The 72,089-nt window shown below is 41.3% G+C and overlaps 2 protein-coding genes and 1 long non-coding RNA gene across 6 annotated transcripts; 1 reads left to right on the top strand and 2 right to left on the bottom strand.

The window, feature by feature from the left end:
• Nucleotides 1-24,498: 24,498 nt before the first annotated feature.
• LOC143099949 (uncharacterized) lies at nt 24,499-28,784 on the bottom strand. The gene is made up of 4 exons (XM_076262857.1): nt 28,505-28,784; nt 26,495-27,652; nt 25,921-25,977; nt 24,499-25,825 (listed from the first exon to the last, which is right to left on the bottom strand). The coding sequence occupies exons 1-4, from the start codon at nt 28,614-28,616 to the stop codon at nt 24,648-24,650; spliced, it is 2,505 nt and encodes an 834-aa protein (XP_076118972.1). The 5' UTR covers nt 28,617-28,784; the 3' UTR covers nt 24,499-24,647.
• Nucleotides 28,785-36,598: 7,814 nt separating this feature from the next.
• LOC143099951 (uncharacterized) lies at nt 36,599-37,935 on the top strand. The gene is made up of 2 exons (XR_012981776.1): nt 36,599-37,155; nt 37,553-37,935. It is a non-coding gene; the product is annotated as an uncharacterized LOC143099951 (long non-coding RNA).
• Nucleotides 37,936-41,595: 3,660 nt separating this feature from the next.
• ttf2 (transcription termination factor, RNA polymerase II) lies at nt 41,596-62,422 on the bottom strand. Of its 4 annotated transcripts, none has more exons than XM_076264466.1 (24): nt 62,332-62,422; nt 61,610-61,721; nt 61,075-61,164; nt 60,791-60,860; nt 58,907-60,139; nt 58,212-58,332; nt 57,651-57,818; nt 57,040-57,197; nt 56,810-56,891; nt 56,559-56,669; nt 56,117-56,267; nt 54,640-54,745; nt 54,194-54,378; nt 52,838-52,991; nt 52,565-52,656; nt 52,234-52,313; nt 51,810-51,952; nt 50,900-51,079; nt 50,528-50,580; nt 49,881-50,034; nt 49,419-49,501; nt 49,083-49,157; nt 44,830-44,974; nt 41,596-41,740 (listed from the first exon to the last, which is right to left on the bottom strand). In XM_076264466.1, the coding sequence occupies exons 1-23, from the start codon at nt 62,357-62,359 to the stop codon at nt 44,830-44,832; spliced, it is 3,774 nt and encodes a 1,257-aa protein (XP_076120581.1). In that variant the 5' UTR covers nt 62,360-62,422; the 3' UTR covers nt 41,596-41,740. The 4 variants fall into 4 exon arrangements, with proteins under 4 accessions (XP_076120581.1, XP_076120579.1, XP_076120582.1 ...); XM_076264467.1 differs by lacking the exon at nt 41,596-41,740 and adding an exon at nt 48,086-48,161 and having other exon boundaries at nt 44,877-44,974; XM_076264464.1 differs by lacking the exon at nt 41,596-41,740 and having other exon boundaries at nt 43,625-44,974.
• Nucleotides 62,423-72,089: the final 9,667 nt, after the last annotated feature.

Consider the following 72,089-nt stretch of genomic DNA (forward strand, 5'->3'; position numbering starts at 1 on the left):
CGTTAGCCTAACTTACTTATCGTTGACGTTGACCCGACACGTTTATAAGTTAGACCATAGACTGATAAGGACGTCCATCAAAATTCCGTGTGTATCCTGTGTATCTTTCGTGCTGCTATCCTGTTGCCTTTTCCCTGTTGTTCCGGCAACAAGGTTTTTACGCGATATTTGCCACATCCCAGAGAGTTGTTGTTTGGTGGGTCAGGTGACGAGCCGTCGAATCACAGCACAGCACCCAGAATGCATTGCAACACACCGTCTAGAAGGGACTCAGCGTTAGGTCGGCTTTAAATAGCATACAGAACCTATAGTAATATAACGTTGTCTGTAAGCTCCACAGATCGTGGCAAGACAATTGAATTGATTGTGGACTTCTTGCTGGGCAACGATGAGTAACTTGATTAGTAATGCTGCGTGGATATGCATGATATCTGTATGAAAGTGTGTTTCTCAATGTAATAATCTATACAACTGTACACATGACTAAGTTCAAATGGAGCTAGCTGGGTATAGGACTGGGCTGAATGGATTGGTGAAATACTTTATTTATTTAGTTTTTTAATGACCTATATGAACATGGTTTAGCTTTAAAAAAAAGAGGAGACAGCGCTTTGCGCTGTCTCTTCTTTTTTTACATGACCTTTACACTTAGTGCTGGCAAGGCATTGAACTGGGCTGAATGGATTTGGAAAATATATATATTTTATTTTAATGACCTGTATCAACATGCCATTAGACATTGCCAGATGGCTTAGAACTTTGCCAGGTGCAGGTAATCAACTCTAGCAGCAGAGCTCTACCAGGTGCAAGTAATGAGGTGCTGTGATGTCATAAAGCCCCAGCATTCCGCCATTGATTTCAATGGGGCCCAAAAACGGCGAAAAACGGGAATACCGCGAAAACGACAAGGGCCAGCGACACGAAAGCAACAAGCAAGATACACCGGTTCGGGCCTGAATTTTTGGAGTTAGAACCGCGTCGATAGCTCAAACGGTCTAGGAGCAGTAGTTCGGCCAAAAAGTGGGTGAACAGGAATAATAAATAACTAGAATTGCGGTTCCGAGGAACTGCAAGAGTGGGTTTGATCAGTGGCACGGAACTCGGCCTCATCCAAGGATTCCAACGGTACCTCATTTATGAAAATCGGGCACACGGATCAAAAGTTGTCTGCATTAACGCAACATCCAATAAGCTAAAACGCATAAATAACATGGTTGCTATGCTGGTTGCTATGGTGGTCGCTAGGTTGACATTACAGGGGTGGTTTCTAGGTTGTTGCTAGGGTAATTAGTTAGTTGCTAGTAAGCCATCTTAAGCTGACTGCATAAAGTGATTATTTTAAGAGATACATTTTCAAACCAGAACTGTGTATAGGTCATGGTTAAAAACGTATCAGAATCTCAGAAATAATCACGTAATGCAGCCAGTTTAAGATTTTTTAAGAAGTCAGATTTTTTAAAGGCAATCAAATTTCTGCTGACTCTCTTCTGGCTGCGGTTAAAGGCCAGCGCCTCCTGAGAGGCCTGAAGGGTCAGTTCTGAGGTTGTTGGCTGCTGGAACCGAAAAAAGGACTGCATTTTCTTAAAAGACAATGTGACTGAAGTGCGGGCAAAGTTTGCACAGAAGTGTACGATTTTTCCCACCCTCATCGACCTCGTCATAAAACTTGTTTAAATGATCACACGACGCCTCCTTGCTGCTTTGTTGTCTACATCAGCATTTCTCAAACTTCTTTGACCTGAGGCCCAGTCAAGGCATACTTTGGGGTCATAGGGCCCACCTACATGAACCCACCCCCTCCTCCCAACCCCTATCAAATTGTAATGATATCACAATTATTATTTTTATACTAAATTGCCTACATGCACTTCAAAACAGTCAATGTTTAAAGTGCTAAGATTGTTTACAAAAGTTTGTGAAAGCATGCACATCAGAGTACTGCTTTACTAATGTAAAATATAATTAGGCCTACACTAGTTTAATTGTTTTTGCATTGTTGCATGATTGATATGCTATTTAATTACATTTCATTTGAATGCCTGAATGTAAGAATTCAGGAAACACAATACCAGCTTTTAACATTTCTGTTGTTAGTTTATGTAAATCACATAACACATGAACTGTTTACATACTACTGATAGCCCATTACTGTACACAATAATACTGTGCCCATTCATTAACATATATTAAACATCAGGCGTCTTGTTTACACATTTAAACCATATTTGCACTTCGAATTTCGCTTCCAAACTGTAATAACTACATCTACAAAGTCTAAAGAAGATAACCATGTAGTCTGTTCATAGATAAGATCAATTTTGACAGAACTACAGACTTCGTGAAAGTAGCCTAGTAGTCCTACATAAAAGGCTCCATATTCACTTCATTGCAAAATCGCGGTTGGTCTGTTTACACACTAAAACCATATTTACACTTTGAAATTCGCTTCCAAATTGTAGTAACTACATCTACGAAGTCTAAGGAAGATAATCATGTAGTATGTTCACAGATAAGATACATTTTGACAGAACTACAGACTTCGTGAAAGTAGCCTGGAAGCCCTACATAAAAGGCTCCATTAACTTCATTGCAAAATCGCGGTTGGTCTGTTTACACACTAAAACCATATTTACACTTCGAAATTCGCTTCCAAATTGTAGTAACTACATCTACGAAGTCTAAGGAAGATAATCATGTAGTATGTTCACAGATAAGATACATTTTGACAGAACTACAGACTTCGTGAAAGTAGCCTGGAAGCCCTACATAAAAGGCTCCATTAACATCATTGCAAAATCGCGGTTGGTCTGTTTACACACTAAAACCATATTTACACTTCGAAATTCGCTTCCAAATTGTAGTAACTACATCTACGAAGTCTAAGGAAGATAACCTTGTAGTCTGTTCAACGATAAGATACATTTTGACAGAACTACAGACCTCGTAAAAGTAGTACCTAAAATTAGTGTGATAAATGGCCATCACGTAGCCTAAAGCATATAGCACTAGCATATGACAACAGCAAATAGCTAACGTTTACGTTAGCCTAACTTACTTATCGTTGACGTTGACCCGACACGTTTATAAGTTAGACCATAGACTGATAAGGACGTCCATCAAAATTCCGTGTGTATCCTGTGTATCTTTCGTGCTGCTATCCTGTTGCCTTTTCCCTGTTGTTCCGGCAACAAGGTTTTTACGCGATATTTGCCACATCCCAGAGAGTTGTTGTTTGGTGGGTCAGGTGACGAGCCGTCGAATCACAGCACAGCACCCAGAATGCATTGCAACACACCGTCTTAAAGGGACTCATCGTTAGGTCGGCTTTAAATAGCATACAGAACCTATAGTAATATAACGTTGTCTGTAAGCTCCACAGATCGTGGCAGGACAATTGAATTGAGTGTGGACTTCTTGCCGGGCAATAATGAGTAACTTAACTTGAATAGTGATGCGTGGATGTGCATAGTGTCTGTATGAATGCGTGTTTCTCAATGTAATAATCTATACAACTGTACACATGACTGTGTTTGAATGGAGCTAGCTGGGCATAGAACTGGGCTGAATGGATTGGGAAAATACTTTATTTATTTATTTTTTTAATGACCTATATGAACATGGTTTGGCTTTAAAAAAAAGAGGAGACACATGACCTTGAACTGGGCTGAATGGATTTGGAAAATATATATATTTTTTTTTTTAATGACCTGTATCAACATGGTTTGGCTTTAAAAAAAAGATGAGACAGCGCTTCGCGCTGTCTCATCTTTTTTTACATTACCTTTACACTTAGTGCTGGCAAGGCATTGAACTGGGCTTCATTCGAGGATTCCAACGGTACCTCATTCATGAAAATCGGACATACTGGTCAAAAGTTACATGCACACACCTTCATATACACAGACAGCCCAGCCCAGCCCATTAGAGCTCTGCCAGGTGGCTTAGAACTCTTCCAGGTGCAAGCTTAAGCAATTAGAGCTGTGATGTCACAATCGAAATTTGAATTCTGAACATTCCGCCATTCATTTCAATGGGCCCAAAAAACGCAGAAAAACGGGAATACCGCGAAAACGACAAGGGCCAGCGACACGAAATTAACAAGCAAGTTACACCGGTTCGGGCCTGAATTTTTGGAGTTCGAACTGCGTCGATAGCTCAAACGGTCTAGGAGCAGTAGTTCGGCCAAAAAGTGGGTGAACAGGAATAATAAATAAATAAAGTAAACTTAAGAAGAACAATAGTGGGCTTGCTCCGCAAGCCGCCATGCTGTGGTCTTGCTGGATCAAACCCACTAATAAAGTAAACTTAAGAAGAACAATAGTGGGCTTGCTCCGCAAGCCGCCATGCTGTGGTCTTGCTGGATCAAACCCACTAATAATAAGAAAACTTAAGAAGAACAATAGTGGGCTTGCTGGATCAAACCCACTAACTAGAATTGCGGTTCCGAGGAACTGCAAGAGTGGGTTTGATCAGGGGCATGGAACTCGGCCTCGTCCAAGGATTCCAACGGTACCTCATTTATGAAAATCGGACATACGGGTCAAAAGTTACATGCACACACCTTCATATACACAGACAGCCCAGCCCAGCCCATTAGAGCTCTGCCAGGTGGCTTAGAACTCTTCCAGGTGCAAGCTTAAGCAATTAGAGCTGTGATGTCACAATCGAAATTTGAATTCTGAACATTCCGCCATTCATTTCAATGGGCCCAAAAAACGCAGAAAAACGTGAATACCGCGAAAACGACAAGGGCCAGCGACACGAAATCAACAAGCAAGTTACACCGGTTCGGGCCTGAATTTTTGGAGTTCGAACCGCGTCGATAGCTCAAACGGTCTAGGAGCAGTAGTTCGGCCAAAAAGTGGGTGAATAGGAAGATATAATAACTAGAATTGCATTTCCGAGGAACTGCAAGAGTGGGTTTGATCTGGGGCACGGAACTCGGCCTCATCCAAGGATTCCAACGGTACCTCATTTATGAAAATCGGGCACACGGATCAAAAGTTATCTGCATCAACGCAACATCCAATAAGCTAAAACGCATAAATAACGTGGTTGCTATGCTGGTTGCTAGGGCAATCATGCTGGTTGCTCAGGTGGTCGCTAGGTTAGAGGGCAGTGCCTCCTGAGAGGCCTGAAGGGTCAGTTCTGAGGTTGTTGACTGCTGAAACCGAAAAATGGACTGCATTTTCTTAAAAGACAATGTGACTGAAGTGCGGGCAAAGTTTGCACAGAAATGTAAGATTTTTCCCACCCTCATCGACCTTGTCATAAAACTTGTTTAAATGATCACACGACGCCTCCTTGCTGCTTTGTCGTCTACATCAGCCTTTCTCAAACTTCTTTGACCTGAGGCCCAGTCAAGGCATACTTTGGGGTCAAAGGGCCCACCTACATGAACCCACCCCCTCCTCCCACCCCCCATCAAATTGTAATATCATCACAATTATTATTTTTTTTATACTATATTGCTATACATGCACTTCAAAACAGTCAATGTTTAAAGTGCTAAGATTGTTCACAAAAGTTTGTGAAAGCATGCACATCAGAGTACTGCTTTACTAATGTAAAATATAATTAGGCCTACACTAGTTTCATTGTTTTTGCATTGTTGCATGATTGATATGCTATTTAATTACATTTCATTTGAATGCCTGAATGTAAGAATTCAGGAAACACAATACCAGCTTTTAACATTTATGTTGTTTACTAGTTTATGTAAATCACATAACACATGAACTGTTTACATACTACTGATAGCCCATTACTGTACACAATAGATTAGTATCTTCAAATAGTCAAGGTTGTTGACTGCTGAAACCGAAAAATGGACTGCATTTTCTTAAAAGACAATGTGACTGAAGTGCGGGCAAAGTTTGCACAGAAATGTACGATTTTTCCCACCCTCATCGACCTTGTCATAAAACTTGTTTAAATGATCACACGACGCCTCCTTGCTGCTTTGTCGTCTACATCAGCCTTTCTCAAACTTCTTTGACCTGAGGCCCAGTCAAGGCATACTTTGGGGTCATAGGGCCCACCTACATGAACCCACCCCCTCCTCCCACCCCCCATCAAATTGTAATATCATCACAATTATTATTATTTTTATACTATATTGCTATACATGCACTTCAAAACAGTCAATGTTTAAAGTGCTAAGATTGTTCACAAAAGTTTGTGAAAGCATGCACATCAGAGTACTGCTTTACTAATGTAAAATATAATTAGGCCTACACTAGTTTCATTGTTTTTGCATTGTTGCATGATTGATATGCTATTTAATTACATTTCATTTTAATGCCTGAATGTAAGAATTCAGGAAACACAATACCAGCTTTTAACATTTATGTTGTTTACTAGTTTATGTAAATCACATAACACATGAACTGTTTACATACTACTGATAGCCCATTCATTAACATTAAACATCAGGCGTCTTGTTTACACATTTAAACCATATTTGCACTTCGAAATTCGCTTCCAAATTGTAGTAACTACATCTACGAAGTCTAAGGAAGATATCTATAAACATACTACATGGTTAAGATACATTTTGACAGAACTACAGACTTCGTGAAAGTAGCCTAGTAGCCCTACATAAAAGGCTCCATTAACTTCATTGCAAAATCGCGGTTGGTCTGTTTACACACTAAAACCATATTTGCACTTCGAAATTCGCTTCCAAATTGTAGTAACTACATCTACGAAGTCTAAGGAAGATAAAACTGTAGTCTGTTCAACGATAAGATACATTTTGACAGAACTACAGACCTCGTAAAAGTAGTACCTAAAATCAGTGTGATAAATGGCCATCACGTAGCCTAAAGCATATAGCACTAGCATATGACAACAGCAAATAGCTAACGTTTACATTAGCCTGACTTACTTATCGTTGACGTTGACCCGTTGACGTTGACGTTCTTTTTAATAAACTGCCTGTAGTTCTGAATGCTTCGCTTTACATGTAGATACCCTCATTATGCTACGGTGTAAGTGTGTTGCTATTTGGAGCCTTGGTAGCTATTTATTTTTACTACGTTTAGTTCAAGTGTTCTGGTTCAAGCATCGTTGTGTTTGGTGGGTCAGGTGACGAGCCTTCGGATCACAGCACAGCACCCAGAATGCATTGCAACACACCGTCTTAAAGGGACTCATCGTTAGGTCGGCTTTAAATAGCATACAGAACCTATAGCAATATAACGTTGTCTGTAAGCTCCACAGATCGTGGCAAGACAATTGAATTGATTGTGGACTTCTTGCCGGGCAATGATGAGTAACTTAACATGAATAGGAATGATGCGTGGATGTGCTCAATATCTGTATAATTGAGTGTTTCTCAATGTTAAAATCTATACAACTGTACACATGACTAGATTTGAGTGGAGCTAGCAGGGCATAATACTGGGTTGAATGGATTTGGAAAATACTTTATTTTTTTAATGACCTATATGAACATGGTTTGGCTTTAAAAAAAAGATGAGACAGCGCTTCGCTTTAGAACTGGTGCTGGCAAGGCATTGAACTGGGCTTCATCCAAGGATTCCGACGGTACCTCATTTATGAAAATCGGACATACGGGTCAAAAGTTACATGCACACACCTTCATATACACAGACAGCCCAGCCCAGCCCATTAGAGCTCTGCCAGGTGGCTTAGAACTCTTCCAGGTGCAAGCTTAAGCAATTAGAGCTGTGATGTCACAATCGAAATTTGAATTCTGAACATTCCGCCATTCATTTCAATGGGCCCAAAAAACGCAGAAAAACGGGAATGCCGCGAAAACGACAAGGGCCAGCGACACTAAATCAACAAGCAAGTTACACCGGTTCGGGCCTGAATTTTTGGAGTTTGAACCGCGTCGATAGCTCAAACGGTCTAGGAGCAGTAGTTCGGCCAAAAAGTGGGTGAAAAAGAAGATATAAGTAAACTTAAGAAGAACAATAGTGGTATTGCTGGATCAATCCTTGCTGGATCAAACCCACTAATAAATAAATAAATAAAGTAAACTTAAGAAGAACAATAGTGGTCTTGCTGGATCAAACCCACTAACTATTTCATAGATATAGAACATTACACTCCACCAGACATACTTTCAATTACATATTTCCAGATTTTTTTGCGAATATAGTCATAGTATATTACTCGAGTATAGCATCTATACTGTACATACTTTATCTACTCCTCAGCAATTCTGCTTTCTTCAGTTAGTGCAGGGTATCAACAAGTGGCCGTTAACCTTGCAGCATTAAGCTCTTGTAAAGGTTTTGTAGCCCTAATCCTAGATCTCAGCAGTTCATCATTTGAGCCGAAAACAAGAATTGTTTTCATATGTTTTGTCACAAGTCAGATGGAGAGATTGTACTCCATTTCAGCTTTTGTTTTACAACAGAAACTGGAGAATGTTAAGCTACTACCAAAAGTTACCAGTGCTTTCTGATTCAAATGAGGTGGTTTAAATATGTCTTTTCTGCCATACTTTTACCTGTTTCAATAATTTCTGCCTTTAGATGTTTGCCACTTCATTCACTTTCTTTATAAAACCTCTCGTAGCAGGCAGGTTTCTGGCAATGAAGAAATTATGCAACAACCACACACAATAAACTAAATACCCATGTCCCAGGAAGAGGTCACTGAGGATGATGGAATTTTACCATTTTGTGAAATAAACCTTTAGGATGTTTTGTTTCATAACACAGAACATATAACATGGTTTTTCAATTTGTATTGCAATTCAGTACACATCACACATTTTTTCCTTGATAAAGCCATCCAGCACACATTCAAATCTCAACTTTGAGCTCAGCGGTTAAAAAACAGAAATAAGGTGTTTGTAAGTCAAAGAGATTTGGTGGTCATAACAATATAAAAAAACACCTATACAATGATTTTAAATACTGTATTTCCACTAAATATAACAGCACTGCAACACATTTTTCAGCACGAATATGGTTTGTCAGTTAGAGGGAAAAATCAGTTTCATTTAGTTATTCTCAAACATTTTTCTTTCAAATATGCTTCTCACCGGCTGTGGGTTACAACTAATTTACAAAATAATAAAGCATAGGAAAATAAATAAAAAATGTCATACAACATGCCTTATTCTACAGTGGAACTAATCAACTAACCAGTCAGGAAAAACAGCGAAAGGCAAGCAGAGTTCTAAATAGGAATCTCCTCAGATCCTCAAATACTCCAGTCCAAATGTTGAGCTGATCAGTGACAAGCAAGCACACCTTTATTCACACAACAGTTTCAACAAGATCAATACAAGTGAGAAGAATAGACTGAAACAATATGTGATGATTGTTAGTGGGGCTGATAATTCCTAAGTATTGCCTCAGTCTATCAAACACAGAGATAGTACTAGCGGAAGAGCGAAGAGCTAATGGTTGTATGAGGATGGAATGTCTCTTAGTGAATTTTTAAACTACCTGTTGCATAAATCATCATACACACGACGACTCCAAGAAGAGCATACTGAACAAACGTCCCCTGTCTCTTAGTGAATTTTTAAACTACCTGTTGCATAAATCATCATACACACGACGACTCCAAGAAGAGCATACTGAACAAACGTCCCCTGTCTCTGTTTCTCTCTCTGCTCTGCCAAAGTGGCCTGTAGACGCTGAACACTCTGTTTCAGTGTTTCTGTCTCTCTTTCCTTCCTCTCTGTCTTTCTTTTAGTTTCCTCTTTCTGCCTATTCAACTCTGCCTCCACCTTTCTCTGTTGTTTGGCCAGGATGACCTTTATGAGGTTTCTCTCTGATTCAGCCCTGGTCTTGCTCTCATAGTTCTCTCTCATCTCCCACATCTCGTCTCTATGTTTCTCTTCCATCTCCTTCCTCTCCCTATCTCTCTCCTCTCGTATCATTTTCAAAATTCCTTCCATCTCTTGTTTCTTTTTCTCATCGTTCTCTATGCCTATTTTGCTCTCCAGTTCTTGTATTTTCTTGTGCAATTTTTCAATATACTTTTGCTTGATCTCTTCCTCCATCTTTTTCAGGAATTCCTGGCCACTTTTATCAAGCTGAGCTCTTGACATCTCCTCCTCTCTGAGGCTCTCGGGCTCCTGGTAGGTGTCAATGCTGTAGAATCTCACTTTGTTTCTTGACATCTCCTCTATCTTTTCTAGAAGTTGTGTTATGTTTATGTAATCAGGGCTGTCTTTGACATTGAGAAGGTGATACCTGTTCCCACATTTCTCTACCAGCTGTTGGAGCTCCCGGCTCCCTTTCTGGAGCAACTCCTCCATACCCCTCTCTCTCAACCCCTTAGTATTGGTGAAGAGGAGCAGTGTGTGTCTCCAACAGCCCTCCCCAAAAATATCCTCCATTTTCTCTAGCATTTCTCTTGCTGCCCTTTCAGACAGCTCCTCTGGAATCACCAGGAGGAAAGCATGAGGTCCCGGAGCAGACAGTCGAACACAAAGCTTCACATCCTGTCTCATGTCCTTCTCAGAGAGTCCACTGCAGAACCAGTCTGCAGTCTCCACCAGGGTCACCCATCTCCCAGCCACCTCCCCCCATCTGCTCTCACTGTGCTGGGTCTCTGTGAGGGTGGATGTGCCCAGGATGGTGTTTGCTGCTGCATTCTTCCCAGCTGCACTCCCCCCGATCAGCACCAGTCTCAACTCAGACCCAGCAGGAGGCTGTGGATATTCTGGATCAGGACAGTTTTCTTCCACTGCAAACGCAGTCATAGTTCAGTGACAGATGATTACATTCTCCCAAACACAATACACACTATATAGACAATGAACTATAACAATTATATCACTCCAAGCAAACTGTGTTTAAGGTGGTCTTTTTGTCTATTTTCCTACCACTTGTGTCAATGTTCAGTATGTGTGTGTGCACCTCTCTGCATGACAAATTTGCCATTAGAGTTTAACAAGGTAAATTATACAATTTCATTTGGCTCAAGCAATGTGGTAAATTGCAGAATTTAATGTAGAATCTACTGCAACCAAACAAACTATTTTTGTCCTATAGTATCATTTCAGTATCAGTATCAATATATTTTGGGCAGGTATCGAAGTCATAATTTTGCTCATGTGTAGTCTCATTTAGAGTAAATAAAAATGTGTTTCATTACATACATTTTGTGTGAGTGTTAGGATAATTATTTTCTAGATTTTAATCCTGGATGCTTTGGCCCATTGGCTTGGCATGCATGGCATCATTTGGCCATTGGGGGTAAGTATTTGGAGACCCCTGCTATATACTCTGGAAAAAACGCCACTTGTTGTCTTCATGTGGTTGCTGAGTGACATTTGAACGAGTTGACAGTCATTTTCAAATTTCCAGTGGTCTCTTAATTTTGAGACCACTGCAAATTCATTGGAACCACTCATTAATTTTTCCAGAGCTGTATATAAATTATAGCAATGAAATCACTGTAAGAAAACTGAGTTGTCATTTAACTACCTTTCTATGTAGTTGCTCTACACTAGTTCTGCTATGGAATTTTAGGAAATTGATATAAAACCAACAGTGAGATCACATCTAGGTCTCCTCAGCTATAATGTTAACATTTTCTCGGGATGCAAAATTAAAATGGTCTTATCTGATCCTCACCTTCTCCATGTCTTTCCTCTACTTCCTGCTGTTTGTTTTTCTCCTCCAGCTCCTTCTCCTTTTCCTGCAGTTGGGTTCTCAGGTCCTGTAGTTGTCTGTTCCTTTCCTGCAGTTCCATTTCAAGTGACTCCAGTTGTCTTTTATTGGTCCCCACCTCACTGGTCATCTTCTCCAGTAGTCCCTCTCTCTCCATCTCTCGTTTAGTCATGGTCATTAGTTCTGTCTCTTTTTGCTGGAGGAGTTTATTTCCCTCCTCTAGTTTCTGGTTCATCTTCTCCACCTGTTTTATTTTCTCCTCCAGTTGTTCTATTGTCTTCTCTATAACTTTGTTCTTCTGCTCTAATTGTTCTGTCATCTTCTCCATCTCTTTGGTCTTCTCCCCTAGCTTCTCCATCTCCATGAGTCTCTCTTTGCTCTCTTCCAAAAGTTTTACCTTCTCCTTGAGCTTCCTTTTGCCATCTGTAATCTGCATCTCCTTTGCCTGCTTGTTGTCATCTTGTTGTTTATGTTCCTCCATGAACTCAGTAGTATTGACTATTAATGAGAAGACCATTTTGTTATCTGGTAAAAATACAGTGTACAGTCCATTTGCAATTTGCAGCTAATAAATTCTATTATTTCTGCCTTATTTTGTACACAGTGGTGTAGTAGAAAAGCACACACACACACACACACACACACACACACACTGCAATAGAAGAGCTCTTCACATAGATTACAGTATGTTATTCAGCCTTAGAGTGGCTACAATTAAACCCATAATATTTAGTTTCTGCAGTAAAATACATTGGCAGTATAGTTATTAAAGTTTAATTTGACCAAATGCTAAATAAAATGGCACATCTCTGCTCCTCATTCATCAGTCCTCTGATCAAAACTAATCGTCTCTGCTCCTCATTAATCAGTCATCAGATCTCAACCAATCATCTCTGCTCCTCATTCATCAGTCATGTGGGGTACATTTCTAGAAAAATTCTGCATTGTTGCTAAACCACCGACTGATAAGACATAACTTTCACACAAACAACAACGCCTGTATTGTACCACCTATGTCTAGAAAGTTGTGTGTGTTTGGTCGAAAATAGCAAGTTCCATAGTTCAAACCATTGTCCACAGGGCAGGCTATAAATTGATAGTAAAAATTAATACTGCACATTTGCTAGAGCATCTATAGAGCTACATCATATATAGAAATTATTGAGAATGAACAAACAACTTATAATTAGTGGAAGAAAATGTTTCTGTTTTGTTCCAATTTTTCTTAATTGCATCCTCTGCTCACGCACAGGCGTGAATGAGTGGATGTTCTGGACCCAACATGGCAACCTCTGTCGTTCCACCCCTGCACTTAAGATCGAGGAATGTAACTTTAAAACGTTATGATAAGTGAAATTCCCAGTTGTAGGGTCTTCAGGTATGAATGACAGCACTAACTCCAAAATAGAGCTAAATTTGTCTCAATAATATTTGTATAGCACAGAGGGGGATCCACAAATATTTCTTGATTTGCATGTGTGTTTTGATACCTACAAATAAAAAAATCATATTTGTAACTCGTATATTGATTTTTACAAATATAGATGTGCATTTGTAAATAAAATGTCATTTGTAAAAAAGAAAGTTTCATTTGTGAAATGTGATTCTGCATTTGTGGATCACCAGCACACACATTCTTCGCTTTCCAAAGTTATGTGATTTTGAGACGTTCTTCAATGCAAAATTAGATTTCACAAAGGCAATTTTCAGTTTTACAAATGCCATTTAATTTACAAATACACAACTACAATTGTGAAAACGAATTTACAAGTTAAAAATATGATTTTTTCACGTGTGGATTTGTGCGACTCTCATGCAAAGAACGTCTCAAAAACACGTAACTGCGAAGAATGCGTGTGCTGGTGATCCACAAATGCAGAATCACATTTCACAAATGAAATTTTCGGTTGTGCATATACAAATATTATTGAGACAAATTTAGCTCTATACTCCAAAGGTTGTGACAGGTTAGCCAACAACTACCCTTTCTAGAAACACATCCAAACTATCCTCTATCCCAGGGGTGGGCAACTAATTTCCCCAAGGGGCCACATGACAAACTGGGACTGTTGAGGAGGGCCGGACCCAAAATACCGAACTCAAGTCTGAACTCAATTCTGTTCAATTCTATTCTGTTCTTGTATAACATTAAGTAAATCATATGGTTTTGTTTACTAGTCGTAAGAACAGATAAAAACAGAGGAAGGAAAAACAGCAATATTTAATCTATGTCCAGTATTTAATCCTCATTCTCGAAAATGATTTTTTGACATTGACATTTTTTTCAGTTTTCAAAGACTGATATAAAAAAGTACTACAATATCTATATAATTAGGCTAGGTCATGAAAATGTGAAGGAGTCAGTACAACCGATAGGCCTGTGCTACCATTTCATCAACACTCAGCAATATTTCATCATTAAATCATTACCATCACTAAATTAACTCTATGCAGAATTAGACTACAAAAATGTGGAGCAGACAATAGTAGGCTGTCATTAGTTAATCAACATGCACAAAGAAAACTATTTAAAAAATGTAGGCTATGTTTTTGCTTTAACTTTATGCACATAACTGTGATTGGTCAACTCGCTCTGTGTGTTGAGCCGGCTGCTTCAAGCAACCTGTGGGTAGTAGCATCATACTAGTTCGCTAACATAAGCTTTGCAAATAAACTCAGACATATTTTGGTTACAATTACGAGGTTATCCGATTGTAAACTGTCTATCTGCCAGTAACGTTTTGAAATGAACACTTCGTATCGCCAACGAGCAGCAGTAGAAGTTCGTTCTAACAACCTTTGCGGTGGTGAGTGACGCAGACATAAGAGACACAAAACTTTGAAAGGTTTACGCCGACGTAAATAACTGCATTGTCTCGACGCAGAAGCATAAATTCTATTCACCAGCACATCAGATGAGGGTGTTTACGTCGTATGCATCCACGCACAAATGTATGGGGGTACAAATAGCAGTCGCTTTCAAAATAAAAACAACGATATTGTTGTTTATTGTTATCTCTATGCTAGGCTCTTGACTATTGTTCTTTCACGGACCTTACGCGGGCCGGTCAGGGAAAGCCCACGGGCCGTATGTTGCCCATGTATGCTCTATCCTCTCAGCATTCATCCAACCCCATCAATCGACTCTCACACCCACCCAGAGACTGGAAAGATTCCTCCATTTCTCTCCTCTCTTCAGCACGTATCTCAGTTTTACCTGTAATATCAGAGAAAAGAGATGAGCTTTTTTGAAACAGGAGATCAGCAGACATAAACACATCTGAAGTACAAGTCACAGTATCATGCATACACACATGCAAGCACTCTCTCTTTCTGTCTCTCTCTCTCTCTCTAGTACTTACCAAAATGCAGACCTAAAGGAACCATAAGCAAAGATTAAATAATTAATGAGGACCAATGAAGAAAAACTCACACTAAGATGATCTTCAATCACACGTTGCAAGCAGAAATACTGATTATACAGCTGTGTGTGTGTGTGTGTTTGTGTGTGTGTGTGTGTGTTTGTGTGTGTGTGTATGTACTATGAGACTTAGGTCCTTGTCATATATAATTTTTAAGGAATTTTAGGGGTGAAAAAAGTATACTGTACGCTATTGTGCCAAGGCTAAAAGGTTACTATTTAGAGAAGAGACTTTGGAACACGGGAATGTAAAAATAAAGTTTCTGCTTAGAACAAACCAAAATGAATAGAATTGGGAGTGTGTATTTGCACCCCTGATATGAATAGAATTGGGAGTGTGTATTTGCACCCCTGAAATGAATAGAATTGGGAGTGTGTATTTGCACCCCTGATATGAATAGCCTTGGCCACACAGCTGACCTATTTACACCCTACTGTAACAACAAAAACATGCACGTGCACAAAAAACATGGTGGACATTCGTTTTTTCATCAGCAGAAAGTGAAGAATTCTGAAAGGTTTCGGTGCTAATATCTCTTAAAATGAAGTTGTGTTTTATTTTAATAATCTTTGTTCAGTGACATACAACCGTCAGTTTGTTAGTTAACAGAAATGTTGTGATTATGACGCTCAGGCATACTATAAGTGTGCCTGCAAACTCTCATCTGGGCGTGGAAGTAGATAGTTCAGTGGTTAGTATCATGGTTTCATATGTGGGTAAAGCATTTTGGCAGAGAAAAGTAGAAGTGTAAGTGCATATTTGTACCAACGTCTCTGCAGTCTCTGTGTAAATAGCACACATTACTATGTACACCAGGGTACGAATAGCATCCACTTCTAATTAAACAGTAATGCAAACAGCATACCTTATTCAGAGTGTATATTTGCACCTCTGTTACGAATAGCATAGGCCACATAGCTGAGCTATTCACACCTATTGACGTTTTTAAATTACATTGTTTGATCAATATGCCAGGATAAATGCACAGTAGAGGGTGACAATTTTTCGGGATGCTGCAATGCGGTGAGTGCGCCCAAACATTGCGACGCATTTCGTTTTAGAAAAGAGAACCACTTACAACTCACAATACGTTTGATATTTTGACATTGATATTTGTACCAGATGGGGTAATAATAGAACACATTGCTGTGTGCACCGGGGTACGAATAGCATTGACTTCTAATTGCACATTAAAAATACACTGCTAATTGTAAGGGGTGCAAATATCCTCACCCTAAAATAATAAGATGTTTAATCCCCGAGTGTGTGTGTGTGTGTGTTTGTGCAGTATCCATTTTGAATCTCAAGTATGTGGCTGGCTGGGTGAAAGACAAAAAATGTGGGAAAGCACTCTAGCAGGAAGATTACTTGATTTTGTGTCTTTTTAACCTTTTTGTGCATTTGTGTGTGTATTTAATCTAGAATGTGTGATTTCATTTTTCAAAAAGGACACAATTTATTTTACAGAATCAACTTACCCACTGACCGACCTAAAAAAAAAAGCACAGAAAAAATCAGTAGAAATACAGTTCACTTCACTTAATTACATGAACATATACAATATAAGTACTAATCATACCGTCTCTTTCATTCCCTGTATATGTGTGTGTGTGTGTGTGTGTGTGTGTGTGTCTGTGTGTCCAAAGACTTCATTCAAGTCAGTTCCACTGTATACTTACATAAACGCCGATCTAAAAAAAAAGACAAGACAGGATCATTAGTCAGGTTAGAATAATTTTCACATTACATACACACCACATCAAAATATCTGACATATAACTTCTCCTAAACTTAAGCTTTAACACTGCTCAGACATATGATTTAAATTGTAAACAAAATGTGTGGTACAGTTTTTGTGGTAAAATGTTTTGTACATGCTAATATGATTTGCAAATCCATACACATTTCCTCCCTTCCTACTATCATGTGCAATAATGAAGTTACACGCTTGCGACACAGAAGATACTGTACAAGACTCAAGTTACGAGTACAAATTTTGGCCCTTTTATACAGCCTTTCTGAAAAGCCAGTCAGCACATTGCTTACCAACTAGCCAGGCAGACAATTGGTATAGTGCTTGATATCAGAGAAACAGGAGACTTACCTCTAACCCACAGCCCGACTCTTCCTTCTTCTCTTCCTCCATTGATGACCTGGCATGTGTACACTTCTTCATCCATTCTTCTGCCCTCTTTCAGTCTCAGGGACACGTCTCCTCTCTGCAGCTTCTGAGTGTCCACACTCACTCTGCCCTCATAACCCTCCCGTACTGTTATGTCACCATTCTTATACAGGTAAATACACTCTGCTCTCTTAAACCACCTGATCTCTATGGCAACAGCACTGGTTGCAGGAGAGAGGTGACAGGGCAGTGTGACATCATTCCCAAGTGAAAACTCCACAATATCATCAGGGATGACCAGTTTAAAATCTGTTGGCGAACAGAAGATCAAGAGAGTTGTTTGTGTTATGTTCTCATTAGTGCTGTCAGTTAAACACATTATTAACGGCGTTAACGTAAACCTATTTTAACGGTGTACATTTTTTTATCACGAGATTAACTTTCATTTTGGTGTAACAAACTTTGTAGTTTTTTCACATGCTGTTGCAACAACTAGTAACGTTAGAACAACTACAACACCACACCGGATCTAGCTAGACCGGAAACTAAACAATACGCACTCATGAATGGAATGGCCCACTTTTTTTACACGCCCCCTTTAGGGTGAAGATGACTGATATAATGGAAATCTATGCTGCATCAAAGTGGGGAGCGAAAAGGGCTTAGAGTAAACTTACTGAATCTTGAAACAAACGTGAATAAAAGGCACAAAATAAGGTTGGTGTAAGAGTTATCTGTGTGTTTATGGGATTAATGTGACCATGTTCCTATGTTTTGCACTTTCCAGTTTACTAGCATGCACTTCTGTGGTAGCATTTATTTCAGTTTATATCAGCTATATTTCTGAAGAATATATTGTGTTGCCTCAGGTCTGCTGCACATCTTTTGAAATTTGATTTGAAATAATCAAATAGACCTACGTCTTAAAGTTCAGTTAATAAAGTAACTTGCTTTGCTTTCATTTGAATCCCAATCAAGATACACAATAATTGCTTTATTGTTAATATGGACTCCTGGAAAGTTCAGAAATGCAAAATAATAGAATTTTAATCATATGATAAAATATGTGATTAATCGTGATTAACTATAGGAATTCAGCGATTAATCGTTTTACAGCACTAGTTCTCATACAGCGATTAATCGTTTGACAGCACTAGTTCTCATACATACATATCCCCACACACACACGGCATGAGATATACTGGTAGTAGGCTATCTCTTACCTTTGTCCGTGCCTCCAGCAGCCATGTTTTGCTCCTGAAGCAGAGACAGATCACTGTGTCAGCCTCTCAAACATCAATCTCCAGTGAGTTGTCCAATACCTACTTCTTTGTATTCCTGTCTTCTATGGTACATGTACTCGGAAAGATTCAGAGTAAATTAATGAGTGTTTATCAGGTCTGATAGTTTTATGCTAATGCTATAAAACATACTGCAGTGACCTTTACCTCCATTAGCTCTGAAGCTAATCATTAACTCAACATCTTCAAGCTACCTTCCTTTACCTCCATTAGCTCTGAAGCTAATCATTAACCCATTAGCTCTGAAGCTAATCATTAACTCAACATCTTCAAGCTACCTTCCTTTACCTCCATTAGCTCTGAAGCTAATCATTAACCCATTAGCTCTGAAGCTAATCATTTACCCATTAGCTCTGAAGCTAATCATTAACTCAACATCTTCAAGCTACCTTACTTTACGTCCATTAGCTCTGAAGCTAATCATTAACCCATTAGCTCTGAAGCTAATCATTAACCCATTAGCTCTGAAGCTAATCATTAACTCAACATCTTCAAGCTACCTTCCTTTACCTCCATTAGCTCTGAAGCTAATCATTAACCCATTAGCTCTGAAGCTAATCATTAACCCATTAGCTCTGAAGCTAATCATTAACTCAACATCTTCAAGCTACCTTCCTTTACCTCCATTAGCTCTGAAGCTAATCATTAACCCATTAGCTCTGAAGCTAATCATTAACCCATTAGCTCTGAAGCTAATCATTAACTCAACATCTTCAAGCTACCTTCCTTTACCTCCATTAGCTCTGAAGCTAATCATTAACTCAACATCTTCAAGCTACCTTCCTTTACCTCCATTAGCTCTGAAGCTAATCATTAACCCATTAGCTCTGAAGCTAATCATTAACCCATTAGCTCTGAAGCTAATCATTAACTCAACATCTTCAAGCTACCTTCCTTTACCTCCATTAGCTCTGAAGCTAATCATTAACTCAACATCTTCAAGCTACCTTCCTTTACCTCCATTAGCTCTGAAGCTAATCATTAACCCATTAGCTCTGAAGCTAATCATTAACCCATTAGCTCTGAAGCTAATCATTAACTCAACATCTTCAAGCTACCTTCCTTTACCTCCATTAGCTATGAAGCTAATCATTAACTCAACATCTTCCGCATCTCTTTCTAGCTTTCTTTCTCATCCCTATTCTTTGTCACCGCACCTGTTATTTTTGACTCTACACAGAACTACATTGTGCGTTTTTAAAGAGAATATAAAATGGCATGATGTATATATACTGTATATGCTGTATATATATATATATATATATATATATATATATATATATATATATAGGCTACTGCGATAAAGAAGGAATGTTACTTTAGTTCTGTAATATAACCCTGTGTGTGTTTTTATTGTGTTGAATTGAGGGATATGCATATAAGGTGAATAGATTGATAATACCGTGACTATTATCTTATAATGAATTCCTGCTATTCACAAAGTGAAACCTGTTCAACTGTCCAGTGATACCTGCTTTAGTAGGTCTTACCTGATAGTACTTGTACTGTGAAGTTGTGTTTCTCTTTCTTCTTCTTTTGAGTATCAACAAGGCAAACAGCAAACAGGTGCTGCATCTTGCTGACTGAATACCTGTCTTATTGTAGACAACTAGGCGTTACACAAACTGACGGAGTGTTGCATCGCAAACCGGAAAACTATTCAGAGAGATACAGAGACCATTATGTCTCCCAGAAACAATTCCTCATCTGGAATGGCTGATCTACTGAATGCCTTCTCTCTGTGTAGTGCAGGAATTCTGATGGCTGAGTCTCTGGATCAGTCCTTTTCTCTTAGTCCTTAGCAGCTCCTACCGTTATTATTAGTTCAGCTCAGGTTGATCAACCAAAAAAGTGCATATTTTTTCACATAAGCTACACACAGATCAAACAAAACCGCACATTAAACTCAGACCATAGAAAGTAGACTCTGACCATAGACCATATAAAGCATATAAAGTCTTCATGTCATTCAATGATTAACCTCATTCCTGAAGACAGGTGTGTCAGTAGTTTCAGAGTGTCATTAATCACAGTTCTACCAAAAAGACTCAGGAGACAAAATATAATGAAGAGATTTTAATCCTGAATAGGATATCAGAAACAATATATGTGAGATAAATAACAGCTGAATATTTAAACAGTCTTTGGCGAAGGCCCCAGTCCGTAAACCAGCAAGAAATGGGGGGAATATCAGATCCTGCTGATAGAGCGATGCTGGGGCGAGGAGCGCATATGCTGATAGTGAGGCTGGGGCAAGGAGCGCATATGCTTGAGATAGGGACTAACTGGTGGCAGTGGGTTGGTGGTGGAGAAGTCGAAGTCAGCTTACTGAAAGTAGCAAGGAAGTGAGAGGTTTTTAAGAAGTGCATGCACTTTCTATTGGGTTCGTAGTAGACTAATTGAATGGGAGGTGTAGGCAATGTGACTGTGGGTCACATGTTTGGCTAGGAGAAAGTGAATGAATGATGCTTTTGTTCAAGTAAAGCACATTGAATGACCCCTGTAGCCCGGTTGAAACCAGACCGGAAGTACGTCTGGGTTTTTCCCAGGCTATGACCTCTGTGTATGAAATGCGCTGTATAAATAAACTTGACTTGACTTGACTTGACTTGCTAGTAAATGACTTCTTCTGAGCTTTGATTGGTTAGCGAGTTATGAATGGGATGTGTGACTATGAATCTTCCCTGTAGAACTTAGTCCCACCCCATGATTTTACAAAGAATGAGAATCTCTAATATTATATTATGATATATATTATATTATATATTAAGCAGTTGGCTAAATAGGAACGCCAACAAAAGAAACAGACTGACTTTAAGACCACCTAAATGATCCAGATAATGCCACAACAACTTTAGCAAAATTCTTGGGATTTTTTTCTGACATTAATAATCACAAAAAAGCCATTTGTCGTAAGGCCAGCACTAGTCAGGAAGAGTAAGTATTTTGAAATGTGTTTAGTGGTTTGTATTGGTCTGACAAAGTAGCCATGAGGCATCATGTCTCCATCTGACAGTCAGTGATATTCAGTCCCTGCACCTAATGGTGTTACCGTAGATACAGATGCTTCAAAGTGTGTGGTTTATATCTTATAGGTGAAATTACATCATGGATTACATATACGTTTCGGTCACTGCATCAAGAAGGGGTTCATCTGGTCAATCTCAATCAAAATGCTATGATATACCAAGTCTCCTTTCAAACTGGTGTTGGTCACATGGTGGTTGATGGCGATTGTGTGGTAGTTGGAGATTTTGATTGAGATAAAGCTATCATACAGTGCTGTAACAATGACTCACTGTTCATATGACATCAGACAGAAAGACACACTATTGTGTTACGACATGTTTTTCAGCATGCTGTTATGGCAGTGGTTAGAGCCGCTGCTTAGGCCTATGACGTGGCTCTGTGTAGTAGGCCTACATGGCACTTCACACCTCCATAGGGAGATATTGCATATTTCATATGGTAACCTTTCTGCAGTGCTGACATTTACCTTTAAAATACGGACCATGGAGACTTTAAATGGGAGAGTTTTATTATTTTGTTTGGCCATTTTCAATATGTATCAGGCATTTGTGGACCACAAAGCACATTTTGAGGGATGGAGAGATTTGAAAGAGGAGAGAGTCCAGAGAGAAGATTGAGGAAACCGACAGAAAATCCATCTCATTCCTCAGACAGCAGAGGATTGGAAGTGGCATTAGAGTTCATGGCATTTTAGTTCCTCACTTCATCATCTCAGTGTGTATATATGATGACAAACCAAAACTGTTTCCCCTCCACACAATTTTAACAGTAGATGGCAGTAAAACTACAATTACAGCAGTAATAATGACTGCTATACTTACAGACTGAGGGAATTCCCCCTGGTTTCAGGGCCTTTAGCTAGCATTAAAAATAGCACAAATATAAGTCATGTACACTTCTGCAAAAAATACTCTGCTCTATAACATGCATCTACATTAGTTGGCATACATTGGTAACTAAGGTCAGAGGTCATGAGGGGTAACAGGGGTAACTAAGGTCATGAGAGTGTATTATATATTAACTCATTGAGTGCCATGCGTTGAGTGCCAAAAACGTAATATTACGTTTTTAGCTTTTTTTTAAATTATGAAACTAGACACTCTAACACACCTTGTATGTGATTTTAGGAACTCTGTGATGAATGGAAATGAAATATATGACGATCAAAAACTCATGCAAACGGACATTTTATCTGGACATTTTATCATAACTTGGTTGCCGCTTTGGGTCGAATCAGTGACTCATGCACGTCAGCTCAAAACCAGGCCATTTTCGTGGGTCTATCACTAGGTGGCAGTCTCGCCAGGTCTCGCTGATCACGTCCTTTTCTGTCTATGATCACTTCCCGGAAAGTTTACAGGCAACACTTCATATTTCATGAAAGACGTTTGATGAAAATTAGCCACTGTTTAGCTTGGGATTTCTCAGGAACAGAGGCGTGTAGAAATACACGGTTTGCACTCACCGAGAGCTTAAAGTGTCACCTTTTAAACGAGCCATTGTATGTGTTCATAGCTATAACACAGAATATGCTGTGGCTGTACAAAAATCATCAACAATGGTCTAGATTGCTGGCACTCTAGGACAAAGCTTCCGAAAACAGCTTGGCATTCAATGAGTTAAATGCAATTTAGGTATAGGTTTTACTCATTATAATACCCAAGGAGGCACTACAATCTCAGTGAAATTCTATCTAATAAAGGTGCATGTATAACCATGGTTTTGTTACATTCAGGTTTTATTGATGAAATTATGTATACATAGTTTTGGATTACACCATATAAAACCCTATTATTGATATATGCAGTATACCAATGTAATTAACTAGATATAACATTGTGTTTAATATATCTTCACCATTTGGCACACTCAAAATTCAGCTTGTATGTGCTTATATACAATGTTATACATTGAAAGAATAAATACATATACTCATCAATCAGAGTGGCATCAAAATAGCAATTTGTGATCATGTGCCTGACCACACCTAATTTTTTCACTGACACGGCAATGGGTGCAAATACATTTGCTATTCAGACAATGTGCGCACCTGGTGGGATAACTGCCTAGGCCACAAACAAGCAAAGAATACTGAATACCACACCAGGCACGATACTGAAGCATTCTGTTGGCGTTGCGTCTGCTGCAACAATTAGCTTCCACTATAATCAATGAAAGTAGCTACACCAGACGTGATAGCGGCGCGTACGTTAAAAAAAATAGAAAAATAGTCTTCTAAAATGCGCTGGGGTAGCTTCCCTGTAAGTCTCTTCAGACATACAAATCAGATGAAGAGATCATCATTCATGTCTCTTCAAGTGTCCCAAGGCTAATTCTCTCCTCACTCAAATGTTAGTGTCCTAATAACGTGGTGAAAAGTTAAAACTTTGGCTCTCATTTTAGCTATTTTGATCAGTTCTGGATTTAGATGTCTGTCACTTTCCTCCTGTTGTGGCTCTTCCTCGTACAGAATGGCAAGCAGCATTCTGGCTTCTAACACTACAGCAATGGCATACCAAAGATGGCCATGTCTTAGGAAGAGGTCAATGATGGAATTTCATGATCAATTATACTAAACCAAAATATAAATGCAAAATGCAACTACTAACAGTGTATAGTAAACTAGTTAATATGTTGACGTAAACTGCAGATGCAGCATGATCACGACCACAGATATAATGTTTTAATAGAATATTCAGATGAGGAAATTACAGGATGTTTAGCTTCAGTTCATCTCATGTTGGGTCAGTGTCCTGGATTAAGCCTAGGCTACTCCAAGATAGAGAACTTTTCAGACTAAGACTAGGTATAGTCCATGCACAGGGAACTGGTATGTGGTGTGTAGAATGTTGATGTTTTTTTACAAACATTTTCTGCTCAGTAAAGTCATGATCTACTGTCAATAAATTCCAACAACATTTACTGAGCAGCAGTACATTTTACTGCATATACATTTTACTTTAAACATATTTAGTGTGAGAGGATCAAATCAGTTTCATTTAGTTCTTCACAAATATTTCTCTTTCACAGAGGCTTGAGCTTCACACAGACTGAGAAGTGATTGCAATTAATTTACAACATAATACAGAATAGACAATAAAAGTCTAAACAGACAAACACATGGAGCATTTAAAAGACAAATATCCTCCAGAATTGGTCATCTACCTAACCTTTGCATACTGTATGACATCACCATTCCCACGGCTACAAGAAGAGGATACTGAATGAGGTTCTGTCTCTGTTTCTCTCTCTGCTCTGCCAAAGTGGCCTGTAGACGCTGAACACTCTGTTTCAGTGTTTCTGTCTCTCTTTCCTTCCTCTCTGTCTTTCTTTTATTTTCCTCTTTCTGCCTATTCAACTCTGCCTCCACCTTTCTCTGTTGTTCAGCCAGGATGACCTTTATGAGGTTTCTCTCTGATTCAGCCCTGGTCTTGCTCTCATAGCTCTCTCTCATCTCCCATATCTCGTCTCTATGTCTCTCTTCCATTTCTTTCCTCTCTTTATCTCTCTCCTCTCGTATCCTTTCCAAATTTCTCTCCATCTCTCGTTTCCTTTGCTCATCTCTCTCTGCGTTCATCTTCCTCTCTAGTTCTTCTATTTTCTCGTGCAATTTTGATATTTCTTTTTGCTTGATCTCTTCCTCCATCTTTTTCAGGAATTCCATGCTACTTCTGTCAAGCAGAGCTCTTGACATCTCCTCCTCTCTATGTCTCTCTGCCTCCTGGTAGATCTCACTGCTGTAGAATCTCTTTTTGTTTCTTGACATCTCCTCTATCTTTTCTAGAAGTTGTGTTATGTTTATGTAATCAGGGCTGTCTTTGACATTGAGAAGGTGATACCTGTTCCCACATTTCTCTACCAGCTGTTGGAGCTCCCGGCTCCCTTTCTGGAGCAACTCCTCCATACCCCTCTCTCTCAACCCCTTAGTATTGGTGAAGAGGAGCAGTGTGTGTCTCCAACAGCCCTCCCCAAAAATATCCTCCATTTTCTCTAGCATTTCTCTTGCTGCCCTTTCAGACAGCTCCTCTGGAATCACCAGGAGGAAAGCATGAGGTCCCGGAGCAGACAGTCGAACACAAAGCTTCACATCCTGTCTCATGTCCTTCTCAGAGAGTCCACTGCAGAACCAGTCTGCAGTCTCCACCAGGGTCACCCATCTCCCAGCCACCTCCCCCCATCTGCTCTCACTGTGCTGGGTCTCTGTGAGGGTGGATGTGCCCAGGATGGTGTTTGCTGCTGCATTCTTCCCAGCTGCACTCCCCCCGATCAGCACCAGTCTCAACTCAGACCCAGCAGAAGACTGTAGAGGTTCTGGATCAGGACAGTTCTCTGCCACTGCAAACAAAGTACAGTCAGACACCGACACAGACAATTACATTTTAACAATCAAACTACACTATATACCTGAGCTGAGAGCACTGTTGACTTACGGGATGGAGGCCTGTTAATGCTTTTTCTTCTCTTTCTCCTGAGAGGAGGACCAGGATCTGAGAGCCCAACACACAAAATGTCTGGATTAGAAATGTATGTTGATATATACAGCATAAGGTATTTAAACGTATAAGGTATTTTTCCCCAAACTGGATTGTGAGTTATTATTTTTAATCACAGAAATGATTATGGTATTATGCGATGATCTACATCCAAGTGTACCAAGGAAAGAAAATATAAGATAATATCTCACTACCTCTGTAGTTGCTCTTACACCACAGACAAAACATGTATTACATTCCCCTATGGTGTTACAGAAAAGAGAAAAACAGGTTCACTTTTCATTTAATCTCAAGTCTAAAAACAACCTTGGTGTTTGAGGGTGAGGAACCATTTTTCCCAATAAAGTGTATTTAACTAGCCTAACTTAAAGCACCCAACCTCACGCACCCACATCTCATTTATGTCTTACACTCTTTCTGCTATGGAATATTAAGAGAAATGGCAGTGATGAAATTTATACATAAAAGGTGAGTATACACAATTAAAATGGTGGTCTTATCTGATCCTCACCTTCTTGATGTCGGTCATGTTCTAACTGCTGTTTTTCTCTCTCCAGCTGTTTGTTTTTCTCCTTCAGCTCCCCCTCCTTTTCCTGCAGTTGGGTTTTCAGGTCCTGTACTTCAGTTTTATTGGTTTCCACCTCTCTGGTCATCTTCTCCAGTAGTCCCTCTCTCTCCATCTCTCGTTTAGTCATGTTCATTAGTTCTGTCTCTTTTTGCTGGAGGAGTTTATTTCCCTCCTCTAGTTTCTGGGTCATCTTCTCCACCTGTTTTATCTTTTCTTCCAGGTGTTCTGTTATCTTCTCTTTGTTCTTCTCCTCTAGTAGTTGTTTCATTTTCTCCATCTCTTCCTTCATCAACTCTAGTTGCTGTTTTGTCTGATCCATCTCTTTGTTTTTGTCCTCCAGAATCTTCTCCATCTCGTTGTTCTTGTCCTCGATCATCTTCTCCATCTCCTGTACTTTGCTGTACTCTCGTTTAGTCATGTCCATTAGTTCTGTCTCTTTTTGCTGGAGGAGTTCATTTCCCTCCTCTAGTTTCTGGATAATCTCTTTTATCTTTTCCTCCAGGTGTTCTGTTATCTTCTCTAACTCTTTGTTCTTCTCCTCTAGGAGTTGTTTCATTTTCTCCATCTCTTCCTTCGTCAACTGTAGTTGCTGTTTTGTCTGATCCATCTCTTTGCTCTTCAGTTCTATGTGTTGCTTCATCTTCTCCATCTCTTTGTTCTTGTCCTCCAGCATCTTCTCCATCTCCTGTAGTTGTCTGTTCCTTTCCTGCAGTTCCATTTCAAGTGACTCCAGTTGTCTTTTATTGGTCCCCACCTCACTGGTCATCTTCTCCAGTAGTCCCTCTCTCTCCATCTCTCGTTTAGTCATGGTCATTAGTTCTGTCTCTTTTTGCTGGAGGAGTTTATTTCCCTCCTCTAGTTTCTGGGTCATCTTCTCCACCTGTTTTATCTTCTCCTCCAGTTGTTCTATTGTCTTCTCTATAACTTTGTTCTTATCCTCCATCTTTTCCTTCATCCCCTCCAGTTCCTGTGTTGTCTTTACCATCTCATCCTCTAGCTTCTTCATCTCTCCATCTTTAATCTGCATCTCCTTTGCCTCCTTGTCCCTCTTCCCTGGTTGTGTGGATTCCTCCATGAACTCAGTCTGCAAAGCAGGGGAAACTGGGAAGAGACATATTGTTATATTTTAGTTTTGTGCTGTTGACTATTTTATGAGAAGACCATGTCATTATCTGTTATAAATACAGTGTATAGTCCATTTGCATAACTAAATAATAGTGTTTTATATTTTGTCTTATTTAGATGAAGAGTTATTCAGCCTGGCAGTAAGTGACTATAAATAAAAACCCACAGTATTCTGTTTATGCAATAAAACACTACTAAAAGTAATCAAAGCCCATACATGACATTGGCAGTATAGTTAAATTAATTAAACCAAATGACAAAAACTGAATAAAGTACTGTGTAGGTAAGTGTTTTAGTTGTCTTGCAACTGGAACACTGCTGATTTGCATCCCATTATAGTGTACTTGAGATTTCTCAATGTGTCCACAATGAGCATGTTTTCTGTATTGTCAGGAGCTGGGCTTAATCTGTGATGAACTGTTGTCCTCTCAACCAATTATTTGTAGTCCTCATTCACCAGTCATCAGATCTCAACCAATCACTGGACTACTTTTTGCACCTTCACCACGACACTCACTCTCTTGAGCACCGCATGCACACATACCTACAGGACGACTGTTGGACTACTTTTTGCACCTTCACCATGACACTCACTCTCTTGAGCACCTCACCATGCACACAGAACTACAGGCCAGTCCCGGCCCTGTCACTGCGAGCGTCTCATGCTTGATCACCCTCAAGGACACTGTGGAATTTTTTATTTAATTTATATAGTATATTTAGTATTTAGTTTAATTTAGTTAATGTAGTCTTATCTTCTACTGTCTCTATTGTACAGTGGAGTTTTGTTATATGTTTATACTTATACTTACTCACACTCACACTCACCCAGAGACTGGAAAGATTCCTCCATTTTCCTCCTCTCTTCAGCACGTATCTCAGGTACAACTGTAATATCAGAGTGGGGAGATGAGCTTTTGTGAAGCAGGTCGACAGACATGAACAGTGTTGTGCCAGTTCACAGCTTTTCTGAACTAGTTCAAGTTCAGTTCATACATGCTCAAAGTGAACAGTTCACGTTCAAAGTTCACAATTTTAATTCTGAACTAGTTCAAAGTTCAGTTCATTTTACTTTTTTCGTGAGATATTCAAATAAATACTTTTTTTCACACTACGAGTTAGAAATTACGGAGGCCTCAGGGTGACATGGGAAAAAAAAACATGGGTTAAAAAAAAAAAAAAAAAAGTAATGGGGAAAAAAAACATGAAGAAGAAAAAAAAACGATGCACTTTTGCGGGATCTCGCAAAGTTTTGCGAGATCCCGCAAAAGTTTTGCGAGATCTCGCAAAACGTTTTTTCTACTTTTGGAACTTGCTGGGCTTCCTACTTGACCCCAATAGGCCCACAAACCACTACCGCCAGATGGCAATCGTATCATGATACTATGATTGCTCTATCACTGTTGTGTGTTGTGGGTTTTCTGGACACATTACATAGGCCTATGAAAACGGGAGGGAGAGGGAGACACCTGCGTGCAGACACGCACACACAGCAGGCTACAATAAATTGCCTAACAGACAGCAGCCTAATTTCGAGGTATCACTAATACCTATTATATAGCCTTAATGTAAAGGACACAGAACTGTAAGCTCAAATTCAAAAACGTTTGAAGTCTACCCAAACATATGCAAAGGGAATATATATAAATTGTGTTGCATATAGCCAGCTTAATTAATGTCAATTTAAAGATTATGATTAGCAGTTTCTATGCATTTTTCCATTGATAGTTACAGGAAGCCACGTTGTTGTTTAAACTATTGTTGCTTCTAGCCCACGTTACCTCCAGTTTCACTTGCTGCAGGGACGATCATAAGCGTTCTATCTCCGATGTAGAACCCGCAAAAGTGCATCGTTTTTTTTTTCTTCTTCATGTTTTTTTTCCCCATTACTTTTTTTATTTTTATTTTTTTTTTTTTTAACCCATGTTTTTTTTCCCCATGTTACCCGGAGGGCTCCGTAAGAAATCACTATACGTCCTTTGAAGCTGCTCATTGTAGCTAGACATTTGCTCATGACACTGCAGTTGTGGGTTTCTTACCAGGTGATGAAACTTGCAGCAGTACAGACAAGGCAGACCAGTCTCCGTGACATCACTTCCACTAGCCTTTTTTTTTTAAATTGCAGCGCTTTCTCTCACTCTCGTCATTGGTCTGTCTCTCTCTCTCTCTCGCTCCTCCAGCCCTCCGCGCTCTCGTCGTTGCCTGCTACGCGGCGTTGCTATGCCTACCCCGCTCTGCTGCAATTCATCACGGGTAACGTTGTGCGGAAGCCAGTATGCTATTCAACTATTCACAGCCGGACACTACGTTGACACTACCGGATACTACAATGCATTACGCACACAATGTCAAAACCATTTCTGTCTGGTGATACATGATTTAAGCGGCACCAGCGAGAATACAGGAGGGAGGAACTTTCTCTCGTTGCGTTTCAAAAGAGAAAACAGATGTCACTCAGTTTTCAATGGAAAAAATTCCAACGTTCATTTACAGTGATGTCTGCCGTTCATGACACATAATGTGAACTAATTCACGTTCAAGTTCTTTATTAAAAAATGTGTTGCGTTCAGTTCAACGTTCACGAAAAAATGAGCATGTTCAATGAGCGCGTTCTTTTGAACTCGTTCACGCACAACACTGGACATGAACACATCTGAAGCACAATTCACAAGTGTCTCACTCCCTCTAGTACTTACCAAATTCCAGGCCTAAATGAACAAAAAGCAAAGATTTAGGATTAGGATTTCAGGAATTTCAAGATTAGAAACTATTCAAAGAATAAAAACAAAACTGACAAAAATGTAAGTAAAGTGAAAATGGGAACAAAACCAATTTCACTTGTTCCAGAGTGAAAACATCATTTTAAATTGTAGATAAACGGATAATAATGGTACTTATGCCAATTCTTTTTCCTTTAAATTATATTCAAAAGGCCGTTATTATAAACACCTAGATTCTAGGATGTGTAATTTCATCTTTTGAAAAAGACACCCTTTCTTTATCAGAGTCAGTTCCATGCTACTTGTATCAAATAAACTCAGAGGCTTGATGACTATGACTATTTATGACTCAAAAATCCCAAACAAACCAACTCCTTTCTGGTACTTACCTATTTGCCGAACTAAAGAAATCAGAAGCAGAGAATAAATCAGTAATGGGGCCCAATAGAGACAAAGTCACACAAAATGCATCATCAACGGTGACACTTTACTTGACAGGTGAGTTCATAACACATTCATAGCAGCTGTCATAAACTGCACATAAAGCATTCATGACTGTTTCATGAGACATGACTTAACATTCATACCAAAGACAGAACGACGTCAACTTGTCAAAATAAAAGTCCATCAATTGCAAAGCAGCATTGCCGTTTTTGTAAATATTTCATGAATATCTTATGTCTACATGGAATGTCACTTTACTAGACAAGTTGTGAAGTATTTGTAATCACTTTTACAAGTTGTCAATCAAGTTGTCGTCGTTCTGTCTTCTGTGTGTGTGTGCACTACTCCAGATTGTCAGGAACTCATCGCCCCCCCCCCAACCCTCCAGCCCCCCCCCCCAACCCTCCAGAGAAACCCAAACAAATTAGCTCCACTTTAGTACTTACGTAATCGGCGATCTAAAAAAAGCAGAGACAAGATCATTAGTCAGATTAGAATGGTTTTCACGTTACATTAATACATCTGCCATATATCTGCATCTAAACATTAGCAAATAAAATGTGCACATATTGTAAATAAGTTTTATACAGCTATTATGTCCGCCGGTCATTATCGGAAAATAAGTCCTGACAGGACCCCAATGCAGGACCCCAGACCGCTACGGAAAATACATTATCCCACCTATTGTACGGCTACTCGCAAAAACAAGAAAAATAACTTCACACAATGTATCAATTATTTTGTTACTGTTTTGTGGTTTCCGCTGCCAAACTAAATAGTTCCCCGCACAAATACAACTTGATAGTTTCAGGTGTTGCTAGCAACGTGTTACTTGCAGAATTTCACTTACAATGAAATCCCATTGCAATAAGCGAACGGACTACTTGCAGAAAGATATGAAAGACGTGTATCAAAAGCACAAAACCTATTGCAATTGACAGCGGTCATCATCTACTTTGCAGTGGTCATTATATAGTTGTAACAGACCTCCGAATGTTGGGAAGGCGCTAACATGTGAATAGAACTTTCTGCTGCACTCTGAAAAGCTGTGTAATAATACATTTTAATATTATAATATAAAACATATTTTTCTTCCTCTATTTTCCTGTTCAATGCTGAAGTTACAAGCTTGCGAAACTGAAGATACAAGATTATAAATTTTGGTCCTTGTTTCACAGCCTCTCTAAAGAGACAATTAGCACATAGCTTACTGACTAGCCAGCCAGACAGACAAGTAGACCTACAGTGCCCACAGCCCAGCGACCGATTTATCAAAGCCCATTTCGCTCTAGCATCAAAGCAGAGCAGTTGCTGAGGCCCTTGCAGGAGGAATGACTGCCTAAATATCAGCCCTTTCAGCTGTTCTGTCCACTGCATTGCCTACAGGATATCAACATTAAAACATCGTTTTTGATAGGGTGGGTAGTAACACACTACTTCAAACACACATGAGTAAAAAGTTGTCTCAAGCAACAAATAGGCTAGGCTACTCTTCTTATTATTTTTTTTAAAACTGTACTGTGTCATTGTGTCATTACACATTTTTTTGTTTTTCACACATGCACAAAATATTTCTGCTGGTCCAAAATCTCAAAATGTCTGCTGGTTCAAAACTTTATGTGAACATCTCAACATATGAATGCCCCTGCAATTTCTGCATTCATATGTGTTATGACAAAAAACTATGGTTCTACAGCAGTTAATATGAATGACAACTTCCACACATGAAAATATAACGATAATGACACAAAGAACTACTTCACATTCATCAACACAAGGAGAGATTTTCTCCTTATCGTTGGTCAGTGGTCTCTTTTATCGTTAGAGTAATCGTTGCTGGTGTGAACGTCCCTTAAGTGTGTTGTGCATTGTCAGCTGGGCTGATATCAGAGAAACAGGAGACTTACCTCTAACCCACAGCCCGACTCTTCCTTCTTCTCTTCCTCCATTGATGACCTGGCATGTGTACACTTCTTCATCCATTCTTCTGCCCTCTTTCAGTCTCAGGGACACGTCTCCTCTCTGCAGCTTCTGAGTGTCCACACTCACTCTGCCCTCATAACCCTCCCGTACTGTTATGTCACCATTCTTATACAGGTAAATACACTCTGCTCTCTTAAACCACCTGATCTCCATGGCAACAGCACTGGTTGCAGGAGAGAGGTAACAGCGCAGAGTGACATCCTGGCCAGGAGAAAACTCCTCAATATCATGATGCTTGACCAGTTTAAATTCTGTGGGCAAACAGAGAGCTGTGTTAATGACTTTCTCAAACATACACTCTATCTCTCTCTCTCTCACACACACACACACACACACCCCAAGATGAGATACACACTGTAAAAATTACAACTCAAAATTGTTCACCTTACTAAGATTTTTGCATTCACTGACAATAACTTGAACTGTCTGTTGTGAGCTACTTGAACTCACTTTCAGAAGTTTCTGATGAAAAGTTCATCTTACTTTATAAATTGAGTTGATTTTATTTTGAAGTTGTAGTTGGCACCCAGTTAGAGTGCCTTTTTTTCTGCCAAATAAGATTTGTAAATAAATATAATTCAATAGAAATAGAAATTCAGAAATACATGGAAAACTAGAAAGAAAAACTGTTATCTCTGTTATCTCTAAACGTGATGCATTTGGTTTTTTGAGTTTTCCTTACTTTACAAAGACTTTTGAGTTCTGCCAACTCAAGTTTTTGGGGAGCGTTACATAGAAATTTGGAGTTCTACCAACAATTGTAAGTTATGGTCAGTATGTCTTACCTTTTTCTCTGCTTCCAGCTGCCATTTTGTGCTCCTGAAACAGACAGATCACTGTCATGCTCTCAAATATCAATCCTTCAATTCTATCATTTTTTCTGTGGTACATTGGTACTCAGAAAGATTCTGACAGTTAATAAATTACTGTGTATTAGGTCTATGATAGATGTATAGTTATATTAGACATACTGCAGTAACTTTGACCTCCAAGAAGATAATCATTAACCAAACATCTTCAATCTACTGTACCTTCCCTTCCCCCACCTCTGTCTAACTTTCTTTCCATTCTTGCCCCTATTTCCATCTGACTTTACCTCTTATTTTTGACTCTACATAGAACTACATTGTACGTTTTTAAAGAGAACATAAATAATTTATATATATGGTCTTACCTCAGTCTAGTGGTTCAGCGAAGTTGTGTTTCTTCTGATTCTTCTGAATCTCAACAAGGCTTAACACAAACTGTGAATGAGTGTTTCACCGCAAACCGAAGAGCTCCTCTTCAGAGAGAGACGGAGGCCATTTTTTCCCCCAGAAAGAATCTCGTTTGGAGTCGCTGATCTACTGACTTCACTTCCTTTCTCTGCAGTGCAATCGTGATGGCTGAGTCCCTGGATCAGTCCTTTCCCCTTAGTCCTTACCAGTTGTTACTATTATTACTAGTTTAGCTCAGGTTGATCAACCAAAACAGCACAAATGCTTTACATACAAACAGATCCAACAGAACTGCAAATTGAAGTCAGTCTATGGTAAGCAGACTCTGACCATAGAGGAAGGTTCAGATCAGGTTTATGGTCTTTCAATAATTAACCTCCTGAAAAGGGGTGTCAGTAGTCACAGAGTGCATCATCAATCACAGTATTTTTCATCACAGACCAGATTTAGATTCAGCAAAGAATGGGAATATTCATCAATACTATTTGTATGTCAAGTTTTTCAGAACAGAGCCTCATAACACACTGGTGACCCGGCCGAGGCTGATCAAGCCCCAGCCCATGTCCAAGTGGTGCCCTACTGGCACCACTTATTCAACTCAATGCAGTCCGGGTGATATGTGATGGAATGTTCAGCTGTGACCCAGTCTCAAGCAAACCATCACAACATGCCCTGTGTTTCATCGTCCTGGCTGCGGTGTGGGTACCTGTGCTGTTGCTGAGCCCCTTGTTTTTTGCATGAGCTACGGTCTTCAGGACATGAGCGTGACAATAGCGATAGCTTCCCTCCCTCACCCCAAAGGGGGCAAGCATGTGAACAGGTTGGATGGGTTGGAAAGGACATCATAAACACCCTGGATCAAGAAGACTTTCTAATGAGGAGACACAGCACTCAAAACATTTTCCATAGAAATGCATGGGGTTAGTTTGTAACGCAATAGGGCAGTTGTCTACACATATCCCGCCCCTTCCGTGGCAAAGAAGTCGACATATGAATACATTGTGCCAATCATGTGGTGTGTTGTGAATACATTGTGGCAATCATGTGTTGGGATCTCGCTGCTGGAGCAAGGTTGGTGTCGTGAAGCCTTGCGGACGAGCATTTCTGTCGAAGTTGATGCCCGATAAGTGCACAAAAAGCGTTGCAATATGGCCGCAGAGTGGAGAGACTTGTCTAAAAGGACTTTGCTTAATCCTCTTGGGGTTCCAGTCAGGTGTCCTGCCAGGTGATCCTCCTACTCCGTTGCCTGTTTCCACTTCACCCAAGCACTATGTTGTTTCATGGTGTTGTTAAGAATGTACAATGTCCATGTCAATATTTGCATGTGTCAAGACTAAACTTAGGAATATCCATACGAACCTTTGGCAATTTTGGGATTTGCTCTGCAGGTCAAGAGGCCATTGAAGCCCATTTCCAATGTCCCTAAAACACAGGCACACAAATACAATCGCTAATCCGGCATGGATGTGTATTTCTTTGGAATTGAGAAAACAACTGCATTTAAAACATTCATTTACAAGAATGCTGCACTTCTGAAACAATTTGGTTTAATGCACCAATTTAGTTTCACTGCTAGTTACGACCCTGCTGGAAGTCATAAGTCAATTAACCTTTTCCATACCCACTCTCAATTATAATTGAAAAGGTCTAGATGCTAACCAGGCTAGACTAAACCCTTATACAGTATGTTCTCAGTATTCAACACAGTTGTCTTTATCGGAATGTCAGACTGACTTTTTGATCATCTTATTCCAAATGATCCACACGACCAGTGCATGCCTGTGATGGAGTACCGTCTCTACAGTTGAGTATGCGCTCCGACTGCCATGCTAATGGCCCTGGTTCTTTGGCGTTGCGGTCAAGTTGCAGGTTTAGTGCCCCAGAAACCAGGGTTCAAGACCGGGTGGGGTCACTGGTCTCTCCCTTTGCTCCACTGGTTAATGCCACCACTCTAGCAAAAGTCTCTTAATGTTATTTAGACCTTAGAATGAGAAATAATCCATATATAACCTAAAATAACACGACAGTAGATGATTTATATGTTGATTATGTGTAATTTTTTTAGCAAAAGGACTGGAGCTACATGTCTATTACTTGACCTGTTTCAGCAAGTTTTGTGTGTTTGGCTGCAGATGCTGTTGCTGGTATCCTATGCAACTTTACAAGAAAACACAACAGAAATTGAAAGCATTTGTTTAGCTGAGTATTTCCCCCTACGTCATCAAAGTAATGTCTTATGTACAATGCCCAACATTTGCTGTGTGCCAGCCACACAGCTGGGGAAGTCCATGTAGAAACAACACATGCTGAGAATGTATATGTCTGCACGTGTGGCTTAGCTGGGGCAGACCAAACGTGCAAGCTTGGCCAAGGTTCTTTTTTTTGCCAAGAGATAGAATTGCTTGATAAGCAAGACAATAATGAAAAGCCTATCACCTATACAAAGTTTCGCTTCATGTGGACATTCCCCAAGCACAAGACACAGATCTGATGTCATCTAAGGGATATAAATAGCTTCTTTTGGCTAATCTGATATCTGATCAAGGTGGGAAGCCACTGATAAGACCTCCAGCACCATCGAGCCTGTCTTCTCATTTAATGAAGAAAATAACTGCAGACGGAACTGCTCCGGTGGCGCTACTCTTTGTCATCGTTAGTCAGTACATCTTGAAACTGGATTTTGACTGTCCTTGTGCAAACTCTGGAACTCTAGCTATCTGTGCATTGTACCTGGTGTTGCCATTTTTAGATAGATAGATAGATAGATAAATACTTTATTGATCCCCAAGGGGAAATTCAGGATATTCATCATAACCATATTCATCATCATCATCCTAAGATCAAAAGGATCTTCAGAAGATGCTACCGAAGATGTTGTTGTGACCATCAGTTCTCCTGTGCAACAAATAATAAGAGGTACTATTTGTATACATTAGGCAGACGAGTCATGAAAGGGCTGATCGTGGCATCAATGTGGATCATAACAGCACTTTTTGATGGAGACTGGTATGTATGCGTGTCTACTTTCAACGGATTGGACCAAAACATTTCCTGCACAGCTAACTCCGATCCAGAACCAAAGATTAAACTAAATGCTTTACGTAGTCAATCAAAGGTAAGTCAAATTATGTCTAATATATTTTCAGCTTTTTAGCATAACTTAATGATATTTTCCTGCCTGTACTACATACAGTAGAGCAATGTGCAAAGGTTTTAGGCACATTTGAAACAATGCAGTCATGTTTTTGAAATTACATCATCAATTAACATCAAACAACGCGAAACAAATCAAATTTTTAAAGAGAAAATGAAAAACATAAGGCTATAAGGAAAGTATTGTGAGATATATTGATACAGACGATATTGCTCTCAAAGTGCCACCTCAGCAAAGCACAATATAATGTTATGAGAAAATGTCTGCATGGAACTGGCATTTTGTTCTCCTTTTTAAATAACCTTTTATCATGTGCAACAAGTCAATGATCACATGTCTTTGACAATTTCATTTTCAGGTCTATGGCTTTGGCTGTCTTTTTGCACTGGCACTTCTGTGGATGATATGTTCACCTATTCCTTGTCTGCGTAAACCTTTTTACAAACTCAAGTATGCAAAGTATGCCCGGATGCAGACACATGCACATGCAAGAGCAATTGCGTGAAAACGCAAAAAAGCAAGCACACACAATATGTGAAGGTCCATTAAAAAAAATCTTTCAACAAGGACCAAATGATGATCAAATGTGGATTGAAATCTCAAAACCAACATTTCACCTCAACTGTCTCCAGACCCCGTCAAATACACCAGATTGTCCCCACACTGACATGCACGAATAAACATGACAACCATTCTGCTCTTATATGATTGTTGCCAAATAAATAATAGCATCTGCTTTGAGATGTGTTTGAAATGTGAAATATCTAAACAATTGAAGTAGCTAGGCATTTTCAAGTTACCTGGCTTTGAAATAACAGCACATTTCTGCATTGTCTCCAACACTGCAAAATGACATCCCACTTTGTATTAGAAATAAAGGTTGAAATGCATAACCACATGGTAGCCTAATTACAAGACATTGTAAAATCAGACTTACCAATGATGCCAGCCCTTGGCCTGCACTTATTCGTGGCAGCGCTTGTACTTGTAACCTACTAGCCACAACAGCAGGCTGGCTCTTTACATTTGTTAATTTTGGTGTCTTTTTTTAGCAGCTCTGAAGCTTTATCTTGTTTCTGTGAATTTTCATGCCTCCTATGGCTAGACATTTTGGCAGGTACTTTGAGAATGACAATAACACTAAACTTGACACTACAATATGAGGACCCCTAGTGGTCGAGACCCTGGGCTGCAGCCCATATAGCCCATTGGCCCTGATGAGCACATGTGCAAACACAGGTCACTTCAGGACAGAAATGCAGAGGAGTAAGATATACTAGGGGTGCGAGTTTGACAGTGTTTTTTGCCGACAGCGCATGCGGACTGTGGCCACAGGGAAGACAGATGCACGAAGTGGGCTGAGTAAGGCCGAAGTTAATTAATAAAAGATAGATAGATACAGTGGATCCGAATGTAACACTGGTTGCATATGATCGATTTATTCAATATCACTTCACTGGAGAGGTGTCGCCCATTTTAGAGTCCCCGCCTTGACGTAGCTTCCCGCTATATCACCACCGAACTGGGGCCAAGACAGAGAGAGAGGTCTTGAATGATTTTGATGTATGCCACAACAATGCATGCATAAATATTATATTATTTATTAGATGATTTAGGTATAGATTGAGGAGGAGAAATTACATGGAATTATGTGTTTTTTTTAAATAGAGGCTACAATCTCTCTGACATGGTGAGATGGCAGTGTTATAGGGGAGCCCTCTCTTTATTTGTCATACTCCTACTTGACGAAGCCATTTCAATTTTACATGAGCAGTACAATTTGCATGCTGCTTTCTTGACATAGTGGGGATTCGTCTTATAACCACTAGGGGCGCACATGACCAAAAGTAAGTGTCAAAGTGTAAAACCTCCAGATGAAATCCATTATAATGAATCCATTAGCTCATGACCTTCCACTATATATATATATAGGACTATATATATATATATATATAAAATACATTGCATTTTGATTATGTATTCTATACCTCCTTTCTAACTTAGTTTAAGTGTTGCATTGCACTGTGTGTGTGTGTACAGTAGCTAATAAAAGGGCAATAGTCAGAGTTTACAAATTATAGATCAACATTTTCTGCTGGCGCCGGATAACAAGCATCTCTGAACTGACCACATTTCAGCCCTCTAGGTCACTTGATATGACTTGATGAGGTCTTGTGAAGCTGTGAGCAAAGGTAGATCAATATAGAATGAAAAATGAGTACTTTAGACCATTATTTGCCAAGGTTCGCTCATGGGTTTGGTAAAATTCCCTATGGAAACTCACCATAGGACTTTTGATTACTCAAAATGCATACTGACAAAGCCTTACTGTGTGGCAACCTCTTGGTGTAGAAGCATAATCCTGGTCTCAAATGAAAGGTAACACTAAGGTTTTTGTAGACTATTTTGGATTGTATGTCAGATGTTCTGATATAGAATGACTACACAAAATATGGAATAATGATTCCTATGAATATTTCAATACCCAATAGAGTACTAAAGTGTGACATCACGTGACACCACAAATTGTAGTTTGTCATATGACTGATTTATTCTCAGTTCCTCCCTCAGTGCCAGCTCATACCAGCTCAGACTTTCCATCATGTCAGTTTTCCCTGTGGTTAGTTTGTCTTGTGGCAACAGCACACATACGAAGCGGAAGTGCATTCACTGATGCCATGCCATGCATTATTACTTTGGAGCGCATATGGGGTCCCAGTAGACTAGCGCACAGCCTCTCTAAACCGAATTCGCACAACCCTCAGTCACCATGGCACACCAGCTCCTGCCAGTGCCACCCCTGAAGAAGATGGGGTCACCGGCCGCCACAGCGCTTGCCCTCGTTGTCCTGTTCCTATTTCTCGAGCTTTTGTTTACGTTTGTTTTCTTGTGTCCCTGTGTTTGTTTCTGCATTCTGTACATGCTGCTCCCTGCATGCATCTTGTTTTACGCAACAAGCGTATGGAGATCTGCGCCTGCCTCTTGATGGACAACAAGCGTATGGAGATCTGCGCCTGATGGACAACAAGCGTATGGAGATCTGCGCCTGATGGACAACAAGCGTATGGAGATCTGCGGCTGCCTCTTGATGGACAACAAGCGTATGGAGATCTGCGGCTGCCTCTTGATGGACAACAAGCGTATGGAGATCTGCGGCTGCCTCTTGATGGACAACAAGCGTATGGAGATCTGCGGCTGCCTCTTGATGGACAACAAGCGTATGGAGATCTGCGGCTGCCTCTTGATGGACAACAAGCGTATGGAGATCTGCGCCTGCCTCTTGATGGACAACAAGCGTATGGAGATCTGCGCCTGCCTCTTGATGGACAACAAGCGTATGGAGATCTGCGGCTGATGGACAACAAGCGTATGGAGATCTGCGGCTGATGGACAACAAGCGTATGGAGATCTGCGCCTGATGGACAACAAGCGTATGGAGATCTGCGGCTGCCTCTTGATGGACAACAAGCGTATGGAGATCTGCGGCTGCCTCTTGATGGACAACAAGCGTATGGAGATCTGCGGCTGCCTCTTGATGGACAACAAGCGTATGGAGATCTGCGGCTGCCTCTTGATGGACAACAAGCGTATGGAGATCTGCGGCTGCCTCTTGATGGACAACAAGCGTATGGAGATCTGCGCCTGCCTCTTGATGGACAACAAGCGTATGGAGATCTGCGCCTGCCTCTTGATGGACAACAAGCGTATGGAGATCTGCGCCTGCCTCTTGATGGACAACAAGCGTATGGAGATCTGCGGCTGCCTCTTGATGGACAACAAGCGTATGGAGATCTGCGCCTGCCTCTTGATGGACAACAAGCGTATGGAGATCTGCGGCTGCCTCTTGATGGACAACAAGCGTATGGAGATCTGCGGCTGCCTCTTGATGGACAACAAGCGTATGGAGATCTGCGCCTGCCTCTTGATGGACAACAAGCGTATGGAGATCTGCGGCTGCCTCTTGATGGACAACAAGCGTATGGAGATCTGCGCCTGCCTCTTGATGGACAACAAGCGTATGGAGATCTGCGGCTGCCTCTTGATGGACAACAAGCGTATGGAGATCTGCGCCTGCCTCTTGATGGACAACAAGCGTATGGAGATCTGCGCCTGCCTCTTGATGGACAACAAGCGTAATTGAGATCTGCGGCTGCCTCTTGATGGACAACAAGCGTATGGAGATCTGCGGCTGCCTCTTGATGGACAACAAGCGTATGGAGATCTGCGGCTGCCTCTTGATGGACAACAAGCGTATGGAGATCTGCGGCTGCCTCTTGATGGACAACAAGCGTATGGAGATCTGCGCCTGCCTCTTGATGGACAACAAGCGTATGGAGATCTGCGGCTGCCTCTTGATGGACAACAAGCGTATGGAGATCTGCGCCTGGACCAGAGAGGATTTCCCCCGGCCCTCCGCCAAGTGCTGCACTGTGTTTCTGAGGGCGCTGTCCATAGGCCTGGTTTGGGTAATAATAGCTCTCGTCAATGGAGACTGGTATGTGTGCTTAAGGACACATAGCAATGGTACAGCCGAGGAACAGCTTGCCTGCAAGGATGAGGGAGACATGACAAAACCTGAAAAGTTTGAAGTCAAGTATTACACCAATGTATCTAGGGTAAGTAGCTAAACTGCTATCAATTACTATGTATTTACTGCATGCACTTTCTCTTAATACCAATGTGCATCTAATTCAGTCTGGTCACACACAATTAGGGTTTTTAGTAAATGTGTCAGGGAGTCAATAGAATGACATTCACTTGCAACTAATGAAGTATTAACAATTGATAATTGTAACATTTTAAATATTTTTTTCTCTTTTAGTCTATAGGCTTAGGTTTGATTTTAGTAGTTTTGCTACTGTGGGTTGGAGGATCCTGCCGACGCACGTCATATAGACAACATCTGTTTGACCAGCAACTGGAGGAAGAAGCTGAAGAAATTTTCAGACAACTGATAGCTGATGAAGCAAAACAGAAATCAAGAGAAGGGGCAACGGATATAAGATAATGTGTTATGATTATTGAATGAATTATATTAATGGATGAGTCAGACATGTTTTAAGCCTATGCAATATGAAACACCAAGACAGTATTATGTAATGTCTTACAAAAAAGGTGGACATTCTCCAGAAATAATCATTAAATAGATAATCAGGAAAGGATGGATAACTTGTCTCTACAATATTTTTTTGTAAATGCTTCTGTTTTCCCAACAACAATATAATCAGTCCTGACTCCTGTGTACTGAGATCTTTCTCACCCCAATGGACGAACGTCCAGGAATCAGAGTTACCTAACAGGCTGACAATATAATAACTACATTGCAATGTTTAATTAACTGACCCTGGCTTTTTAGTTTAGCTATGTGGAAAGGTTACTATTGTGCCATAAGGACCAAGACTAGTTGGTCATGATTCTAAAGGACCAAGACTAGTTGGTCATGATTCTAAAGGACCAAGACTAGTTGGTCATGATTCTAAAGGACCAAGACTAGTTGGTCATGATTCTAGGTGACATTTACAACTGAGAAAGATTCCCACTGCCCTGCTGGTCATTTGGAGGGCTCATACAGAACACTAGAATAGGAGAAAATCACAAATGGTAATGATTATGAATAACACATAGGGCCTTATACTGGTGTCCTCAGATTAGATTCAACTCAGAGTTTCTATTAAACACATTTTTTTTCTATTATGAGTCATTTGTTATTTAATCAAACATGTATTCATATTTTATTAAGATTGTTAATATTAGTGTTATTATTGATGTTGATAAGAAAAGCTTGATGGATGTTTACGTCATTTGACTTTGTGCCTATTTAATTCCATAATGCATGCTGCTACTGTACATGGATATTTGTGTGGCAGTGGTATGTGAGAAAGTATACTTCTGTTATTCCCACGGCTGATAAGGAAGCACAAATCTCAGTGGCTACTGAGACAATGGCATGTCTTGTGATCAGTCAGTTGAGCTCAGCCCTGTTATAGTGAGTGTAGCACAAAAAAGAATAAACTAAAATACTGATTCCTATAGCTTATTAAAAAAAATAGCACATCGTCTATGACCATTATTGCAAATTTAAGATACAATATTATGTCAAACTGTAATACTGGGATCAAGGTGGGCCAGAGGAAGTACATGCTCACTGATGGCCTTCTTGGTGTCTTCCCACAGCAAGTGAGCTGGCTCTCAATCAGGTAGCTTGCTAGTTCCCTTAATAGGGTCAACTGCAGAGATAACTAGCGGAGGAATTTTACCATTTTAGGAATGTAAGTTTAAGAGTGACTGATATTCTAAATTCCCAAACTGAAACTTGACCTGCACGTTCAGATATTAGACAGTCTTTCAGGTTTTTCTGACTACCAAATTTGACCTGTACCACATTAAATGTACACATAACTGTCAATACCCAGAAATTATGCCCGAAATGGTTACTCAAACTTTTTTGTTTGTTTATTCTATGCATTATGCCGTAATAACAGTGGAGTTTATGCATTTATGTGGATTCTGAGAACATGTACAATTATATATTTTATTGTTGACAAAATAAAAGACAAAGCAAGTTAACTTCCAGAGACAAACATATACATGAACACCACAAAGAAAACATATAAACAAGCACTAAAACAGTAAGGCAATTCAGGTCGTTGACAAATAGAAGTGCTGATAATCTAATCATACATAATGTGATGCCAAGAACTTACTCTGATATGACCAGACTCAAATGTTGTTACATGACATAACAAAAATGGGAACATAATGGTAAAAACAAAAATCCACTTAAGGCAGAGGCACATTTACCTATCCCAGCCACTGTAAGTGAATGAGGTATACCGTTACTGTCTGAAAACATTCAACTTCAGCATTTTGCCCTGATTTTGTAACAGTTATATCAACCTTTGTCTGTCCCATACAATAGAATAGTGACTCTACAGAAAGCTACATCTTACAGTAAAGGAATAAAAAAGCCATCAATAGTTATTGCCTTGCAGAGTTAAAAAAATATCACTATATTGTCAATTAGTGTTGTATGACAAGTGATTTCCCTTGCATGTGTGTGACATTTTGTGGAAATAAAATAACTGGTTACAATGACTCTCAAGCCTAGCATATGATCAATGCTGATGATATGATGGTTTTTTTTAACTAGTGGCATTTCTCAACCGTTCAAGTAACTACCATGGTAACTACCCTTGTAGACGCAGTTAAGGTCATACATACTGTTGCTTAAACTTGTAATTTTGACCATAAAATAAATACCTAAAGATTCAGCACAATATCATGTTTCACTGATATATGGCAGCATAGACCACTTTCTGGCGAGCCAACCAGAGGCATGATAGATTGATTGATAATTGTGTATATTGTGTTGATTTTCAAGTGGAAGCAATATATTAGTAATAGTAATATATTTATGAGTGCCCACACCCACATGACATTTGTATAGGTTGCTGAACACTTTCAAGTAAATCCAATATGGCCAATACCTGAACCCTGGTGCAATAGCTGTTTTAGCATCTTGCTGGCGCCTAGACACCGAAGATGACCCTGAGGTCAGCAAGGGAGAGCTTGGTAAAGGTACCTAGACACCGAAGATGACCCTGAGGTCAGCAAAGGAGAGCTTGGTAAAGGTACCTAGACACCGAAGATGACCCTGAGGTCAGCAAGGGAGAGCTTGGTAAAGGTGGAGCCAGTGCCCGTCAGCACCTTCTGGGCCAGCTCCTTCTTCTTCTCCTGGAGGGAGGAGATCTTGTCCTCCACTGTGCCCTCACAGATGAATCTGTGAGAGGAGAGAGCAGGATCAACAAAGCTGAACGCAACAGCACAGCCAGACTCCACTCTACGCTACTCGAGTCAACACAGCACTCATTCAGCACTCATACATGCATACTACTGGAAGTCATAGAGTAAAGCGTATCCAAAAGCCTTCAGCTTTAGTTGCCTTCTCAAAAAGTTTGCACACTAACCATGTTCATTTAGACTGAAAGATAGAAGGTCTATGCATTTTGCAAAACATTATAATAATATAATACAGAGGTTCCCAAACTTGAGACTGCTGAGGCCCACTTTCAATTCTGAAAATGTTCTGAGGCCCACCCAAACATTTTATTCACAACTCGAGACTGAGATACTTATTAATTTAATGTAATTCGAACAGCAGCTTTCACAAGCTTAAAACATGGCAAAAATCATAACACCACAGGCCTAAATTGTTATATGAGGTGTGCACCATACACATTAAACATACATTTAAAATACACATAAATCAGGGTGTAAAACTTAACAGACAGCTCTCACAAGCTGAAAACACATAGGCAAACATAGGCCTAAAGACCAGAAAATGCTTAAATTCCATAACTTTATAACTCCATAACATAGGTCCATAACTTATTATTAGAGGTGTTCAACATACACACATATTTTAGTTTTCGGGTATGAATGGACACTATACATAACTTGCAACATTTAAAAAACTTAAATGCACTGCAAATCATGTTAGGTAACAGTCACCTAACCTAATGAGAAGGGTGATACTGATGCATAGCACCTGTCAAATTCTTGATGTCTGGCTGAATGGATGTCAGCTTTAAGCGGAGATCAGGCTCAACATTCAGTTTATTTCTATACTTTGTTTTTAATGCCACAAGCACTGAAAACCCAGTTTCACACAGATATGTTGTGGCAAAAGGCATCAGAAACATCAATGCCTTGTTTGACAGATCAGTGTATTCCGAGTGTGTATACATCCAGAAATGTGCTAAGTCCTTCTGTGTGAAGACAAGTTTTAAAGCAGTATCGCAAGATCGCAAGGCTGTCTTGCTCCCTTGAACTCAGACCTGCGAGGGCACCCTCATCATTTGAGACAAATGGATTCTGTATCCAGCTATGTTGCTCGCTGAGCACAGGGAAGTATCCACGGAGCTGCGTCTTCAGCAACTGCAGATGCTGTCTGATGGACTCTGTCACAGAACTCGGAATCTGCCGTTCCTCTTTGTTGAGGAATTCGCACAGATTGTCAAATGACTCGAAATTGTTTTGACTGACTCTTTTGTCCCACAGTTAGAGCTTTCTGATTGTGCCCTCGATCTTACTGTGGACATGAAATGTGGTCACAGCTTTCCCTTGAAGAGATAGATTGAGTCCGTTTAAGTAGCCGAATATGTCCGGCAAATATGCCAAATTGCAGAGCCACTCTAAGTCACAGAATCGGTCGGACAACTCAAACCGGGAGTCAACGAAAAACATCCTGAGTTCGTCTCGTAGTTCAACAAGTCGAGTAAGCACCTTGCCACGCGAAAGCCACCGCACTTCGGTATGCAGAAGAAGCTGTCGGTGTTCGCTCCCCATCTCTGCACACAATATAGAAAACAGACGTGACTGCAGTGGGCGACTTTTTATGAAATTGACCGTTTTCACTGCTTCATCTAAAACGGTCTTCAACTCTGCAGGCATCATTTTTGTCGCTAATGCCTCTCTGTGTAGGCAGCAATGGACAGCTGTGGCCTGCGAAGCTACGGCTTTGACCCTTCTCACAACTCCGTTGAGTCTCCCCACCATGGCCTGAGCTCCGTCAGTGCTTATTCCCACACACTTGGTCCAGTCTATTTCATTGGAAACCACAAATTCATTCAGCGTTTCAAAAATGGTTTCTGCTGTAGTACGTGCAGGTAGAGGTTTGCAAAACAAAACATCTTCATGGATCTCTTCTTCAAAATCATATCTGACAAAACAGAGTAAATGGGCAAAGCTAACAATATCTGTGGACTCGTCAATCTGGAGAGCATAAAAACGACTTGCTCGTATTCTGCTTACAAGCTGCTTCAACACATCTGTCGCCATGTCATCGATACGTCGCTTTACTGTATTATCGGACAAAGAAATCAAATTAAGCGTTTTAGCTGCTTTCTCCCCAATCATCACTTCAACCATCTCTTTGGCAGCAGGTAGAATCAATTCCTCGCCGATTGTGTGTGGTTTTCCTTTCTTAGCAATTAGCTTTGCCACTCGGTAGGACACCTCCACGGCATTTTCACTACCAGTGAGACAAGAAGATTCAATTGCTCTCTTACGGTTCTGGTACTCTTTAAGTTTGTTTTGGAAAAAAACTCGAGGGTAGGAAGAATACTGTCCATGTTTGGTTTCCAAATGACGGCGTAACTTACATGGTTTCAGAGCCTCATTTGACAGCACCTCTGAGCACAGTACACAGACAGGCAGAGGATCGTGTTCAGGTCCCACACTTGTGAATCCTAATGACAGGTAGTCATCGGAGTACTTCCTACGAGTCCTTTTCTTCAAAGGTTCATCGCTGTGAGCTTCTGATTTGCTTGAAACATTCACTTTAGGCCCATTTTTTCCACCTGACAACCACCGCTCCATTATTCACATTAATGTGTCTTATGCTGCTGGACATTTAGTTGCTTGGAAACACAAACAATGTATCGGAAAGTTACCTATCCGCTCGTGCCCTACTTCTGCCCGAACGTGTGCCAGTGCCACCTATGAATAGGCCTACAAACAACAACCAAGACTTCGGATTCCTCAACAAACGCAAGCACCCATCCTATAAGGGTAGCCTATCTAAATTATATCCGTTCCAAAAATAACATTGTACAGTGACTGTGTGTGAGCTGTAAATCGCGTTGTTGATCCGCGAAACTGAGCCAAATGTGCTAACGTTAGGCTACTCTGCCTTCAGTTAGCAGAAAAAGTTGCCAACACACAACAATCACATACATGCTACCCTAGGTTTATTGTAATGACAATGTAAGTGCACTATAGTAGCCTACTAATACAACCTCAAATAATAAAGGCACCTTTCACAATCAAGACCTTCCTCAAGACAGTAAATATGCCACAGCGGGCTAATAGATCTAAAACCATATCCTACCTTTGGTGGTTCCGTTGTCAGCACTAGCTGTTTTCTGTTAACAATGATAGTGTGTGATCCCCCATTGGTTTCAAATCTTGTAGTGTGTACATGTTTCCGATCAAAAAGAAGATCATCAGTTGAGACTATTTTTATGTGTGTGATGCCACCCGATTTTAAAATCCTGTAGCTATAGGCTAGTTGAGACCGACATAACCGTTGGCGTGCCGTGAGTGGGCAGAAATAGTTTGGTAATGGTAGCCTATGGTGTGTGCTCATGAGCACTGTAAATAAAAATCTAATATTTTAGGTTTAGGTTAAGGTAGCAAAAAACCGCGAAATTACAGCATTTTCTTTGAAATAGAGAATAGTGAATTGTGTTTTCATGTCATAGCCTACATTATTTTCTCTCTCTATAGACCTCTCCAGAATATATCCCACCTCCTAACTTCCGTATCCATCCAACTTCCGGGCGTGGATTGTCTATGGGAAATAACATGGCGTTTTGAAAGATCGTACCTGTCACACTCTGTAGGTGACAAAGTAGAAAAAGCTGCTGGGCAGATTGGCCTACACACTTCTGCCATCTAGTTTCCACTGGATTTTTTGATTTCCGGTGCCGTTTAAGTAGTATAGTCTATAGTATACTACTTAAACGGCACCGACAATCAAAAAATCCAGCCAATCTGCCCACCAGCTTTTTCAACTTCGCTACCTACAGATGTTTTACCGGTATGATATTTCGAAACGCCATGTTATTTCTCATAGACAATCCACGCCCGGAAGTTGGATGGATACGGAAGTTACGTAGGCGGGACTTATTCTGGAGAGGTCAATTACGAAATTACGAGGCTCTCGCGGCCCACCTGCAATACCTTGGCGGCCCACCAGTGGGCCGCGGCCCACACTTTGGGAATCACTGATATAATATATAATACAAATAATATAACATCAGGTAATCATGCAATGTAGTTCTACACATATTATCTTCCACATGTTACATTTAGGGTCTTCTCACTTGTGAATGGTGACGTCGCGATGTTGGCCCACCCTGTAGATGCGGTCACAGGCCTGGTCCTCTAAGGCAGGGTTCCTGTACACACACGCACACGCACACACAGTGAATCACTCCACCAAACTCATTTCAAGTTCAACGTGTTATTAAGAGAAATGTTGAATGGCATACGCATACTGTATATTTTTTATTATTATTTTGTTAAGCATATTATACTTCATGCTTTCAAAACAAACACTGGTGCTCCACACCTAGACCAAGGCTTATGGTATTTCAAATGATATTATCCATTTAAAGCTTGTTTTGGTGATCAGTAAGGGAAGATATGGAGTTGCTCACCAGTGCATATCGATGAGAAAGAGATGATTCCCACCAACCAGGTTAAGGCCTACCCCACCAGCACATAGGGACACCAGCATCACCTAATAGAGACAGTGCGTGCACACACACACACGCACGCACACACACGCACGCACGCACGCACGCACGCACGCACGCACGCACGCACACACACACACACCTTGATTTGAGTTAAAAGCACCTGAATGCAAAGTGTGTGTTTTTGTGTTGCCATGTTTTCCAGGACAGCATTTGTGGATCACTAAATACAAATTACGGTGTCTGTGTCTGTGTCTGTGTGTGTGTGTGTGTGTGTGTGTGTGTGTGTGTGTGTGTGTGTGTGTGTGTGTGTGTGTGTGTGTGTGTGTGTGTGTGTGTGTGTGTGTGTGTGTGTGTCTGTGTGTGTGTGTGTGTGTGTGTGTGTGTGTGTTCCCAATCTGAAACAGCACTGTGTGGACACACCTGTGGTTCTTTGGGGTTGGTGTTAAACTCCTCCACCAGGTCCATGCGATGTTTAATGTTGACTGTTCCGTCGATCACAGCGAACGTCAGCCCCATGCTCTTCAGGTGCACCGCCACGATGCGCAGCATGCTAGTCCACTGAGACACTATCACACTAACACACAACACCACGCAATGACCAGTTTACCCACACACACACACACAACACCACGCAATGACCAGTTTACCCACACACACACACACACACACAACACCACGCAATGACCAGTTTACCCACACACACACACACACACAACACCACGCAATGACCAGTTTACCCACACACACACACACACACTAACATACACAACACCACGCAATGACCAGTTTACCCACACACACACATACACAACACTACGCAATGACCAGTTTACCCACACACACACACACACATACATACACAACACCACGCAATTATCATTTTACCCACACACACACACACACACACACACTAACATACACAACACCACGCAATTATCATTTTACCCACACAGGAAAATTTGCATGCATTGCAATTTTTCATATTAAAATTGTGTTTTCATAGCTAAAATTGTGTCCAGTGCAAATGCAATGCTAATTGAATTCTATCTATGCAAACACGTCTGCACCTTTTCTGATCTTTACTCCTGATCTCCTGGAGTTCAGTGAGGACAGCAGAGAGCTGAGGGAGAGAAGCAGAAAATAAAATACAAACACAAACGACGTTGAAAAGACATCGGCATCAAAGTATTCAGGCACAGGCAGTGATGGGCTGTGTTAGGGTACAGCTTTTTCACACAATGGGTGTTCAATACAGCATTCTCCAAGTGGGCGAACAAAGCTTAAGGGTTGCAAACCTGCACCCTGTGCAAGTGGGAAATTCTGGCCTTAAGCATATGGATCCGATTCCCACTTCCTGCATTAACCCTAATGGGGAGCCTACAAGGCTGGACAGGGTTGTGTCGCCATGGGAACATGACGTGGTAAGATCGGGGGGTCACCTTGGTGCTCCCGCGGGTGTCCTCGAAGAGCTCGGAGCGGAATCGGGAGCCGTTGAGGCAGACGGTGTCCTTGAGGTCGGCGCTGGGGTCAGATGGCTCGCCGCCGAGGGACAGGGCGTTCAGCTGCTCCTCCAGGGACAGGGTGACGCCGTCGCCCTGCAGCTCTGATTGGTCCAGAGTCTGTAGGAGGAGGGGCATCCAGAGAGAGAGAGAGATTGTGTGTGTGTGTGTGTGTGTACATTTGTGCATAGGTTTGATTTGATGTTAGCACAATGTGTTATAACACAGTGTATGTGTGAGTATGTGAGATACATAGGTAGATAGAGGGAAATGTTCAGCATCCATAACACAACAAACACACATACACACAGATCTCACAGAGTTAAAAAGTTAAAAGTGATGGGCTGACCATGTGATGCAATGGCCATGACAAGGTGCTATGGTAGTGTCTGCCATAGTGGTAGTGCAATAGTGAACAGTGCAGGGATTGAACAGCGAATATGACTACTATGACTATGAAAAGACAAGAATGTAAACATAAAAGAATTGCTTGACAAACAAGAAAACAAAATAATATATTTTAATCACAATATATTACAGGGAATAGGTTCTAAGATGTAGATGTTGTGACCACAGTCCAGATTGTGTAGGAGGGCAAATATAGCCTGTAAGAAAGTCAGGTGTACAGCAGACACCTGACACAAGTGATATGGTGGTAGGGGCCGAGAGAGACAGGCTCATGCTGAAAAGTCCATTTCTCCCCTCCCCTTTTGTGTGGTATTGAAGAGTTGGATGGCCCTGAGGACAAAGGACCTCTTCTACCTGTCTGTTGAGCATGACAGTGACAGATGTCTGGATGTGGTCACAACAGAAACTAGGTCACATGTCGGGGGCGAGTGTGCGCGTTTACCTTTTTGAGCAGGGACAGGTGGCAGCAGCACTGTCTGAGTCTGAGCAGCAGGGAGAGGATGTGGACGGCGCTGGAGGCCTGGGGCTGCTGCTGCTGGGACGAGGATAGCGCCCCCTGCTGGGACACGCCAAACTCATTTGCCACTGCAACACACACACACACGCAGATGCACGCGCACGCACACACACATACACACAACCAACCAACCAACCAACCAACCAGTGAGGTGGGGCAGGAATAAAACATTTCATACTGAGGTGCAATCAATCCATCAGTGCAGTCTGGAGCTTAAACAGAGGAGGTGAACAGGAGCGCTAGGGCTCTAAAGACCTTTGTCAAAGAGAGGAGGTGAACAGGAGCGCTAGGGCTCTAAAGACCTTTGTCAAAGAGAGGAGGTGAACAGGAGCGCTAGGGCTCTAAAGACCTTTGTCAAAGGGGTTGCTGCCATCTCCCTTGTGGCCCTCTTTTCCTTCATGTCTCCTCAGGTAGGACTGAAGAGTGGACCTGAGAAAACACACACCGACCGCGCACACACACGCACGCACGCACACGCACACATGCACAGATGCACACACGCACACACTTTTAAATTTGCTTTAGAAACAAAATTCAAATACATGCTTGATTATCAGCATAATCCTAAAAATCTATAACAGCTTGTACTGTAGTTATACTACACATATACATTTCTCTCTGTGTTTGTGAGTCAGTTGTGAGAAATGAATAGGGGGGTCAGTGAAAGTGAGATGACGTACTTGGATCGGGCAAACACCACGTCGTAAACAGACTGCTCATCCTCAGACAGCTTCACGCGGTGGACCTCACAGCTGCGGTCAGGCAGCTCCACCTGGACAGAGCAGAGACACAGGAATCAGCTCAAGAATATAAACATACGTGTGTGTGTGTGTGTGTGTGTGTGTGTGTGTGCACTGTACCTGCTGCTCTATGCTGTGTGTATATACACTGTACCTGCTCTGTATGTCGGAGTGTGAATGTGTGTGTGTGTATAGTATGCAGTGTGTACACACCAGTGGTTTGCCGGTGGAGTCCTGTTGGTCTTTGGTCCGGCGCAGCAGCAGGGCCTGGGTCAGGATGGTGAGCCTCTCCCCACCCCTCTTGGAGCCGTTATCTACCTGAGCCTTCCACAGCTTGTACTCGTCAAAGGGAGAACACCTCATGAACCTGACAACACACACACAAACACACTAATCAGACACAACACACACTTAGACAGAGTTACTCTCTCTCGCTCAAGGACACAGCATCAGACACACACTACTCTCAATATTACTGCCCAGTAACTTTCAGACATGGAAATGACATCCAAAGCAGTGAAAACCAAATAATAATGCACCTCAAATCTACTTGATGTATAATTTTTAAATTCATTTTGCTATGTGGTTATAACATAAAATCAAAAAGCTTATGGCTAAATTACTGAATAGCAATTCAACAGAATCTGTAGTATCGAGTATAGCCACTGTGTATTAAAATGATAGGATCTGAATGCAATTTAAAATGTACAAATCAGATAACTTTTACTGATCAACTGAATCTCAGACTCTATACAACAGAACAATGTGCACAATGACAAACAGGAGTGCAACATTCTCGAAAAAACAATAAGCCGAGTGGACTGCCATTACATCAGTGACAAACATTACTGCAGTCCTTAACGTATCTGTGTCTGTGTTTACGATTAGAAATGTCAAACAAATTTCGCCTACTGTACATAGAACTCGATTGCACAGTTTGCATAGCCTACCGCTTTGTTCTTCTCCATAGTTTGATATACCAAAAATCCGAAGTACTTCCACATCGAACTCCTCAAGTTATTAGGGCCTATCACTCTCATGTCGCACAGGTTGATCGCGTTGTCCTCCATTTTTTGGCAAAACACGAGCAGCACAGCAGCTGATTGAAACAGCTGTTTCCATAAAATTGGTGGGAATTTTCTTTTTAGCTTTCGCAATGCTTACTGCACTTCGGAATTATTTTATATTCTTATATTCTTGTTTGTGAATTTTGTTACATCTATCCTTTTTATTTGTTTAATTAGTTTAAAATTAATAGTGTACATATTTGGTTAAAATCGATTCCCTATTTTAGTTTTCAAAACTTGTGTTGTTTGGACCAATCGATTGTGCAATCGATTTTCGAACGTAAAGTGACAGCCCTAACACATACACACACACACAGACACACACACTGACACACACAGACACACACACAGACAGACACACACAACCAACAGAGGATTGCCACACACACAAACACACACCAAAAACAACCACCACACACACACACACAGACAATAAGGTGCAAAATGCAATCAGTGTATGCAGCGCGGTCATCTCCAGAAGATGCGGCATGCTGGGTCGTACTTGAGCAGTGAGTACATGTCCAGCAGGTTGTTCTGGATGGGAGTTCCGGTGACGGCCCAGCGGGCCCGCGCCCTCAGCTTGCACACGGCCATGGAGGTCTGCACCTTGGGGTTCTTGATGTTGTGGGCCTCGTCCAGGATCACTCGGGCCCAGGCCACACGCAGCAGCGGAGGCAGGTTCGCTCCCTGATTGGACACAACCAACCAATCAGAGGGCAGTGTGGAAGACAACATGAAATTCTTATGCCTCTGTGAAAATACATCTAGGTGACACATGCAGGAAAGTGATTTACACTGCCTGAGACGTCATTAAATTTACCCATGATATGCAAAGTAATTAATATAGTCTCTGCACAGAAACTAAACTCCTTCACATATAAAAAAAAAACATAAAAATAGTTATAAAGGCCAAGTCAGGAAAATGTAATATATGAATGGAAGTCATACTGTATGGTCGGCGTCCTGACTTGGCCTCTCAGCTTCCTCCTTCTGCACGGGGATCTCCTTGGAGACCAGATTGTAGGTGGTGACCACCACATCATAGTCTGCCAGTCTGGAGGGGTGAAAACATAACACAACACTTTAACTTGCATGTATATTCTATTATTACCAGACACTATTTAGCACTCTTGAGTTTCACTGTGAATGTAAAGTGAACTGCACACAAAATGTATCATTATTATGACCGCCGCGCAGCGAAGCGGCGGTCATAAAGGTTTAGTCAGATTTTTTTCTTTTTCTTTTTCGCATGTCCAAATTTCCGTCAATGAGTCACGGGACACTGAAAGACCGGGGTAGACGAAACTTGGTGGGCATGTAACCCCACATGGATAGCATGGAACCATCGTTTTTCGTTTTGATCTGTAGCCCCCCCGCTGGACTGCACCCCCCGAAAGGAGGGTAGGGCAGACACAGTTTTCGGTGAATATCTCGAGAACCGTAGGGCCTAGGATGACCATTTTTTTCCGTATGTTTGCCTCCAGGGGTCATGTTAACCCATTTCATGTGCACACATGTGCACAAACAGATACACACACACACACACATACATTCACAGTAATCATACGTATGACACATACTCACACAGTAGACATATGTACGCTTGCATGCACAGGCACATACGCAGGCACACACACAAGCACGCACACACACAAGCACGCACACACACACACACACACACACACACACTCACACACACACACACCCACACACACATAACATAAACATAACACAAACAATCAAGAATTTCTCAGAATTATGAACAGGCAAGATGGAGGTGGGGTTGTATAAAATGAATTTAACATGTGAAATCTATGAACTAATCATGTTTTGGTACTTGTTGTCTAGCAGATATCAGTGAGAATTGAGTGTGGATAATGCAATTTAGTGAGACAGTTAGACTCATATAGGCCTTTCAGCGTGATTTCTTTTTGTGGAAAAAATGTGCTGGACTGGGCGGCGGTCATATTTTGTACCGCTCTGCGGTACATCTAGTTATTATAACATCAGCACAACAGACTCATTTAACCATCAATCGATGTTACGATCACAATAGACTTCATGTAAGTGTGTTCAATTAATCAACTTAATGGAAATGTGTGTACGTTTTAGCTCTCAGTGGTACGTGTACGTGTGTGTGTGTGTGTGTGTGTGTGCTTATATGTGTCTGCAGTTTCTCTGATCACTGGGACAGTGGTGTGTGTGTGTGTGTGTGTGTGTGTGTGCTTTGCAGTGATTCTTGATTCTTGAATTTCCCCTGGGGATCAATAAAGTATCTATCTATCTATCTGACAGTGGTGTGTGTGTGTGTGTGTGTGTGTGTGTGTGTGTGTGTGTGTGTGTGTGTGTGTGGCACTGTCTGGGATTCCTCTGATGGTTGGGACACTGGCTTGTGCATGTGTGTATGTGCGTGCTTGTCTCGTACAGCTTGGCGTTTCTCTGGCGGTTGGGCCCATGGTAGAGGTAGACGCTGAGGCGGCTGCTCTTGATGTGCCTCTCCACCTCATTCTTCCAGTGGTGCACCAGCGAGGCGGGGCAGATGATCAGAGTGCCCTGGGACACCGCCAGAGAGGAGTCTGATGGGACCGCAATATCACACACACACACGCACACACACACACACACACACACACAATAGTTGTGCACACTAAAAGCATGAGTATGTCCTATACTGAATGCTTGTTGACAAAAAGCCTGTAAAAAACATATGCATGACAGGTGGACATACAGATGGGACACAAGAACCTATAATGTGCACAATTAACAATACCAATTAACCAAAAAAATAAATAAATAAATGACAAAAACACCATTGTGTTGCTTCTTCAGGTGACATGTATAGTTTGAGAGTATGTTTGCCCTATTACCATGTTTGGAGATCCACCCCTCCAGTTTTGGGTCCTTCTCGTCCTTGGGCTTCTTCTGAGCCAGGATTAGAGCGATCATGGTGAGCGTCTTTCCCAGACCCATGTCATCCGCTGGAGTGCACATCAATAAGATGTTAAGCAGAAGACTGAATGCTACAACCAAAGCAGCAACATAGGCTGGTGTGCAACAACAATGGACAATGCGTTATATCCCCCCCCCCCCCCCCCCACACAGTAGATGTAAATATTACCCAGAATTCCTCCGCATGGCTTCTGGTCTTCTCTCCACAGCAGCCAGGCAAGAGCCCGTCTCTGATGAGGAAGTAACTGCACCTGAACACAAGAGGACCAGACACTCATTTAAAACGGAAACCCTGTCAATCAAGACTATATGCATGACTATATTTATGTGTGTGTGTGTGTGTATGTGTACTGTGTGTGTGTGTGTGTGTGTGTGTGTGTACTGTGTGCGTGGTCGTGCCTTGATGCCCTTGGGGTCTTTGGCCTCTGTGTCCGGGCCGGGGCAGGTCTCCAGGGACTTGTGCAGGTGGTCGATGGTCTCGGTCGTGGCGTTGCGGATGGCCATCAGACGACTGTCGGTCATCCTGCCCCCGTAGAAGGTGTGACCCTGGGGGTCCACTGACCAGAGAGGGGGTGTGTGTGTGTGTTGGTGTGTGTTGGTGTGTGTGTAGGGGTGGGGGGGCTACAGAAGAAGTACAGTACTGTAAGCAACCGGTCCAGAAAATCACCTTTGCTATAGTTGAATTAAATTGGTTGAGGTCCAATGAAAAAAGTGAACTGAATGGAGACCGTGGGGGGGGGGGAGAGAGAGAGAGAGCGCACGCGAGAGAGAGAGAGAGAGAGAGAGAGAGAGAGAGAGAGCACACCTGGAGTGATTACAAGACATGAGAGAATACAACACTAGGATAATTAAATTGAGCAGGTATGTACGAAAGTATGTAAGAGGAAAATAGAGAGCAATAGTGAATGAATGGAAGAGAGAGAGAAGAGAGAGAGAGAGAGAGAGAGAGAGAGAGAGAGAGAGAATCCGTGACCAGGTGAGAGTTCAGGAGAGAGCAGGTGAGTTCATACCACCGAACATCTGAGAGTAGCCCTGGCTGAGCCCCATCGACAGAGAGCTGGCCGACTGCGGGGCCGGGACGTCGGGGAGCAGGATGGTTCCGCCCGGGCGGCTGAAGGGGTTGGACGGGCTAGGCACGGGAGACGGCTTCTGCTCCTCCTTAGCCTCCTCCTGGGACTCTGAAACCAGACCCATCACATGAACTCTGATCAAAGGCTTTTTTTATCATTAAGAAGTATAGATTAAAAAAATGAATGGTAAACATATATTGAACTTTAAGATAAATAATTTCAAAACATTATTTTACAAAAGACAATAGGTATAATTTTCTCTGGAAAAGTGTCTTATAATGTTAGAAAACTTCCTTCCATACTGCATTGCATTATGTTACCTGGGATGTTTAATGCAATCAATAAATGTATATGCAAGTCAACTTTATCAACTTACACCAAATAAACAACATGAAATATAATCAATCCCTCAGATGGCTCAATAAGATGGGTAATTCAGTGCAGGGAGGACAGATGGCTCAATAAGATGGGTGATTGAGTGCAGGGAGGACTCTCTCTTACCAGACTCTGTGAGAGGAGTGAGACTCAGCGAGGTCAGAGCGTCCTCCAGCTCCTTCACCTGACTCCTCAGCCTCTGGCCCTTATCAGGCAGCGCCGACACGTTCACCATGGACAGGGTGGCCTGCCATAGGACACGATAATGGGGAGTGTGTGTGTGTGTGTGTGTGTGTGTGTGTGTGTGTGTGTGTGTGTGTGTGAGAGAGAGAGAAAGAACAACAATATAATATAAGAAAGAGGGGAACAGAGAAGGACAGTTGTAAAACCGCAATCCACAGACGTGCACCAAATATCTTCTTGAACTGGGGTTGGCAACAAGTGGCCTATGGGCCAACACCGGCAGTGATATTTTGATCAGTCGTGTAAAAAAAAAAAAAAAAAAAAAAAAAAAAATATATATATAGGTCTGCGGCGAAACTTACTTGCCGACCCTTGTTGCGGAAAGGTACACTAAACAAAACACTATTTTTTTAACCCACATAACTACTTTTGAGGCCTATGGAAAATTCACATAAAAAAAAATTCTGTGCCTCCCACTATATACAGTTGGGCCAAATCTATGCTAAATGTCATTTATAAATCACACACAACACACATAGAACCCTCTCGTCACACTTTAGTCAGAACTGTACTCCTACAAAACTGCACACAGATACAGTCACACACACACACACACACACACACACACACAGCTGTACCTTCTTCTGCTTGAGCTGGGCACTGAGCTGGCTGTGCAGCTTCAGCTTGGAGCCGGACAGGAAGTACGAGGTGAGAGTCTTCTGCACGGGAGCGCCTGGGGGGTCAGGGGAGCTCTTTGGCCCGGGCTGCACCGAAACCAACTGGACATCATCGTCGTCATCACCACTGCCATCCTCCTCTTCCTCCTCCTCCTCCTCATCATCGTCATCACCGTTCAGCTCTACTGGGCTCCGTCTCTGAGATTGGTCCCGTGGAGTCTTGTGGGCCTCCTGGTGCCTCTCTGCTGCTGAGCTGGGATTGTTCTGGGCTGCTAGAGCGGCGATGGAGGCAAAACTGTCTGGTGTCCCGTTGGACGCCTTCGGAGTCTTCTCCACACCAGAGCGGCCGCTGCTGCTGCTGCTGGCCGAGTGAGGATGTCTGGGTGCTTCAGGATGTCTGGGTGCTTCAGGATGTCTGGGTGCTTCAGGATGTCTGGGTGCTTCAGTGGGCGTGTCCACGCTGCCGCACGTCCTGTGTTGGCTGTCTGAGTCTGAGGTGCGACATTTCCCAGCATGCCACTTCTTGTCTTTGTCTCTGTGTAGGCCAGATTCGTGAGGTGAGACTGCTCCAGACCGATCCTCTGTGGCCTGCTCACTGGCAGGTTTAGGGCTGGGACTGAGTGCTTTCGCAGACTTCTTCCCTTCTGAAGTGCTTCTCTTGTTGGTGGGGTCAGTTTTACTTCTCTCCAGACTGCCCTCTTCTTTCCCTACTCCTTTTCCTCCTCCGGTGGTTCTGTTGCTGTCGTTCTTCTTCTTCTTCTCTTCCTCCTCTCCAGACACGCTCTTCTTTATCTTCATCCCTGCAGGCAGTGGTTTGGCCCTCCAGGTCTCTCCATTGCTGAGCCCCTCCTTCTCAGCCGCCGCCCCAGACTCCTCCCCTCGCTCTTGTTCCCTCTCGCGATCGCAACCACCACCCCCTCCTCCGCTGGTTCTGTTGCAGTCGTTCTTCATGTTCTTCTCACCACCCCCTTCTCCGCTGCTGCCGTGGCGTTCTCCGTCTTGGTTCTTCTCTCGGACTCGGTTCCCCTGCTCTCGGCTCCTTGCGTCCCCCTCCTTCCCTTCCGGCTGCTGCAGCTTCCTCCACTCGGATGTCTGGTCCGTTTTGCTGGGGGCTTTGAAGGGGTTCCTAACGGGAGGAAGGCTGGAGGCCTGTAGCTGTTTGTCTGTCAGAGGACTCCTTTTCTCTGGTTCTTTCTGTCATTGAGAAAAATACAGACTTAACATCCTACTTATGATTACTACTTTGTCTACTATTGTCACTATTAGTATTCCTGTAACTACAACTACTGCTTTATTGTTATTACCAATTTCACGCAAAAGTGTCACGTCCATAACGCCAACACAATGCCATGGTATGGTATGGTATGATGTGAATGATGATTACTTGAAATTTGAGCATTCACTCTTCTTGGTTGTAGAACTTACATGAAAAACTTTTCACATAATCATTTGCATCATACAAATACTATGGCCTTTAGTTGGCGTTATGGACGTGACAATTTTGCGTGGAATTGCCCTTATGTGGGTCTATAACAAAAAGAGCAACAAAATAAAAAATACTTAATTTCAATTATTTGAAAAGATGCTACATGTCAAATATACAGACCATGATAGTGCCTTATGAGGACTCCCTCATCATTGGTACCAAAGGTATCAATTATATGTACATAGACATGTACTTTTCACACAGAAAAATCAGAATTAGTAGAAAATCTTTTTGGGGGGAGACAATAACTTCTCATACACACACCAGTCAGAATGTATGACACAGATAGGGGACATGAGACACTGACAGAGCATTTGAGCAGAGCTGGAATAAGGAAGTCAAATAAAGAGGAATCTTACAGAACTCCAGGGAACACTATCGCACCACTTCTGCCCTTCCTTCTTTCCCAGCGCACAGCGGAAGTACAACCTGGGATAAGATAGAGAGAGATTGTGTGTGTATACATTTGTGCATAGACATTGCTTCACACACACACACAACACACACACACACAGAGACATTGCTACTCACTGAAAAAATACTATTTAATTTAAAAACGTATTACATTTTATTGATAATAATAAAATGCAAGTACAAAGATAGGTGAACATATTGCCCACCCTACACACACACACACACACACCTGTACCGCTGAGATTTGTCAACAGACTTAATGAGAGCCTGGAGTTCAACTACAGAGTCTTCATGGTGTAAACAGTGAGAGGGTGGGATGCTGAGGAAGAGGAGTATCAGTATCAGAATCAGTAAAAGAATCAGAATCATCATCATCATCATCATCATCACTATCACATGCCAAGTAACTTGTTCAATACATAAATCATAAATCACTAAAATGTCACAGGTGGCCTGATAAGGAGTTTTGAATCAAGGACAGCTCTCATTGGTACTTTTTAATGGTCACGTGGACGTTTTGGGCTGACCTGACCGTAATCACACTATGAACTGATTATGACTTCAGACTTGAAACATGAAGACTGTTTGTCCTCTACAATTACTGTATCTAGACATGTAATGATGTTTCTGTTTTTAAGACAGGAGAAGCCAACCTAGCAAATGCATACAATACCATAATCATACTACAAGTCTAGGTGGTGGAAAGATTTAGTAAAAGCCACTGTAAGCATGACAAACTAAAGGCTGGAATAGACTTAACTTACTCTGCTGGGTGGGTGAAATCACAAGGAGGATCCTGGCGAGCTGCACAGATGTAGAACGATTTGCCCTTGTTTGGCCCATCTCTGGTACCAGTTTTCAATAGACAAGTAGTTCCTTAAAGAAAGTCAATGTTACCACCAGTGAGGTTGAAGCTGTACTAAATTGTCCTAACGTGGGACACTGCCTCGTGGGAGTGGCTCTTCTCCAAAGTAATGAAAGCCAGTGAAACTAGGGAAAGCCAAAGCTATAGGTTTCCTGTCATCAAAATTGGATGTGGATTTATCATATTGTCCTCACATTGTAGCCTAATATAGTCTAGGCCTACTACTGAAGTCAGCAAAGCAAAAAATGTCCCACATACGGGCAACGTTAACTAAAGGGAACTGAAATTGTGGGGAACTGTAGGCCTGCTTTAGTCTAGGCTACTAGACTTCCGACTAACGTACCGGTAGTTGCACACGTTCTAGGAAAACAATTCGGTTAACAGCAAAAAAAGCACTGGTAAGAAATGTGAGACTGAATCTCCAACATCACAGCAAGAAGTTTACAGAAGTCAAGTCAAGTGTTATGTTTGATAACGGGGCTAGGCTATAATCTGAACAAACTACCGGTAAGCAACTCCATCTAAGTTAGTTGCTGTAAATAGGGATAAATGTTGCGCCGAGTCATCTTACCAAAACACAACAGAACAATTGCCACAGTTTTGATCTGCCACACATCTTACCATGTGTGTCACAACGCACAATTTCCATAATTACAATTGTTTCAGATGTACAGAGTTGAGCTTTCGTTTACTGCTAGATCTTCCTTCCTACGTCAATTCAATGCGCGCGCGCAGTTCACTTCTTCTCTGTTTTTGAAATAAGGTTGGAGAGATTTTTCTTGTGCTGCCATCTACTGTTTCAAACTCAAAGCGTACTACAACAGAAATCTTTTTCGACACTTGGTGCAGATACAGTCCAGATGGGGACAACACGTTTGTTTTAAGAGTGAATAAATTAATAATAATTAATGAGTCGAGAGCAGAGGTGCAAAGGGTTTCTTGGTATTTTAAGCCACCAACGTTGTCTTCAAGGCAGCGCTGTCTGGAAGGCGCTACAGGGTTAGACATGGGTTAAGGTTAGGGTTAGGATTAGGTGCCTTTAACCCAGATAGCACATTCATTTTGGCCCAAAACTGGCTTGGCATTTTGGCAGTTTTGGAGGGATGCATGGCCCATATATGGCCCAAATTAGGCAAGCCAGAATCAAAACAAAAGGAGGCCAAAACTCACCCAAAACCAATTGTGACATTCCAAAATATGGCCATAACCAGGCTTGGAATTTCACCATTCTGGGGGCAAGGCCACTTGGCTTTCAGTTGGGCATATTTGGTGGGGGGCACAAAGGCCACATGTCAGGGCACCAAGGACAAAGTTAATACAGTAGTAGGCTATAAAAATTATCAAAGTTGTATTCACTGCAGTAGACCTGCATCACTGTATGAAACATTACAAAAACATGAAAAATGACATATTACATATAACTGTAAATCATCTGATCATCTAATATCTGCAGATATCTAGGCTATATTTAACATTTATTTCATATTTGGCCTGTTATGAAATCATGTATTGAACAATTTAAGCACAGCTCAAGAAATTCAAATAGCCTAGATGCAAGCTCTGATTTTGTAATCATTAGGCTACTTTCACAAACTCTTAGTCAGCTGTCCTCTGATTTACCGACATCTAGGCGACATTTGTACTATTTATTTTGTATTTGGCCCGTTATGAAATAATGTGGAACAATTTAAACACAGTGTAAAACTTAAATCCCAAATTATATGTTGAAATTTACTGCAAATTCAAAACGGGATTACTCTTGAACGGCTAACTCAGGGACTGCTTTACACCTTTCTGTTCGGTAAGGTCTGCTGTTTATTCTGATATATGGTTTGTCATATGTTAAACGAAGGGTTCGTGAAGTATTCCACCGAGATGAATGGGTAGGGAGATGGACACAAAACTTTCAGTAGAATTTATGATTAAATTGAATGATATTATTCACTTTTCTCGCGAACCGTTCACCACAGCAATTAGCGGCTAACATCGTTTAAAAGCTGAGAAAATGCTCTTTCATGTGATACTTGTTATGTCTGTGTGATGAGTAGGCTACTTTGCGAGTAGTTCAACTGAGAAGAATGGGTGAATTTGGACGCACTTTCTTTCTTGCGCTGTCACTTCCTTCACTGCGTAATTTGCGCTGTGAATGAGATTGTTTTGACAGGCCATAGGCTAAATATATACCGCTATTAGTAGGACGCAAAGCAGAATATTTAAAGAAGGGGGCAGCAAGGCCACCGTGGCCTGTAAACCTCTGATTTTCAAAGGGGCGTCACGGCCAACGCAAGGGGCTACGACGACCATGGCCGTCGTGGCCGCCGTGAAATTCCTACCCTGGCCATAACCATCCCAAAGAGAGCCCAAAATCCCCAAAATCCAGCCAAAAAGTAGCCAAAACTGACCCAAAGTGAGGCCATAAGTATGCCAAATGATTGCATCTACATTGAAACTCCACTTGAAAATCTTTACATTTATTTACATTTTGCATTTTGCAATATGTCTACATTAGTTTTATACATTAATTGCTATGTCCAGTGCACTAGGCTCATACTGTATTAGCCTATCTGTCAATATATATTTTTACAACAAAAAAACCACAAAGATTAAATGCATTTCATTGTAATTTGTATTTATTAAGTCATATCAGCATACTTAATACTGTAAACGGGTGGACTGTTGGCAGAGCAAACAGAATTTCTTCTCACAGCATCTAAAATGTACAACACACAAATACAAAAGAAACACAATTACTAAATCTACTCTTTAAATAGCCTTGGGAATTGTTTGTGAAGTTTAATTCAGATGTGGTCATTGAGTGTAGGGTAAAAATGAGGCTGTATTAGGCCTACAGTGATTGAAACTTACCCATTACTATTGCCTTAAGGTGCAGCTCCACTGAATGCCTTATGCACTGAAAACAGAAAAGAAAGGGAAATACTGTAAGTGGATGTTAGAGCCAAATTATTGAAAGTAATTTTGAGGAATATTTTGAATGAATAATGAATATTTAGATATGCCAAAATAGTATTTAGTATTGTTTTAGATTAGTTATAATTTGCATATGCTTATTTAGAACTGTGTGATTAATGCTGCATTTTGATTGGTTAACCGAATTCTAAGGAATATGTGTGATGTAGTAGGAGAGACGTGCTGGTGAGTTGACGTGCGTGCAGCAATGAAGGCACATAGCTTTTTGACCGCGCTTCTGTGTCCTTGTGTCCCGTGCCTTAAAAGAAGATGAATATAGTCTAACCAAGTGATATTTCTGTTTTATTTTACCCTCTTTTGTTTGTACCAAGATACTTTTGTGTTACCAAGACTTCAAGAATTAAAGAAAACAAAAAGAAACTCAACTGGTCCGTGAGTACACTGAAAGTAAAATGAATAACGGTGAAGCATTGGATATGGAGACGAGTCAGAAATCCTTAGGCTGCCCACACGAAGTGGTTTAATTTAATGAACCCCAAGAACGAAATTTTGCCACTACAGTGGATGTGTTCATTGATATAAGTCTGTCTGTGTTTAAAAAAAGTTTGCCACCTGCAGAGCATTTAGGTTAACATGTTAACTAGCTACTTAGCTAGCTAAATTAGGGCAAAATGAGGCTTTATTGTTAAAACGTACCCATTTATACCGCTTAGTGCAGATTTCTAGCATCTGAAATTGACAACATACCGGTACACACAAAGATAGAATAAACACAATTACTAAATCTACTCTTTAAATAGCCTAGGAAATTGTTTAGTGAAGTTTAATTCAGATGCGGGACATTAAGTGTAGGGTAATGAGGCTGTATTAGGCCTACAGTGATTGAAACTTACCCAATTACTATTAAGGTATGTGTGTGTGTGTGTGTGTGTATCTGTTTGTGCACATGTGTGCACATGAAATGGGTTAACATGACCCCTGGAGGCAAACATACGGAAAAAAATGGTCATCCTAGGCCATACAGTTCTCAAGATATTCACAGAGAACTGTGTCTGCCCTACCCTTCTTTCGGGGGGTCCAGTCCAGCGGGGGGGCTACAGATCAAAACGAAAAATTACGGTTCCATGCTATCCATGTGGGGGTACATGCCCACCAAGTTTTGTGTACCCCGGTCTTTCAGTGTCCCGGGAATCCTTGTTGGTGTACGTCACTAAATGTACACATAAATTATTTTATTGTAAGGCCCCCCATGAACGAAAGTACACAAAACTTGGCATGCATTCGGAGGGTGTCATAATGATCCTACACTCTTAATTTCGTGCAGTTTTGACCTTGTCAGCCAGAGATATTGTGATGAAAACACCTAATTTTTTGCTTTTTCATTTTTAACTAGGTGGCGCTATACATAAAATAAGTGGTAATGGGATGGGTTGACATGCCCCCTTAAGACCAACATACATAAAAAAGGTGGACCTCCTAGGCCCTACGGTTATCGAGATATTCACAGAAAACTGTCTCCGGCCACCTACAGGCCAGTTGGTGTATAGTAACATAAATTAATTTATTGTGTGGCCCCCGCATGAACGGAATTCCACGAAACTTGGCGTGCATACAGAGGGTGTCATAATGATCCTACACTTCCAATTTTGTACAGTTTTGACTTTGTTAGGTCACAGATACCTTCGATTACCTCATTTTTACTTTTTTGTGTTTAACTAGGTGGCGCTATACATGAAATGAGTGGTTATGGAATGGGTTGACATGGCCCCTTGAGATCAACATACAAAAAAAAAAAGGTCCTCCTAAACCCTACGGTTTTCGAGATATTCACAGAAAACTGTGTCTGCCCTACCCTCCTTTCGGGGGGTCCAGTCCAGCGGGGGGGCTACAGATCAAAACGAAAAACGATGGTTCCATGCTATCCATGTGGGGTTACATGCCCACCAAGTTTCGTGTACCCCGGTCTTTCAGTGTCCCGGGAATCATTGACAGAAATTTGGGCATGCGAAAAAGAAAAAAGAAAAAAAAAAAAAGAAAAAAAAAATCTTTTCGCTGCGCGGCGGTCATAATAATTGTGTTATGTTCTCATAATTGTATTGTTGCATATCCAACACTGTAGGTGGCGCTACAGAGACAATCAGACTACAGATTACCATCACGTGTCCAGTTGTAGATGCATGAAGAACGATTCAGTAATGTTCATGAAATGAGTACCTCTGTCCTCCTCATTTATTACTAGTTCAGAACATCACAAATTGCCGACGAGGATGGCTGTGTCTACAACTCCATTACCTCCCACTTTCTTACAATGTCCGGGGGAACCTGCAATTCCGTTTGGAACATGGCTGAAAATGTTCGAAAACTACCTACTCGTGATAGACGCTGAGGAAGCGAAATGGCCTGATGCCCGCGTGCGTGCTACATTGCTACACTGCATAGGAACTGAAGGACAGAGGATGTTCTACACCTTCTCAGATACCGCTAGTACATATAAACAGGCTGTTACTGCCCTTACTGCTCATTTTATGCCTAAAGTAAATGTCATTGCTGAAAGACATAAGTTTCGTCAACGAGCTCAGAGGCAGGATGAAACTATTGCACAGTATGTTTCTGCGCTACGGGAAAAGCTTCCATTTTGTGAATTTGGTGCTGCAGAGCAAGATATGCTGCGCGACCAACTGGTAGAAAGCGTACAGTAGTCGCATCCGTGAACGTTTACTACTTGAAACGGGACTGACCCTGAATAGGGCGATTCAGCTCGCAGGCCAAATTGAATCTGCTTTGCGATTGGGCACTTTGCAAAAGTGAGAGAGAAAAGAACATGTGAGGGTAGTAGTGATTCGAGAATTAACCACTCTTCTTATTAATGATACTGCCCAAGTAGAGAGAAAAATAAGGTGCACTGTAGAATTAGGCACATCTCCTAACATTGTGTCAGTTCAGATGATAGTAGATACAGGATCTTCTGTTTCATTGCTTCCAGTAGGGATTTATGAGAAGTCATTTAGTGACATTAAACTGAAACATACAGAGATTCCCTTAGTGACATATTCAAGGGAGAGAATTCCAGTTTTAGGTACACTGGATATTCATGCACACCTTAATGGGTGTTCAGCCCCAGCATCCTTTTTCATAGTGGAGTCAGGTTCAGCTTTGTTGGGGTTAGATTTAATTCAGGCTTTCGAAATGGTTATAGTGGGAAACAGAGTGCAACTTAAGTCAGACCAGATAGTGAGAGAAATGACAGTGACACCTCTACCTACACCTGCTACAACTACGACACCACCCCTAGCATCGGCTGTGCAAAGAACTTTATACACAAAGTGAAAGTGAGCAGTGGTGGACATTACTTGAGTACATTTACTCAATTACTGTACTTAAGTCGCTTTTTCATGTATCTGTACTTTACTTGAGTATTTCAATTTTGTTAAACTTTTTACTTTTACTCCAGTACATTGAGGCCAAATATCTTACTTTTTACTCCACTACATTTTGTGACAGCTGAATGTGACAGCTGAAGTTCCTTTTGGAAAAAAGACTGTACAAATACATGTGTACATGTATATTTTCTATTAAGCGAGCTAGGCTTTAAATAATGGTGTTGCCTAACCTATGTTATTGTCATATGCACTATTTACTGTACCTTGTTGACCCCTTTTCACAATATTGATGTTACCATAACTAGCCTCTTGACGCCATCAAGCAAATGATAGACAATGATAGACAATCTGACACTATCAAACCCAAAAGGGAACATCTTGATTTGGTCCGAAAGTGTAAAAGCATTCAACAAAGAAAAATGTGGTTACTTTGAAGTATCTAAGATAAGATATCACATTAGTTTGTTTTTAGTTATTTCTACATACAACAAGTATTAGCTGATTTTGTCCTTGAATGGAGGAGAAAGGCTCAATGAATGCCTATGTCTGTGCCGAATCATTTCAACAATGCAACTGTATTAGGCATAATACATTTCAGGACTTTTACTTTTGATACTTAAGTACATTTGAAGACAAGTACTTTTGTACTTCCACTCAAGCAGAAATGTAAAAGGAGGACTTTTACTTTTACTGGAGTAACATTTGACCATGTGTATCTCTACTTTCACTCAAGTACAGGATTTGTGTACTTCGTCCACCACTGAAAGTGAGAGATGACGTGAAACCGGTGCAGCAGAAACGGGAAAAGGAGACTCTGCCTTTCTCCGTCAGAGATGCTGTTTCTGCGGAACTGAAACGCCTGTTGGACGTAATTGAGAAGATTGACGCGTCCCCCTGGGTGTCGCCAATCGTGGTGACGCAACGAAAGAACTCCACAAGAATCCGGATGTGTACTGACCTCAGGGAGCCTAACAAGGCCGTGGTGACTGATTGCTACCCCATCCCACACATTGATGAGCTCTTTTCTGAGCTCAGAGGACCGACCTTGTTCTCAACCATTGACCTTGCTAATGCTTACCACCAGGTTCCTCTGCATGAGGATAGCAGGGACCTGACGGCCTTCATAACCCATGAGGGGCTGTTCAGATACAAGAGTGTGCTATGGGCTTGCATCTGTGCCCTCAGCATTTCAAAGGATGATGTCGGTGGTGCTTAAAGATTTATCTGGAGTACAGGCATATCTTGATGACATCATGGTATATGCCTCCAGCCGAGCCGAACATGAAAAACGTCTGGAAGCGGTGCTCTACAGACTACACGAAGCAGGACTACAACTGAATACAGAGAAATGCTCTTTCTACCAGGATAGGCTCACTTACCTGGGCCACACCATCAGCAATGATGGACTGCTACCAAACGACGGGCACACTGTGGCTATCCGTGATGCTCCTGCCCCCAGTGACGCCGCGTCTCTCAGGTCATTTCTGGGCCTGACGTCGTGGTACTCCAAGTTCATAGAGAACTATGCAACCGTGGTGGAACCGATGAGAAAGGTGCTACGTGACCCCACCTACACATGGACTGCTAATGCACAGAACAGTTTCCAGCAGGTAAAACTACTTATCACTGACAGTCGAGCACTTTCCTTGTTCGACCCATCTCTGCCCACTATCGTGTCTACAGATGCCTCAGACTATGGCATAGGGGGTACACTTACTCAGATCCATGCAGACAATACAGAACGGACAGATGCCTCAGACTATGGCATAGGGGGTACACTTACTTAGATCCATGCAGACAATACAGAACGGACAGTGGCATTTGCTTCTCCTTCTCTGAGTGCTGCCGAGAGGAAATACTCTGTGGTGGAGAAAGAGGCACTTGCCTGTGTCTGGGTAACAGAACGCTGGAGAAAGAGGCACTTGCCTGTGTCTGGGTAACAGAACGCTGGAGAAAGAGGCACTTGCCTGTGTCTGGGTAACCGAACGCTGGAGAAAGAGGCACTTGCCTGTGTCTGGGTAACAGAACGCTGGAGAAAGAGGCACTTGCCTGTGTCTGGGTAACCGAACGCTGGAGAAAGAGGCACTTGCCTGTGTCTGGGTAACCGAACGCTGGAGAAAGAGGCACTTGCCTGTGTCTGGGTAACTTGCCTGTGTCTGGGTAACCGAACGCTGGAGAAAGAGGCACTTGCCTGTGTCTGGGTAACAGAACACTGGAGAACTTATTTATGGGGAACAAAGTTTACCTTGAGAACGGATCACCAGGCCTTAACCACACTCCTGGCTACAAAAGAGTCTGTAAAATTGTTTTATAACATGCCTTTTAATTAGGAGAACTTTGCACGCATATATTCATTACGAAACCATGTTACATCGTAACGCCTTTTGTCCACGGAATGCACAAATTGGTTTGCATTGTGTCCACGAAACACTGAAGAGAGCACATCATTTCGTGGACGAAATTGACTGGTGGCCTTTTCCTTTCGTGGACATAATGCTGAATGCACTATTCACTGTCTACGTAAATACGGAATGCACCTACACGCATCATTCTGTGTATCCCATTTCAATTTCGTCCACAAAAGTATTGTGTTGTGTTACAGAAGGCATTCCGTCCACGCAATAGTAACTTACGAAATGCATTCAGTGACATATGCTTTCATTCTGTGGACGAAATGCATAATCACGTACAATACATTTTGTGAGTCAGCAGTTTACGAAATGAATTATGTGTCACGATTATTTCATTACGTGGACGAAATGCATAACAGAATCACGAAATCAGTTTTGTGACCTGCTGCAATACATTTCGTGAGTCAGTTTACGGAATGAATTATGTGTGTCACGGTCATTTTAGCATTATGTCGACGAAATGCATAACAGAATCACGAAATCAGTTTTGTGACCCAGACAGCAAAATATATTTGGGCCAGATTTGGTCCAGATCGTCATTAGCATTTGGCGCAGATCCACTAAACCATACATGGGCAACATGCGGCCCGCGTAAGGTCCGTGAAAGAACAATAGTCAAGAGCCTAGCATAGAGATAATGCATGCAAATCAATATCGTTGCTTTTATTTTGAAAGTGACTGCTATTTGTACGCCCATACATTTGTGCGTGGATGCATACGACGTAAACACCCTCACTGATGTGCTGGTGAATAGAATTTATGCTTCTGCGTCGACACAATGCAGTTGCCTTTACGTCGGCGTAAACCTTTCAAAGTTTTGTGTCTCTTATGTCTGCGTCGCTCATCACCGCAAAGGTTGTTAGAACGAACTCCTACTGCTGCTCGTTGGCGATACGAAGTGTTCATTTCAAAACGTTTCTGGCAGATAGACAGTTTACAATCGGATAACCCCGTAATTGTAACCAAAATATGTCTGAGTTTATTTGCAAAGCTTATGTTAGCGAACTATGATGCTACTACCCACAGGTTGCTTGAAGCAGCCGGCTCAACACACAGAGCGAGTTGACCAATCACAGTTATGTGCATAAAGTTAAAGCAAAAACATAGCCTACATTTTTAAAATAGTTTTCTTTGTGCATGTTAATTAACTAATGACAGCCTACTATTGTCTGCTCCACATTTTCGTAGTCTAATTCTGCATAGAGTTAATTTAATGATGGTAATGATTTAATGATGAAATATTGCTGAGTGTTGATGAAATGGTGCCACAGGCCTATCGGTTGTACTGACTCATTTTCATGACCTAGCCTAATTATATAGATATTGTAGTACTTTTTTATATCAGTCTTTGAAAACTGAAAAAAATGTCAATGTCAAAAAATCATTTTCGAGAATGAGGATTAAATATTGCTGTTTTTCCTTTGTCTCCCTCACATATTCATCTGTTCTTACGACTAGTAAACAAAACCATATGATTTACTTAATGTTATACAAGAACAGAATAAAATTGAACAGAATTGAGTTCAGACTTGAGTTCGGTATTTTGGGTCCGGCCCTCCTCAACAGTCCCAATTTGTCATGTGGCCCCTTGGGGAAATTAGTTGCCCACCCCTGCACTAAACGGACCGGCCCCGGGGTCATTTCTTCCAAAGGGCCAATA

This window comes from Alosa pseudoharengus, unplaced genomic scaffold, assembly GCF_046254945.1.
Source record: "Alosa pseudoharengus isolate Yale_2024_CS ecotype anadromous, Long Island Sound unplaced genomic scaffold, YU_APseudo_1.1 YU_APseudo_1.1_scf_3, whole genome shotgun sequence".
Classification (NCBI taxonomy): domain Eukaryota; kingdom Metazoa; phylum Chordata; class Actinopteri; order Clupeiformes; family Clupeidae; genus Alosa; species Alosa pseudoharengus.

Coding starts and splice junctions, on each gene's coding strand:
- LOC143099949 (XM_076262857.1), bottom strand. CDS start 28,616: ATGTCTGTCGACCTGCTTCACAAAAGCTCATCTCCCCACTCTGATATT. Junction 25,978..26,494: donor ACATGACCGACATCAAGAAG/GTGAGGATCAGA, acceptor TTGGGCTCTCAG/ATCCTGGTCCTCCTCTCAGG. Junction 25,826..25,920: donor CATTAACAGGCCTCCATCCC/GTAAGTCAACAG, acceptor CTTTGTTTGCAG/TGGCAGAGAACTGTCCTGAT.
- ttf2 (XM_076264466.1), bottom strand. CDS start 62,359: ATGGAAATTGTGCGTTGTGACACACATG. Junction 57,819..58,211: donor CACTCCTCTCACAGAGTCTG/GTAAGAGAGAGT, acceptor GTCTGGTTTCAG/AGTCCCAGGAGGAGGCTAAG. Junction 50,581..50,899: donor ACACCCGCGGGAGCACCAAG/GTGACCCCCCGA, acceptor TCTCTCCCTCAG/CTCTCTGCTGTCCTCACTGA.